Source organism: Saccopteryx leptura, chromosome 2 (assembly GCF_036850995.1).
Source record: "Saccopteryx leptura isolate mSacLep1 chromosome 2, mSacLep1_pri_phased_curated, whole genome shotgun sequence".
Lineage (NCBI taxonomy): Eukaryota > Metazoa > Chordata > Mammalia > Chiroptera > Emballonuridae > Saccopteryx > Saccopteryx leptura.
Window position 1 is genome coordinate 315,830,745 of NC_089504.1, and position 72,089 is coordinate 315,902,833.

Here is a 72,089-nt window from a genome sequence, read left to right on the forward strand (position 1 = left end):
TCTGTTCTTTTCAGTAGAAAAATAGGAACATTTTAATAGTTTTTTTTTTTTTTTTAATCTAAGTTGGAGACTTAGCAATAGGTTAAAGGGCAGGCCCGGGCAAGAGGCAGGCCGCTCCCATGAAACCTCTCCCCTGAGGAGAAGAACCTGCCCTCATAGGCATGCTGAGGCTACAGCATGGGTTTCTTTTTGTGTGTGTGTGTATGTGTGTGTGTGTGTCTTTTTCGAAGTTGGAAATAGGGAGGCAGTCAGACAGACTACCGCATGCAGAAAGACTCCCGCATGCACCCGACCGGGATCCACCCAGCATGCCCACCAGAGGGCGATGCTCTGCCCATGTGGGGCATAGCTCTGCCACAATCAGAGCCATTCTAGCGCCTGAGGCAGAGGCTACAGAGCCATTCTCAGCGCCTTGGCAAACTTTTGTTCCAGTGGAGCCTTGGCTGCGGGAGGGGAAGAGCGAGACAGAGAGGAAGGAGAGGGGGAGCAGTGGAGAATCAGATGGGTGCTTCTCCTGTGTGCCCTGACCAGGAATCGAACCTGGGACTCCGGCACGCCAGGCCAACGCTCTACCACTGAGCCAAGCGGCCAGGGCTATCAAGTCAGGATAAGGACAGAACTGCTGAAAACTCGCCCTAGGTTTGAAGACACATGTATTGCCCAAAACGTGTTTTATTCCCAATGCGATGAGCTGCTTTGTTTGATGTAGATCTATGAACCATTAAGTGGCTCAGATGTGGGGCTTCGGAAGATACATTAAAATCAGGGGATCATTAAAATCCCTAGACGTCAGTCTGCATGCGTTAGTTTGTGCCCTCCAAGAAGTAGAGGCCAAGTGTGGGTTAGAAAATGCCTGTGAGAGAAAATCGGAAGGAAACCGTGGAGGCTGGGGGAGCCTGAATCAGCCCTCAATGCAGATCTGACCCCTGGGTGGAGGGAGGAAAGGAAACAAAGGAGGAAAGAAGCAAAGAAGGAAGCAAAAGAGGATGCAGTTGCACTACAGTTGTAAGAAAAGGTCAGCAAGGTCTGGCGGGTCCTGAAGTCCAGGTTGCGCTCAGCCCGGGGCCTGCCTTTCCCCATGGGCAGGACTCTGGACCATGGCTCTGGAGCCCTGGGCAGGGACGGTGGCCCACCTCTCTTGGAGCGATTCCCTGCTCTCAGAGCGGGTCCCTGCGTGGACTGGTAGGTCTGCCCTGGTTTTCTTGACTTGTGCCTCTCGGCATGAAAATCTCTACCCTACAAGTCAGCCAGAATGGGGCCAATTGTTCTTAGTCTATTGTCTGTGGAATAGAGGGTCTGCCTATGAGTGGGTGCTGGGTGAAGAAGGAACCAGACATCGGGCTGCGTTGGCCAGGAACGGAGTTTCTATACCATGGAGCCAGTGGGGATGAAAAGTGCTGCCCCTCCCTGGGGCAACGGACCGGTTCAATGTTCTGGACACGTCCACAGGGAGCGGAGCCCCTGGTGGTGCTCAGAGGCCAGACTCTGCTGCCGGTACTGAGATTTAGTGGATTTTGATGACTAAGTGTTTCTCCATTTACTGTGTGCTTTTGAGACCGTTGTCAGAGGCTTTAAGTGGCTGTTTCGAAATGTTCAGCAGTTTGTTTTTTCCCTGTAGAAAGAGGGTGTGCAAAGCTCTTTATGCTGACATTCTGGAAATGTTTCTCACCCCCTCACCCCCCCCCAAAGAAAAAGAACTACTTACATCAACAGGTGGCCCCCTCTGGGCTGTAATTTCTCTACTCCTGCTCTAGCCTAATTCTGTCCCATGACTAAAGCATGGCCATTCCGTGGACACTGGGTAAACTTTCCTGTGGTCCTTCTCGAATGTTCTTTAAACAGCCGACACGGATGTTATTGAGACAAAAATTCATTCTGGTCCTTTTGAAGGTGTGTGTTTGTGTGTGTGGGGGGGTAGCTTCCTCCTCTCTGGTCGTCTTCCTCACAAATTCTAGCTCCTCTCTTCCCTCTATCTTTTAACCTCTGTCTCCTCAACTCAGTAAATTCTCCATCCTCTGTCCCCCCCTCACTGTGTGTGGACATGGCCCCACAGAAGAATTACAGACGTGGGTTGACTTTTCCAATGAGTTGATTATAGTTGTTTCACATGTTCTATTTTTATTTTTTAACATGTTCAGAGCAGGATTCTAAATTTAATAGATGGACTTAGGTTCTGGAAAGTGCATTTAAAAAATAAAGAAGAGAAAAGAAGACTAGATAGGAAACATGCCACCTACCTGCGAATGGTGGGAAGGTGCTGAGGGAAAGAGAAATGCCAGGACTTCAGGATCGTGAACATGATCAAGTGCTTCTAAGAGATCATGCAAGCAGAGAAACGAATGCAAGGTTTGGTTCTTGTAAGTCGATAATGTTAATGTTTAGGAGAATAGTTTCACAGGAATATCCAGAATGAAAGAATGCCGTGAACAAAGCTGAAGATGGCACCAATGGGAGTGATTCCTCTGTGACAAGATAAAAGTGCCTTCATTTAAAGACTGGCAGATTCTATGAAAGGACCACGTCACAGAGTAGCTGCTTACAGGGGATGAGGAAGCCTGAGTCACCTGACCCTGTTCTTTTCCTCAGTCTACCATGTGCACCGTACTCATCTGCCCCATGGTCCTTTGCCTCCTGGGTGCAGGTAAGTCCCTGTTCTGAAACTGTCAGCTCCCTGCCCTGAGCCTATCATCCATGTCCTCAGAGTCCCTCATGGACTAAGTCTCCAACTTCCGTCTGCTTTCCCCACAGGTTCTCTCGATGCAGAAGTCGCCCAGACTCCAGGGCACCTGATCAAAGGGAAAGGACAGCGTGTGGAAATGTATTGTGTCCCAGAAGAGGGACGCAACTATGTTTACTGGTACTAACAGATCCTGACAAAAGAGTTCAAGTTCTTGGTTTTCTTTCAGTTCAAAAAAGTCTCGCAAACAAAGATGCCCAAGGAGAGATTTTCAGCCGAGTGTCCTGAAGACGCACCCTGCAGCCTGGAGATCAAGGGCACGGAGCTACAAGACTCAGCCATGTACTTCTGTGCCAGCAGTGATCCACAGTGTTGAAGATTAGCCAACCTTCGTGCACAAACTCATCCTGGGCCCGCACGAGGAGGCAGGTGGTGGAGGAGGCTGAAAGGAAGTCACGAGATCTAATGAGAGCCAGCTTATGCCGAAGGGGGATCTGTGGTAAGGCTAAATGTCTATCTCAGGGAACCAACAACAAGAACTCAGGAGTTTCTGCAGAACAAGGTGGAATAAAGTCCTGGAACCATCACACGGTTGATTTGACAACTCATCTCTTTTTTCCACCTTCTTGGCCCCATCTTCTTTCTTGTTGTTAACTGCATTCTCCATTTCCTAGATCTCACAGTAGGTAGAAGGTTGTAGATTCAGATTTCAGCCCTCGAGTGGCAGGGAGAAGGACCAACTTGACTTTTTTTTCATGCTAGATTGATTATAACTCCAGAAAACAGAGAGAAAAAAATGCCCTGTTATACTCAAAAACACGCTCTTGGAAAACTCAACATTAGCCAAGAGAGTGAAATTATTTTGAACAACATGGGAGTTTTGGGCCAGTGACTTTGAACTTATGAATCAAGGTTTTCACAGAGAGGCATTCTCTAATTAGGGGTCAGAACACAGTCTCTACCACAAGTGAGGAATGAAGGATGAGTAACACATTTGCTGGATCCAGGGAACCTCAGAAAAGAAAAGGAATTAAAGAGGCAGTTAAATCCTTAGTTTTTAAAATAATGTCAGATCATGTAAAGACTCTGGTAAGTTTCTTTTGGAGATATTAAATCTAGGTAATGCAAAAAGCACGTCAACTTTAAGTGTGACAACTTTAGACCTTACAAAGTCACTAATTAGTGTCTGCAGGGCTCAGGTAAGAGACAGATGAATGTGTTCACAGTGAGAAAAATACCTATTGCCCAATTGAAACTTGAGGCAGACAATGTGGAAAAACCCTCAGGTATGTGATCCAAATTGTAATGAGGAACAATTCATTCAACATCAAATGTAAGTGAAAGGAGGCATTACCGTACTAATTCTACCTAGGGAGGTGACTCTATTGCATAGAGCAAACAGAGTTCAAAGTACCTCTGTTAAAATGGGGTGATCCTTTTTCTGTTTTTGTACTACCAGCCACTCAGCTTTAGATTGCAACCCTAGTGTAGTCCTCAACTGTTTTCTTCTTATTTTTAAAAGTTTTCCATTAATTTGGGAGAGAGAAGCATCAACTCATTGTTCCACATAGTTATTCCATTTAGTTGTGCACTCACTGATTGCTTCTCATATGTGCTTTGACTCAGATCAAACCCACGAATTAGGTGTGCCGGGATTATGCTCTATTCACTGAGCCATCCGGCCAGGGCAACCATTTTCTTCTTGCTCTTTCTGTTCCTTACTCTTTTTCCCTTTTCCACCTCCTCTTCTGTTTTCCTTAAGCTTCAACTTCCCTAAGAACTCTCGCATGGATTGGAGCCTGTTGACATTCTTCATGTGACAAACATGCAGCCCAGCACATGGAGCAAGGATTCTCCCTCTCCTGTAGAAGGAGCCCTGAGGCTGTGGCTGTTGCCAGGCACGGTGATGTCACGACCAGGTCCTACCTTGCAGGGCCAAGGACACTCTTTGCTGCTGTGCATGAGGAACCATCGTTGGGGAAGCCTCGTCCCGCTGCTGACCATGCCACGGACACCGGGCTCCTCGGCCGGGTGATCCTCTGGCTCCCGGGGGCAGCTGAGCTCGGGAGTGCATGGGAATTTGGGTGGAAGACTTCCCCTTGCTACCCTTCACTCTGTGTGGTTTCTGTCTTCTCCCACAGGACACGCAGACCCTGGAGTCAGCCAGTTTTCCAGCCACAGGGTCACAGAGATGGGATAACAGAAGGGGTGACTCTGAGATGGGATCATTTCTGGTCTCATGTTTTTGTTTAATGGTATCTACAAAATCTCAGGCCGGACATGGAATTCCTGATTTCTTCCCAATACCAAGACACAGAAGCCAAGTGTGGAGGGGGAGGGGGGCCAAGAACGATTCTCAGCTGGAAGACCAAACGGAACCTATTTCACCCTGAAGGTCCTACCCGCAGAAGTGGGGGACTTAGGTCCATATGTCTGTGTGCGATGCTACTGGTACAGTGAGGCTGGGACAGTCCCCTCCAGGGAGCCAGCTCTCTTGCTGGTTTCTTTTTCTCCCTCAGGCTCCAGGACGACATTGAAAAGGCCCCTCCTCATCTTCCTGCCACAGAAGGAAGGAGCCGGTTGCTTGTGGTGTCTGTCTCCAGCTGTCACCAGGAAGAGAGTGAGACCATTAATGATCCCTTCCATGACCGTGATGGGCACACCTCTGAAATTCCTACAGAGTAATGCAGCATCAGGCTGTCTGTGACTTCAGGGCTAGTTTATAAACATAGCCCCTGCCCTAAATACTTTTCCAGTACAGAGGCCAGATATCTGAGGTTGCTGTTACTCACACACTAAGGAATTCCTACTGATTGTATCTCAAACAGATATCCCCTGCAAACTCTTTCCCCATCGATGTTCCCATCGGAGGCCATGAGTTCTTTGCAGAAGAACTGGATGCTGACTACTACAGGTGTGTTAGCATCCTCTGAGCCCAGGTATGCATCGTCATGAGACAGGCAGCCCTTGAGGGCAGGGATTAAATGGGGATGCCTGTGAGGGTGCGGATACCACAACCCTACCAGGGGAAGGGAGAAAATATGTTGATAAGGAACCCTGATGCAGGGACTATTCCAGGAAACCCAACCTCCAGTCCCCGTAGAGCTGCCCTGGGACCTGGGCTTTCCTGTGCAATGTCTCACACTCAGCTCTCCCTCTCCTCTCTCTCTCTTGCAGGCTCCACAGCTACAGACCCTAGAATCAAAGTCAGGAAACCTGCTTCTAATCAACTCTGCTTCTGTTGTTGTTGTTTTATTTTTTTGTGGGTTTCTTTTTGTTGCTTTTGTTTTCTTGCTGTCAGACATTAGCATCTGTTCTCACCTCTCGGGGACTCAGGAGCGTTCTCATTTTTAACATAAGAGACTTGCACGATTTGGTCTCCAAGGTCCAACGTGACTGATTCTCTGACTCGGGATAGATCTTTGTTTTCCCACTTGTACGACCACCAGGGGTTGCTGTGGAGAACAGGCCATGGCCCTCTGGCCCTAACTGAGCATCACTGTACGTGCAGATAATACCAATCCGGAGAACATCTGGTGGGAAGGGACGTTCTAGAGCTGGGGTCCCCAAATTTTTTACACAGGGGGCCAGTTCACTGTCCCTCAGACAGTTGGAGGGCCGCCACATACAGTGCTCCTCTCACTGACCACCAATGAAAGAGGTGCCCTTCCAGAAGTGCGGCGGGGGGCCTAATAAATGGCCTCAGGGGGCCACATGTGGCCCTTGGGCCATAGTTTGGGGATGCCCGTTCTAGAGCATTCCTGAACGTTTCAACATTGACTCTGACTTGGAATGGGATCTTATCAAAGAAAATGGTTATTTATTTCCTACAATCCCCCCCACTGCCACCAGGTGGCAGTAAAAAAACATGTCAGAAAGTTATCCATGTAAAGTTATCAAAGGCTTGGGTTCATCATGGCCACCCTGGCTCAGGCCTGTTGTCCTGGCATAATTACTAATAAGGTGACCAACTTTTTTACAATGAAAAGGAGGACAAAAATAAATTGAAGAAAACAATATCGTAAATAAAAGAAACATTTTATTCATTGTAACAATAATATATTATAATATGATAAATGCATAATGAAAACATTTGTAATATTTTATATTGTAATTATGCTTACATGCCTATTAATTTTTTACAGTAATTTTAAGAAAAAAAATACTCATTTAGATACAAATACGTCACATCACATGCAATGGATCGACTGCATCAATCGAATACGGCCATTTACAGATTAGTCTTTCAATATCAAAAAGGAGGACATGTAGGAGGACACTTTGAGGCAGGACAGAACTTACAAAAGAAGGACTGTCCTCCTTATTATTAATAGCACACTCTTTTTTTTTTGGCTCCATTGTTTCTTTTTTTTTTTTTTTTTAATAATAATTTTATTTTTTTAATGGGGTGACATCAATAAATCAGGATACATATATTCAAAGATAACAAGTCCAGGTTATCTTGTCATTCAATTATGTTGCATACCCACCACCCAAAGTCAGATTGTCCTCTGTCACCTTCTATCTTGTTTTCTTTGTGCCCCTCCCCACCCCCTTTCCCTCTCCCATTCCCCCCTCCCCCCCGTAACCACCACACTCTTATCAATGTCTCTTAGTTTCACTATTATGTCCCACCTACGTATGGAATAATACAGTTCCTGGTTTTTTCTGATTTACTTATTTCGCTTCGTATCATGTTATCAAGATCCCACCATTTTGCTATAAATGTTCCGATGTCATCATTTCTTATGGCTGAGTAGTATTCCATAGTGTATATGTGCCACATCTTCTTTATCCAGTCATCTATTGATGGGCTTTTTGGTTGTTTCCATGTCCTGGCCACTGTGAACAATGCTGCAATAAACATGGGGCTGCATGTGTCTTTACGTATCAATGTTTCTGAGTTTTTGGGATATATACCCAGTAGAGGGATTGCTGGGTCATAAGGTAGTTCTATTTTCAGTTTTTTGAGGAACCACCATACTTTCTTTCATAATGGTTGTACTACTTTACATTCCCACCAACAGTGTATGAGGGTTCCTTTTTCTCCACAGCCTCTCCAACATTTGCTATTACCTGTCTTGCTAATAACAGCTAATCGAACAGGTGAATAGCACACTCTTATACATATTAAAGTATCCCAGATTGGACAATAATCTATTTGACCATTGTAGATTCCAGCACACACTTTGCCGCTTGAATCTGTTAGCTCCTCATTACCATGTTTGATCTAGCAAGTCTAGAGGGAGGTTTGCTTTGGAGCATGCAGTAATGAACAGGAGAGAGTAAAAATGGTTGGCACCGCATCTGACCTTATCTGACCCCTTTGACTGGGTTTGAGCCTGCAGACGGAAGGCTGGTACCCAGCCAGAAGCTGATGGAACCCTTCACAAAGTGCTTGGTTAGACTGCACATAAGCAGAGTGCCTTTGAAACCTAAGCAGTGAGCTCACCTCCAACATGGACCTGGTAGCCTGAGGATTAGTGGCTCTAACCGCATACAGGAAAAGTCCCTTTGGGCTACGCGTGGGTGTCCGATGATGACATTTTCATCAGAAGCATTTGTGAGTAATTTGGAGCATCTCCAGGAAAAATAGCTCAAAGCATGGATGGCAGCTGCGTTTTGATTGAAGTATACATTTGGTGAAGCCTACTGAATTCTCCCCAAAATCATAAGAGCCTTTGAGGGAGGCCTCAGGATCCTGCTGTTAATAAGCCAAGGCCTTGGGCCATTACTCATATCATGTCACTAAAGGTTAACATGATCTTATTTATTACCCAGAGCCAGGAGGGTTCTAGATGTACAAGTTACACCTCCTCCAGGGGGCCTGTTCATGCTCATGGGGGGGGGGGGTTGTGCCTTGTTCCCCTTTAAATCTTCTTTCACTCTGCCTAGAACAAGTGGGTGTCCATATAATTTTATTTTCCATTTATTGATTTTAGAGGGAGAAAGAGACAGAGAGAGAAATATCAATATGTCGTTCCACTTATTTATGCATTCATTGGTTGATTCTTGTGTGTGCCCTGACCAGGCATTGAACCCGCAACCTTGGTACATTGGACAATGCTCTAAACAACTGAGCTATTCAGCCAGAGCTCACATGATTTTATTTGATGCCACAGGATAGGAAAGAAGAACACAAGAATGAAAGGAAGGAAGATCCCAAAAATATCAGTAACCCGGCCACGATTACAGAGAATACTACAGGTAGATATTGATAGATAGAATCAAGGACATGAGGGGAGAGGGAGAGTTTGTACTTTTTCTCATGTTTGTTCTCTGAAACAGGTACTTACATTAAAAATGAAAACAGAATAGCAAGAGATGAGAAAATATATTATAAACCATAAAATAAGGTTCTTCAAGATGCTCGAAATGATTGCTTAGCTGAGATGAAGGTGGAAAGAAGGAAAGTGAGTCCGATCATTTCCTGCCTCTCATTTCCCCCACCATCCTGGCCGCCAGGTCCCTGTAAACCCAGATGTCACATCTGGTAACTACCTCCACTCAGCAACATAAACAATGAAAAATAAAATGAGCCAGATGAAAGGAAAATAAAGAAGCAAAAGTTAGACAACGTGGAGAGAGACGTGGCGAAAATGAATCCTTCATAAACTAAGAACCAGTAATAAAGGTGCTCCTCTCGCGCAGCTTCCCCTGCGCAACAGAAGCCCCCATGCTAACACCTACTAAGCCAGGCTGTTTGTATAGTTAGGAGAACAAGATGCACCATTCAAGGACTGCACCAGATCGCTTCTGAAGACAACAGGATCCACTGGGAATGGTGACGTCACCGGAAGACCCGCCTCCTGGGAGGCAGCTGTGAGGTCCGGCTCCTGGGCTGCCTGCCTATCTCTCCCCTGGTGCCCAGCTGGGTTATGGGCGGCACACTCCGCTGCTGGGTGTTCATCTGGCTCCTGGGGGCAGGTGAGTGCAGGGATCAGTCTCATTGGGCTCCTTAGCTGTGTCCCCAAACCCTCTGGACCTCCGTGTTGCCCAGAGATTTTCTGAAAGGTATTGGCATTTATATAAAACAAATGATTTGCATGATGGAGCAACAAGCAGAATTGATGTGAATTTTTAAATGAACACAGGAAATGTCAAGGCTATTTGGGCTTGCCTTGGACTATTTGCTTCATTGTAAGCTACAACCTTCCTCTGCGATGAGGACTCTGTCTCATCCATTTCTTCTCCTCTGAGGTCCCACCAGCGCCAGCGTCACCCAGAACCCAAGACACCTGGTCATGGCAAGAGGACAGGAGGCAACACTGAGATGCAACCCGGTGAAAGGCCACATTTATGTTTACTGGTATCGGCAGCTCCCAGAGGAAGGGCTGAAATTCATGATTTACCTCCGGGAAGCAGAAATTTTGGACAAGTCAGGGATGCCAGCAGAACGCTTTTCTGCTAAATTTCCCAAACAGGGACCCATCCTCTTCAAGATCCAGGCGGTAGAGCCGGGCGACTCCGCAGTCTATTTCTGCGCCAGCTCCTTGTCCACACCAGTTCAGAGCCACAGCCTCCCAGGGCAGAAACTCCCCCTGACTCCGCCCCAGACAGACACAGCCGCAGCCCTGCTGGGGGAGGGGACAGGGTGTCTGATAAGCTGACAAACCAGCTGGGAGGCATTGTGCCAAGAGAGGGTGGGAATGGGGGAGGGCTGCAGAAAGTGCACAGACCCTCCCAGCCCGAGCTCAGGAACTGAGACTCTGTCACCCGCAGGAGGTAAAAATGTTTGCACACTGGACATGATCTGTTGGGTTAAATATTTATTGACCAACAGTTCTCCTTCCTTCACTTCATACTCTATTTCAAGTTCACACTGCATGCTTTAAATAGAGAATTTTATTGAAAAAGCAAGGTAAGCAAGCAAAGGAAATGTTTTCTTCATTTTCATATAAGGTAGTATGGTGCCAGGGGTTTATTTTTCTTTCTCAAACAGAGAGAAAGAGAGAAAGAGAGAGAGAAGACAAAAACCCAGGTTTGTGTGACTCAGATGGTTGTGCTTTTTCTCCCATGGTGTACAGCCACTTACTTACTTTTTCTGGAACAATTCTGGTCATCTTGCCTGGGGCCTGAGCAGGTGTGTATAGATGTCAGACCTAAAGCCTCCTGTGACAGGATATCCCAGTGATGGGGAAAATAGGGTTGGATACATTTGTCTGCAATTGAGCATACAGGCCTATCCCCCAAATATTGCTCGTGAGAAACATATCTCAACATTTTTGTTATCCCATTGAATTTTTTTAAATCTCACCACTCACGGTTGTTGGGTATCTAGAGAGAGTGGTTCTTTCCCTGTGCTCGGATGAAAGCAGTCTCAGGAGCTCCAAAGGCAGACAGACGCAGAGTCACTGCAAGTGCACTCAGACCAAGCAAGTCCACCCTCACCGGGACGGGGCATAGACCTCGTGACTCTGCCACGGTTCCAGAGTTTGGTTTTCTGAACTTATTTCACACACTCGGGTCCCTCCCCTCTCTTCTCTGGAGGAGCAGGTAGATGTAAAACAAAAGAGACCATGAAATAAGAGGACTCACCCCCTCAGTCCCATGCAGACAACACTTACTCAACTGTCTGGACTTCGCTAGACTGATGGGAAAAGATCCCATTAAACTGCATACTATATATTGTAAACTCCCTAACATCATGAAAATGAACAAAACGAACATAAAATCCGGAGGGCAGAGGGGAACACCACCTTCCACTAGCTCCTCAGCTCCTCCAAAGAACAGTCACGTGTCAATAGAAAAATTCAAGCCCACACTCCAAACACATGTATTCCAGCAAGCAGTTGAAGATAAGATGACCAACCTAACCAGAGATTCAAGAATTATGAACAGAAATGGGGAAAACAGGGAGAAACAACACCACCAACAACAAAAATCTTTTTGATTGAACTCAAGAAAGAAATGAAAGCCAAGGAACACACAACTGCAAGTTCTGATAGGGCACTGATGCAGAGAAACATCTAAGACAGTGGTAGTCAACCTGGTCCCTACCGGCCACTAGGGGGCGCTCCAGCTTTCATGGTGGGCGGTAGCAGAGCAACCTATGTGTAAACAGAAAGATAGATTTAACTATAGTAAGTTGTTTTATAAAGATTTATTCTGCCAAACTTAGTGACAATCTGACATATAGTACTTGGTAAATAATAATTATTATATGCTTTAACTTGCTGTAACTCTGCTTTATAGATTTTATAAAATAAAGTTACTTCCCTACTTTATAAATCACCATTACTGTGGAACCTGTGGGTGGTTAGAAAATTTTACTATTAACAGAGATACAAAAGTGGGCGGTAGATATAAAAAAGGTTGACTAACCCTGATCAAGAGAACTAAAATGATAAGAGGAAAACCAGGTTCTCGAATAAAACTGGGGTGTGGGGTGCAAATGCAGGATGGATCTAGAGCAGAGCAGTCTCCATGACAACGATGGGATCAGAGATGAAGTCTATGTTCTTGTGTGACACACTGGAATGTCCTCAGGGCTGCTGCAGTGATCAAATATTACCACAACTGGGAAGGTCAAAGCCAACGGGCCAATCAGAGTGAGACTCTCTGCTGGGTGCCCGCCCACTCAGCCATGAGGACTCTAGGAAGTCCATTCCATCATGCAGGCCAGATGGAATGCCGAGTGTTGAGAGGGAGGCCCAAGAAGGTACAGGGTGCAAATAATTTGGGTCTCAGCTCTGTCTCATCTGCAAAATTAGGGAGCCCATCTTGAAGATCTCCAGATTCCCTTTCCACTATCCATTCTAGCCTTCTGGCAAATTCCACTCACAGAGCCAAGGGCTTCCCAGAGCTAAGTTCCTTGCCTCAGTTGTCATCCTGCAAGTGCTTGGTGCCACAAGGGGACCCCCTTCCCACTATGAGCAACCAGGTCCTCTGCTGCATGGCCCTTTGTCTCCTGGGAGCAGGTGAGTCCTGGGTTCAGGAAGCAAATTCCCATCCGGAAGGGACCATGCTCCAGATCTAAGCCTCCCCGACCCCTGTAACAGCAGGAAATCCAAAGGCAGGTTTGTGCACGGTCATTTCAAGGGGGGACCCTCTTGGGCATGTCTCCATAGCCTTTCTCTTTCTTTCGTAGGCACAGTGGATGGTGGAGTGATGCAGACCCCAAATTACGTGCTCAGTGAGGAAGGACGAGAGGTGACCTTGGAATGTGAACAGGACTTTGATTATGACTCCATGCACTGGTACCGACAGGACCCAGGACAAGGTCTGAGACGGCTCTTCTTCTCCCAAGTTGTAAAAGATGTGCAGGCGGAAGACGCAGCTGCAGGCTACCGCGCCTCCCGGGAGAAGAAGGCATTCTTCCCTCTCACCGTGACATCCACCCAGAAGAACCAGACGGCGCTGTACCTCTGTGCTAGCAGTAGAGACACAGTGAAGCACGGCCACCTCCTCCCCGTGCATATAGATGTCCCAAGCCCTGCTTTCCCACCAGGTGGCAGAGCTTTCCTGTGCTAAGTCCCCAGACTTGTCCCCTTTCTTCTACCTCCACGGGCCACCCAAAGCGGCTGCTGCTGTACTCTGAAAATTACATGGCACACCTGAGGTCACAAAGTACAGTTGCAGGCAGACAGACAGAGCATGCCCAAGCCAGAGCTTTGGCCTTTATTGGGGTAGAGACCGGGGGCCTAGGGTTTCATGGGCTCACTCCATATCGTTGAATTTAAAACCCAAGAACAGGAATTTGAAGCACAGGGAGAGAAAAAGCAAGTGGCCCAGAGTGGTCAGTTACTGAAACCAACCTAAGATCTCTAGAACAAAGGAGCCTGGAGGTGGGGGCTGGGGGCTAGGACTGGGGGCAGGGGTGGGGGCAGGGGAGAGAGGGAAACAGCTTGCTGCCCTGCTCTGTATCTAGTCCCTGTGTCGGGCAATAGGTTTTTGGAGATGGCCTCCAGAAGTACAAATTTAAGCCAGGTGTTTGCATTACAAAATAGAAAAACCAACAGTCAGAAGTTACACTAGGTAACGTTGAGGGTAGACACAGAAGTCAAGAACTGGCCATAATGCCATTTACCACACAAACATATGCCCCTTTTCTTATATGAGTCTAAAACACTCCTTTAAGGCCTTTCAAATATCTAGGGTCCGTGTGTCTTCTGTAAAATTAGGAGTCTGATTAGGACATTTCCAAGGCCCCCTTCAGCAGAGAGTGGGTGGTTCTCTGATAGGGACAAAGAGCAATGGATCCCGCAGCCTTAGCACAGGTGACCACCAGGTGGCAGCAGAAAGCACTGGCCAATTATGTACCCTGTCACCCACCCTAGGGGTGGAGCAGTGATGGGTGTAGAGCAGGGTCCCCCTGTCCTGAGAGCAGGGTGGTGAGGCCAGCGCCTGAGGATGCTACTGCTTCTGCTGCTCCTGGGTTCCGGTACGAGCCTCCTCCTCTGAGTGGCTGGGCCAAGGGTGTGTGCGTGTTGTCATGTGTGAAGTAGTGGCCAGAGAGTGGGGACGTTTTATGCTGACCACAGTGATTGGGGACATCTGCCTGGAGTGGAAATGGTAGAGGGAGAAGTCACCAGTCAGGAGCAACAGGGTGAGGGCTCTGATCCCAGGCGTCTGATAGAAAGATTTCACTAAAAACACAGGACTGGGCTCCGGAGGAAAGTGAGGGGAGAGGCTATGAGTCCCCTCCTGTGGCCACAAGGGACAGGTCCTGTGGCGTCCTCACGTGTCTCACCTCTGTTTCTGCAGGCTCCGGGCTCGCCGGTGTCGTCTCCCAGCACCCACGCAGGGCCATCCGTGCGCGTGGGACCTCCGTGACCATCCAGTGCCAGGCAGTGGACTTCCAGGCCGGAGTTGTGTTTTGGTATCGTCAGTTCCCCGGACAGGGCCTCACACTGATGGCAACATCTAACCAGGGCATCCCTTCAACATACGAAGAAGGCTTTAATGAGACCACGTTCCCCATCAGCCATCCGAACACGACATTCTCAGCTCTGAAGGTGGTGCAGGCGCACCCTGCAGACAGCAGCCTCTACCTCTGTGGGGCCAGTGACACAGCGCCAGGCCCTGATCAGAGGCTCAAGCAAGAACCTCTGCCCCCCATCCCCACCCACTGTTCCCTGGAGCCGTGAGGAATCAGGTGTTGGAGAGAAACCACAGCCCCTCTGATGGGGACACGTGTGTGTGTGTGTGTGTGTGTGTGTGTGTGTGTGTGTGTGTGTGTGTGTGTGTGTGTGTGTGTATGTGTGTGTGTGTAGATGAAAATGGAGCTAGGCATAGGATAGTGGCCAAGTGACAGAATTAGACTCTTAAGCTAAAAAGGATACACCTGGATTGCTTTTTTGACTCTTATGTGAGCAACACACACCACTTGGTTTGACATGAGTTTTTATTGGAAATCTCTAAAGAACTGCTACAAAGAAATAATTACTAATCGACCAAAAAATAAAAATCAGTGCAAAAGGCAGTTTAGAGAAATCCCTGTAGTCATACAAATATTAAAAACACAATTGACTGCCTTAGTCATCAGAAAAATGCAGACTGAAACTTCACTGACCCAGTTTTAACCCAATAGGCAGGAAAAATATTAAAAACTAATTCAACACCAATTGAGTTTGAGACGCAGAACATCTCACGACACCTATGAACTGTTGATTAGTTATTCGGCTGTGTTAATTTGGAAAGCCTTTTGTAAATCAGGTAAAGTTGACAGTGTGACCCTTTGGCTATCATTACCTTCCCCGCTATCGGGACATCTTGTGTGTAGGTATGCAAGAAAGGTACAGAAATGCAGTCATGTTCAAAGTAACACTTGGATAAACACATAGGAAGAAAAGCAGTCTACAACAAGTGAAGAGTGGATGAGAAATTCTACTGGATAATAGAATGAAATGCTACCTATTAGTCAATATCAATTGCCTAAAATAATATGCAGCCATGTTTTAATTTCACATAGTGTAGAATGAAAAATGAACATGTCAGGAAATAATGAACAGAATATTTTCCTTAGATAGATTTCAAAAACATGCCACATGACATGATACATAATTTACAGAGTGTTTCCTAAGTGCCAAAGCCAGTAATCAAAAAACAAGTGAATAAGAATAGAAATGTCAGGCTTATGGTTCCCGGCAGTAGAGAAAAAGGAACAATGAAACAGGAAGGAATCACACAGAGGCTGACAGTCTCAGCGATCACCTATTTCCTAAGCCAATCAGTTCAGGAAAGAGTACTCACATTACTGTTTCCCTTCATGCATTGCATATTTGTCATAAATATTATCTGGTATATTCAACATTTAAGCTGTTAGTGTAAGGAGCCACTACACGGTTCTATACATACAGTAAGGGCTATGGGCGATGCCCCAAGCTGTAGCACTCATTCTGTGCTGGGGGACGGAAGAGGGTGGCACTAATTTGATAGGTTAAACAAACAAATAAATAAATGATGTGTAAGTGATTTTATAAAAAAACAGTGAAAGAGCAGAGAAAGGGACAAGGAAGATAAAAGCCACTTGACATTCACACTCCTGGTTGTCACCAGCTCCCCCTGCCTCCCACTTTTCCTGCAATGTGTCAGTCTTGTGCATTTGGGGACCCTGACGCCTATGGGAAGTGACTGTGTCCTGTCACAAGGAGGCTGCAGATGAGTGTGGCCACCTGTGACTGTCTTTTTCCTGAGCCAACCATGTGCCTAGCGCTTCTCTGCTGTGTGGCCCTTTGTGTCTGGGGAGCAGGTAGGGTCCCGCTGGGAACTCGGGTTCCAGGGTCAGGATGCTCTCCTGCACCTGCAGTACCAGGCTGCCTCCTGGGTGTGGTCCCCACTCTCTGTCTCATCCTCCACAGGCTCCGTGGACACTGAGGTCACCCAGAGTCCTGGACATCTGGTCAAAGGAAAAGCACAGAAAGCAAAGATGGACTGTGTCCCCATAACAGGACATACTCGTGTTTTCTGGTATCGTCAGAGGCCAGAAGAGCTCAAGTTTTTGGTCTACTTTCAGAAAAGAAATTCTTGAATAAACAGAGGAGATCAATGAGCGAATTAGAGCTCAGTGTCCCAAACACTCACCCTGCAGCCTGGAAATTTTGTCTACTGAGCCCAGGGACTCGGCTTTCTATTTCTGCGCCAGCAGCCAGTCCACAGTGCTGAACACCCACTCGGCGCAGACCCAGCTCAGCAAAGAAGTGGTGTGTCAGGTGGGTAGGAGCGCTCAGAGACACGACTTGAAAGAGCATAAACAGAAGGAAGAAAGTGTAACCAGCAGCTCCAGGCGAGCAGGAAGGGGTGCTGACTACAGCAGATGGGGCAGAGCCAGGGAAGGAGATGAACTGTTTGAAAGGGCTCGGATTCCCCAGTTTCCAGGGCATCTGCCGAGGAGAGACCTATGATGCATGTCCGTTTTCATGAGCATGACAGAGTCTAACAATCTTTATAAAAATATGTAACGCTGTGGTCAAAGCTGTTCCTTCAGGAATAAATATAATGGGCAGGTCAACTGTCTATTATTTGGATGCTGGACATCTGGCTCAACATAATTTATTAATTTTAATTATATTTCATGTATTTATTTATTTATTTATTTATTTATTTATTTATTTAATTTTTCTGAAGTGAAAACTGAGGAGGCACATAGACGCCCTCATGCGCCTGACCAGGATCCACCCAGCATGCCCACCAGGGGGCGACGCTTTGCTACAACTGGAGCCATTCTAGCGCCTGAGGCAGAGGCCATGGAGTCATCCTCAGCACCCCGGCCAACTTTGCTCAAAGGGAGTTTTGGCTGCGGGAAGGGAAGAGAGAGAAAGAGAAAGGAGAGGGGGAAGCGTGGAGAAGCAGATGGGCGCTTCTCCTGTGTGCCCTGGCAGGAAATCGAACCTGGGACTTCCACATGCCTGGCTGACACTCTACCCCTGAGCCAACTGGCCAGGGCCTAATGTTTATTTTATTAATTTTAGAGAGAGAAAGGGAGAGAGCAGAAGAGAGACAGGAACATCTGTTTCTCTATGTGCCCTGACAGGGGATCGAACTGGCAACCTTCATGCTTCAGGACGATGTTATAACCAACCAAGCTACCCTGCCAGGGTGTGGTCCTACACATTTCTGGAACCAGACCCAGAGCCACCTAAATGTCATTCAATACACAAACATGGCCTTTTCTGATATGAGTGTAAAACACTTGTTTAAGACCTTTCAATGATCTCGGTCTCCATGTATCCTCTATAAAATTAGGAGTCTGATTAGGACATTTCCAAGGCCCCATTCAGCAGGGAGTGGGTGGTTCTCTGATAGGGACAAAGAGCAAAAGATCCCGCAGCATTGGCACAGGTGACCACCAGGTGGCAGCAGAGAGCACAGTGGGATTACATACCCTGTCACCCACCCTAGGGGTGGAGCAGTGATGGGTGTGGAGCAGGGTCCCCCTGTCCTGAGAGCAGGGTTGTGAGGCCAGCGCCTGAGGATGCTACTGCTTCTGCTGCTCCTGGGGCCCGGTACGAGCCTCCTCCTCTGAGTGCCTGGGCCAAGGGTGTGTGTGTGTTGTCATGTGTGAAGTGGTGGCCAGAGAGTGGGGATGTTTTATGCTGACCATAGTGATTGGGGACATCTGTCTGGAGTGGAAATGGTGGAGGAAGAGGTCACCAATCACGAGCAACAGTAGGGGGGCTGTGAATCTGGGGGTCTGACAGGAAGATTTCACTAAAAACACAGGACTCTGGGCTCCGGGGGAAAGTGAGGGGAGAGGCTGTGAGTCCCCACCTGTAACCCCGAGGGACGGTTCCTGTGGCGTCCTCACGTGTCTCACCTCTGTTTCTGCAGGCTCCGGGCTCGCCGGTGTCGTCTCCCAGCACCCACGCAGGGCCATCTGTGCAATTGGGACCCCTGTGACCATCCAGTGCCAGACAGTGGACTTTCAGGCCATAGGTGTAATTTGGTATCGTCAGTTCCCTAAACAGGGCCTCACACTGATAGCAACATCTAACTCGGGCTCCTCTGCCACTTATGAACAGGGCTTTAATGAGACCACGTTCCCCATCAGCCAATGAAACCTGACATTTTCAGCTCTGACGGTGGCGTGGGCGCAACCTGCAGACAGCAGCCTCTACCACGGTGGGGCCAGTGACACAGTGCTGGGCCCTGATCAGAGGCCCAAGCAAGAACCTCTGCCCCCGTCCCCACCCACCGTTCCCTGGAGCCGTGAGGAAGGAGGTGTTGGGGAGAAACCACAGCCCCTCTGATGGAGACACGTGTGTGTGTGTGTGTGTGTGTGTGTGTGTGTGTGTGATTGTGTGTGTGTGTAGAAAGTGGCCAAGTAATAGGAAGGGATTCTTGGTCTGAACAGTATAAACCTGGACTGTTTTCCTGACTCTGATATGTGAGCAACAGAATCTACATGAGGCACCAAAGGGGAGGAAGGACTATCCCCTGGGTCCTGACAGTGACATCATAGGTAGAACCACCAACCAAGACCAAGGACACCAGAGCCTAGCACCCCCCTTCAGGAAAGCATGTCCTAGTTAGATGGTGTCACTCAGTCCTGACCCCACCATGGGCTGCAGGCTTCTCTGCTGTGTAGCTTTCTGTCTCCTGGGAGCAGGTGAGTGTCGGGTGCAAATGGGCTGCCCTTGGACTCCAAGCCATTCCCCTGTGGCTGCAGCAACACCCTTCCTTCTGGGCTTTGTCTGAATTTTGCCCCTTTTCCCCAACAGTCCGCATGGACTCCGGAGTTACTCAGAAACCAAAACACCTGGTAATGGGGATGAGGAGTAAGAAGTCTCTGGAGTGCGAACAACACCTGGGCCACAGTGCTATGTATTGGTACAAACAGAGCGCTCAGAAGCCACTGGAGCTCATGTTTACCTACAACTATAAGGAACTCGTTGACAACATGACTGTCCCGAGCCGCTTCACACCCAACAGCACAGACAGCTCTCAGTTACACCTGCACATGGACGCGCTGCAGCCGGAAGACTCCGCCGTGTACCTCTGTGCCAGCAGCAGAGACACAGCCTCGCAGAGTCGCCTCCTGCCTGTGCAGAAATCCCCGGGGGCCAGCCAGGAAGCTGTGGGAACCCAGGCTCGGTTCAGCATTTCCCGTGAGGCCCGAGACAGACATCTCAGACCAGAACACTGCCTGTCGCCTCACTGGCTGCGGCAATACTAAATTATCTGCCTTGGGCAAGCTGTCGGCTTCGGCAAAGATAAAACAGCTTCTGTTCGTTCCTAATCATCAAAAATCCTGGGGGCGTCCATCTGCAGTCCATCTCATGACCTCTTGTTTTCTCTCACAATATAAATCCAAAATCAACTAGAAGTGTGTGTCTACCTCTAGTTTAAAAAAGAAAAACAGTGCAAATGGTAAAAATTGTTTCTAATTTAAACACATCCCAGGATTTTTGTCTTCTTGCATCTTGGCCAAGGAAAAATCTCAGTTACTGCCTGAATACGCCACACGGGGGCACTATAGAGCTGACGTTCTCCAAAGGTTTCTGGGGCAGCGCATGGGGGGCAGAGCTAGCTGCCTGGGACCCAGAGGGTTAAGGAATAGGCTTGTTTGTGCTTTTATCTACTAAAAGGCTCAATAGTGTACACACTAATTTGCAGGTGCTGCCCCAGCCGGGAGCCATGAATTCCTACTTTGCAGTGGTTAGGGAGGCTTTCTGAGCTCACAATGTTAAGTAAAGGGTGCAAAGTTGGGAGCAGGCAGCCTGCATGCCCTGGGCACAGAGACAGGGTCTGCATAAAGACAGGGCCGCCTACACCAGCCCCATCCAGCCCCACAGGTCATGCAAGAGGCTTTGCAGGACAAAGCAGGGTACCTGCATCCGCTGAGACCCAGCAGAGGCAATGACATCAGAGCAGTGACATCACTACCTGCCCTCTAATCAGAGAAGAGTGCCCAGAATGTCAGCTCTCAGAGGACCAGAGCTCTGAGCAGGGAGACTCCGGCCCAGCTCTGCCCCACCCCGCCATGGGCTCCAGGCTCCTCTGCTGTGTGGCCCTTTATCTCCTGGGAGCAGGTATGTGCTCGGCCCAGGTGGGGCATCTCTGGTGTAAGCCCGACAGCGCCTGACTCCAAGGCCCCATCGGGCCCCTCCCCTGCTCCTTCTCTAGCTCCTGTCTCCCTCCCTCACAGGCCCTGTGCATTCAGGAGTCACCCAAACTCCAAGACACCTGATAAAAACCAGAGGACAGAAGGTGACACTGAGATGTTCCTTTCTCTCTGGGCACCTCTCTGTGTACTGGTACCAGCAGGCCCGGAGCCAGGGACCCCAGTTCCTCATCGAGTATTACAACGGGAGGAGAGAGAAAAAGGAAACTTCCCTGAGCGGTTCTTGGTGCAGCAGTTTCTTGGCAACTACAGCTCGGAGCTGACCATGAGCTCGCTGGGGCTGAGGGACTCGGCCGTGTATCTCTGCGCCAGCAGCCTTGACACAGCCCTGCGGTGTCACCAGTGTGCTGTGCTCAAACTCCCGGTGCAGCGCGGAGCAACCTCAGAGCTGCTGGGTTGTCTGTGAGAACCTGGGGGCGGTGGGGGGAACTCAGAGCGACGTGGGGCCCCGGGGAGTGCAGCCTCGGCTCTTCCGGGACAACAGAGGACAGGAAGGTGTGCTCAGAGGCCGATGCTCCCCCCTCACGTTCACTGGTCTCCTTCCCCGCCTGCCGCTCTGGTGGACAGGGCAGAGGAAGGGCTGGATACCTGGCACCTCTTATTTTGGAGTGGGGGCAGTTCATTTGAGGATCAAAATTATTAGTTAAATGTATACTCGAGAGCCTGACCAGGCGGTGGTGCAGTGGATAGAGCATCGGACTGGGATGCAGAGGACCCAGGTTCGAGACCCCGAGGTCGCCAGCTTGAGCGCGAGCTCATCTGATTTGAGCAAAAGCCCACCAGCTTGAACCCAAGGTCGCTGGCTCCAGCAAGGGGCTAATCAGTCTGCTGAAGGCCTGCGGTCAAGGCACATATGAGAAAGCAATCAATGAACAACTAAGGTGCTGCAACATGCAATGAAAAAACTAATGATTGATGCTTCTCATCTCTCTCCGTTCCTGTCTGTCTGTCCCTCTCTCTGACTCACTCTCTGTCTCTGTAAAAAAAAAAAAAAAAAAAGTTAAATGTATACTCGAGAAAACAGAATCACAGAAGATAATCATTTGCTTTATATAATTTCGGGGGAAGAAATTGAGATTCAGGGAAAGTCTAGGGAAGAAAATATGATCCAAGATGATTGAAAACAGAGATAGAACTGCAAGAAGTGGTTATTTGTAACACTGTCACTCTTCTCCCCTCTTCCAAGTCTCCACACCCTGGAGGTATAGAGCAAGGCCTTAGAGCGCGGCCACCCCGGGGGCGGGTCCCGGGAGAGGCCATCACCACACGGCGTTGTGAGAACCCGCGGTTGGTTCTGACTTCTTCCTTCTTGACTACTTATCCCAATTGTGCCTTCTTGGGGGACAGTCAAGTACCCCCTCAAACTCAGAGGAAGGCATGCCCCCCTGACTATAAACAGGCAGTGGTGCTCCACCTCCCCCCCAAATAAGCATCACTGCCCAAGTTCAGTGACCTTCAGAGCAGCGCATCTAGGCAGCCTCAGGGTGAGCCTCGGTCTCTGACCCTCAGCTCTGCGCAGCACTTCCTGAGACAGGGATGGCGGATGGCTTTCACATCCTCTGCATCTGCGCCTGCTCCTCACGTGGCCCGGAAGGCCCTCCCTTCTCCCCGCACAGCGCGGAGACTGCTCACCTTGCGAGGACGGGCTCAGCCGGGCCTTCTCAGGTGCCTCTGACCCTGACCCTTCACAGAACTAAACCACGGACTCGTCTGCTCTGGCAGCTGTAACAAAATGCCACCCACAGGGCTTCTTCCACAGCAGACGTTCATTTCCCCACGGCTGGAGGCTGGACCCCCGAAAGGAAGGGGCTAGGGCTGGTTTCTGGGGAAGGCTCTAGTCCTGGTTTGCAGTTGGCCAGTGGCCCCCTGCGTGCTCATATGGTCTTTCCTTTGTGCTTGGACGGACAGACAGAAAGCTCTCTGGGGTCTCCCCCTCTGATGAGGCCACCCGTCCTAACAGATTAGGGTCCCCACCTTATCTCCTCACTTATCTTAACCTCCCTAAAGGCTCTGTCTCCAGGTGCATGCACATCGGGGGTTAGGACTTCACCATATAAATTGGGGGGGGGGCATAATTCCCTTCGAAACAACAACATTCCCCCCTTCCTTTACTTTCATAGGAAAAACTAAGTTACGATTAATGCACTTTTTGAAATGAATAAATGAATGCCCGCTTCTAGAGAGCCATGGAATGTTACTAGTCACTCCACTATTTTCCTTCCCTAGGTCCCCTCCTATCTGAAATGCAGCAGGGAGTCCCTGGGGGGCACACGGGGCTTTCTGCAAACTGTGTGGTATTCTGAGCAGCAGTGTCCTCAGAGCAAGGCCAGATGACCAGGCTGTAAAGCGCCCTGGCTGAATCCAAGTGACATGGGCCCTGTTCTGCCTGGGACAGAGGAAACTATGTCACAGTGGCATTTACCAAGTCCCTGAGCCCGTACAAAATTCTCCCTCACACTCCACCAACCACGTCATTAGAGACATCACCAGTCAACATTGAAGGTGTTTCTTCTACATGAACTTGAACAGCGGATTTAAAAATTGCTGTGCTCAATAATAGAACTTTGGTCTTCTTGCCACTTAAAGGATGTGTGTGCGCGCACGTGTGTGTGTGTGTGTGTGTGTGTGTGTGTGAGCACGAGCTCACACATGTGTCTTCCCATAGAGACACGCCCAGTTGTAGTAGTTTCTCTCCTGTGGGCATGTATTAAAGTCATGCTGCCAGTGAGCAGAGCATCTGGGTAATGACGGCAGATGTCAGCCCAACTGGGTCCATCTTAACTAGAGCTTGCAGGGTGTGTATCTCAAGACTGTATAATCTCAGAAACAATTAGGTAAAATGTACAAGCCCTCTTTATGAAAATGCACTATTTAAAGGGTGGTGATACTTAAATACAGATTGGGGGCTATGCGGATCTGACACAGGAGGTGTGGACTGCAGTGGTTCCAGGCTGGGTCCATGTGGGACCGGCAGACTGTGCATCTTAATGGCCAATGTTATTCTGGCCCGTCTCTCCCTTCTTAGCATAGTGATGGCGATTACTTCATCCAGTATTCATTAGTCGAAATGTTGGTTCATATAATCTTTGCCTCCAAAACAAAGGGGGATAATTGAAAATCAATCCTGAATCAGCCAGGCTGGGATAACAGCAGAGTCAGTGAGTGTGAGGGTGGGATGTGGGCCCGCAGGGGTGATGGGTGGGGACAATTTGTTCTCCTAATATAGATAGCTGTGAATCCAGGAGACAGTGGGTAGCCCACCACTGGGAGGCGCTGTGGACCCTCAGTTCTGCAAGCAACCCTGAGAGGGCTGAGGGGGTGGCCTAGGCAAGCACAGCCTAAGGGAACTCTGGGCTTCCTGTTTGCATGGGGGAAGCAGTTTGAGGCCACTGAGTGGGTCCTGGGAACATATGTGGAGCTCACACAGACTCCTCACTGCCAGGAAGTGGACATGTGCCGTGATCCTCAGTATGTGCCCAGGGGAAAGGCTCCCTGAGCCCACAGGGGCGCTGGGGGGAGGGTGGTGTAGGGCTTGGGATGGCAAGGGCTGCATAATTAGTGTCAGGATGGGGCAGGCAGAGGAGAATAAGGTATACTGTGAAGATTTGGGGACAGTGCTCAACCTGCAGCCACCCCTGCAGGGGGCTGTGCAGGACAGGGGGACAGTGAGCCCAGAGGCAGCCTACATGGCGATCTCCATCAGAGCAGTGACGTCACAGGCATCTGCTCCTATCAGGGAGCTGGGAGGTCCAGCATTTCAGACTGCTCACCCCAGGACACCCCGCCCCGAGCTAGGAGTCCTCTCGGGATACCGCCATGGGCCCCAGGCTCCTCTGCTGGGTGGCCCTTTGTCTCCTGGGAGCAGGTGAGCCCCGGACACCCTATCTAAGTCTCTGACAGGCGTCCGCCATCCCTGAGACAGCAGCCTGCCGGTGGTGGCTGCAGGGGGGACTTCCCTGTCCTTGGCCCCCAGCCTCTGTCTGTCTCCTCCCAACAGGCCCAGTGGACTCTGCAGTCACCCAGAGCCCCAAACACCTGATCAAAGCAAGGAACCAGTCAGCGACCCTGCACTGTTCCTTAATCTCTGGCCACCGCTCTGTGTTCTGGTACCAGCAGGCCCGGGGCCAGGGCCCCCAGTTCCTCGTCCAGTATTTGAACCTGAAAGAGGGAGCAAAGGGGAACATGCCCGATCGGTTCTCCGTGCGGCAGTTCAGCGACCACCGCTCTGAGTTGGCCGTGAGCTCGCTGGAGCTGGCAGACTCGGCCGTGTACCTCTGCGCCAGCAGCCCTGACACAGCCCTGCGGTGTCACCGGGGAGCTGAGCACAAACTCCCCCGCCCAGCGCAGAGCAGCCTTGCAGCTGCCAGTCTGTGAGAACCTGGGGACGGTGGGGGAGACTCCCCGTGACTTGGGGCCCCAGGGAGGGCAGCCTTTTCCGGGACAACAGAGGACAGGAAGGTCTGCAAACAGGACGATACTACATCAACATGTTACAAATAACAGTCTCTTAAAAAAAAATCATGCAGTTCTAGCTCTATTTTCAACCATCTTTAATCTTATTTTCTTCCTCAGACTTTCCCCAAATCTCAAATTCTTCTCTCTAAATTATATAACGTGAACTGTTCTCTTCTGTGACTCTATCTTCCAGACTATGCATTAAACCAACAGGTTTGATCCCCAAATGAACTCTCCCTCCCTCCAAAAAAGGCACATATCCAATTATGAACCTTCCTCTACCCTGTCCCCAGAGTGCCAGGCAAGGCAGGTAACTGGAAGAGAGTGGCCAGCCCGGGGTCCTGCTAAGGGGGACAGTGGGCCCGGAGGCGGCCTACATGGCGATCTCCATCAGAGCAGTGACGTCACAGGCATCTGCTCCTATCAGGGAACTGGGAGGTCCAGCATTTCAGACCGCTCACCCCAGGACACCCCGCCCCAAGCTAGGAGATGTCTCGGGATGCCGCCATGGGCCCCAGGCTCCTCTGCTGGGTGGCCCTTTGTCTCCTGGGAGCAGGTGAGCCCCGGACACCCTGTCTAAGCCTCTGACAGGCATCTTCCATCCCTGAGACACGAGCCTGCTGGTGGTGGCTCTAGGGGGGGACTTTCCTGTCCTCGGCCCCCAGCCTCTGTCTGTCTCCTCCCAACAGGCCCAGTGGATGCTGCAGTCACCCAGAGCCCCAAACACCTGATCAAAGCAAGGAACCAGTCAGTGACCCTGCACTGTTCCTTAATCTCTGGCCACCGCTCTGTGTTCTGGTACCAGCAGGCCCGGGGCCAGGGCCCCCAGGTCCTCGTCCAGTACTACAATGAGGAGCAGAGTACAAAGGGAAATTTCCCTGAGCGGTTCTCCGTGCAGCAGTTTCTTCGTAACGACAGCTCGAAGCTGAGCATGAGCTCGCTGGAGCTGACGGACTCGGCCGTGTATCTCTGCGCCAGCAGCCCTGACACAGCCCTGAATGACCGACAGCCCCCTGTACAAATACGCGCCCGCCCCAGGGCAGGAAGTGACTGTGAGGGTGGCAGCCAGCCAGACAGGCGCAGGCGGGCGCAGCCGACTGCCTTTCTCCCAGGCGCTCTTCCTGCTCCTGACAGATGTGCTAGGTTTTTAGCACTCACAGAAATCATGCCACGCATAAGTCGTTATTTTGCCCGTTTAGATATCTGATGGGAAGTAAGGTTCTCGGGACTCATATGGTGTAACTGGTGGAGCAAGAAAGCAAACAGGTCTGTTCCTCGACTCCTGGGGATGCTGCCTCCACCCCCAGCCCTGTCCCCACGTCTGGCTTCCCTTTTCCAGGTCCAGGTGAGCAGGCCAGATAGCACCACGCAGCACCTGTGATGGTCACAACCTCTTCCCACACAGCTTTGAGGAGCATTTGGCTTCAAGGCAATGGATACCCACTGACCCTTCATTGTGACGACTGAGAAAGGCACTATTTTCTGCACAGTAGCCATCATCTGGACCCGGGCCACGTGCTATCTTTGATGGAGGCTGTGGGGGCAGAAGGCTTCCCAGATGTGTCTTCCCAGCTGCAGGGCAGAGGGAATGGGACACATGCCAAGAGAAGGCAGTCTCCTGCACGCAGACACAATCCCCTCGAGGGAAGTGAACACGAGTATTATTATTCCTTCATTCCTTTTGCTCAATCCTTTCTGCTCCCATATTTTGCACAGAGTATTATGTCACATAAACACAGAAAATAAAAATAAGTCTGCTTGGGTCCTTCGAGAGTTTTAAGGTCTAAGTTGTCAAGTCTCCTGAGTTAATGTTAATCTCATCTGAAAACACCCTCGCAGGGACACCCAGAATGATGTTGAACCAGATTACCTGCACACTCCGTGGCTCAGTCCAGTGGACACACTAAACGGACCATCGCACCATCTTCCAGGGCTGTACAGAGGTGGAATGAGGTTGAAATAGGACATAATGGAAAGCTAGGTATCTGGATTCCCTTTGTTAATCTCTGATAGGAACTGTTGAGGGGGAGGCTATGTGCAGAGGTAGATATGGACACACTTTGCCTTGAACCCAGCTATGAAATGATCATCAAAAGGTCTGTCTAGCTGGCAAAGCTATTTCTATACAATGTATTTACTTATTTTTCACTCATTTCTTTTCTCCCACACCCATTCATTCAATTTCTTTGTAACGATATTCTGACAAAAGTCCACCATTTCCAGGGAAATGGAGTTGAGTTCCGATCAAAGACACACACAGAGCCCGAGTGCCCCTCCCACAGTGTGTGCGGGGCTGAGCAGACCCCGGGCACTAGAGACGTCACCAGCGGGAACATCTTACGTTGGGAAAAAGGGTTCCCCTCTTCACCTCGGTCTCAAGTGTCCAAATTATAACACAGGACCCTTGAGCTAGAAAGTCCCCCTTCAGTTTGGGCTTTGCCTGGGCACCAGTGTCCTAGGCTTTGTGCCCTCTGTGTCCAGGACCAGAGAAGTCCCAGGTACAGACATGAAACCCGCGTGTGGGCTGGCCAGGCCCCAGGTCAAGGCTTGTCACTGCGGTTCCAACATCAGGCACCTCCTCCAAGTCTGACTTTAGACTCTGTGTCCTTCTCTCCCAGGTCCCGAGAGGTCGAGTCTCCCAGCCCCTGACATGTGAGAACCAGCCCCTCGGGGGGGCCATCGCAGATCTGAAATTCAGAATCACGTACTTGAAGCCGGCTGCACCATTTGCAGGGATCATTGTTCAACTCGGCACCCGATGGTCCTGACCACAGATCACTGAAGCAGGGAAGGGGTCCTCCTAAGCGCGGGGCTGTGTGCAGGTTCGCTACAGGTGGTCTAAGAGCCACGATACTCATGTAATGAATGTAGCAATTCTTCACAAGGAGATAGTCCCCATGAAATGATGCCTCAAATAAAAACAGAGCATTTTTTACTCCCTCACCCTGGAGCCAGCCACCTCTGCCCGTGTCCCTCACACAGCTATGATCCTCGGTGACCGGAGGCCACCTGCAGAGCTGGGAAGCCACAAACAAAGGTCACACGGGCGTGAGCCAGATCAGTGGCCACTGTCTCACCCCAAACACGGGAGCCAGTGTTCTAGCTGCATTTGATAAGAAATGGAGCAAAACTATTCCTCAGATATAAATAATACTGTGCCTTAGGTCTGGCCACCAGAGGCCAGGAGAACCACTGAGGGCAGATGGACGTGGACAGGATGATGGGCACGTAGACACAGTAGCAAAGGTGCTTGAAGGACTATTTGGGACCCAAGAGTCAGAAAAAAAAAAGGCATCAGAAATCCATCAGGATTTTCTCTCAGATTCAAAAGTACAGAAAGATGCAGATACACAAACATCAGAGTATTATTAGTGAAGATCTATAATGACAGGAATAAAATAGACCTAAGGTTACACACCGTTTACACAAAGGTTCAGGATGACTTGTAAGACTGTGTCACCTCAGCTCCAAGCATTCCTCTCACTCTGAACTGTCCACTTGTACGCTGACTTTTGATTTGACCCTCTGGGGGGAGGGGTGTGGCTCCCTCCTGGTGACCAGTCGGCTCTGGGGTCGAGGCAGCGAGAGTGACATGTCAGAATGACTTCCTGAAGAGCCCTGTTCCCTTCTGTCAGCACGCAGGCCCAGAGGCACGCTCCACCCGCCCAGCCCCGGCCATGAGTGGTGGCCTCCTGTGCTGTGTGGCCTTGGGTCTCCTGCAGGCAGGTGAGTCTGGGGCTGGGTCCCCTCCACTGACAACCATGTCAGGGTCCCAGCACTCAGCTTTGCCGTGGAGGCTGCAGCATTTGTTTGCTTTTCTCCTCCTCAGGTCTGGTGACTGCTGGCATCACTCAGACCCCAAAAACCCAGATTATGAAATCAGGACATAAAGTGACATTGACATGTGCCCAGGACATGAACCACAAATACATGTACTGCTATCGCCAAGACCGGAGTCATGGGCTGGTGTTGATCTATAACTCAGTCGGTGTTGGGATCATCAACAAAGGAGATGTCCCTGATGGCTACAGTGTCAACAGATCAAAGGCAGAGGACTTCCCCCTCACGCTGGAGTCAGCTACCCCCTCCCAGACATCTGTGTACTTCTGTGCCAGCAGTGACTCCACAGTGCCACACGGCTGCCTCCTCTTTGCACAAAAAGGCAAGGAAGGCCCGGCACCCCGACTCGACGGAGCCCTGTGCAAACCCCTACTCCCTGGGGATCCCAGTGTACCGTGTCTGCAGGGTGAACCTTGGTGTGAGCGGAGATCTACCTCCAGGGCATGTCTGCATGGCCTGGACTGGGCCCAGAGCCTCAAGCACATTCATCTCCACTGTTGCCATCTGTCTGTCTGTCTGTCTGTTCTCCACAGCCGCCTCAATGGCTGGGAAGGAGCTTCCCCAGCTCTAGCCTTCCTTGTCATCAGCATGAACCTGATGCCTCCAGCATGGGCAGTTGTCAGTAAACCAGATCCATCCAGACCCCTGGTCTATAATATTACACCCTAGTGTCTTAGGTCAATGGAGCTGAGCCTTCGTTCATAAGGAACGTGTAAGAAATCTTGTTTTTAAATGCATGGTGACTCTGAAGGACATGGGGCTTTGCTACGGGCCATGGAGACATAACACTACCTGGCGGTTAATGAACAGAGAGAGGACAGTGGGTCGTGACCTGCCAAAGAAAGAGGAGCTTCCAAGTCAGACCTTTTCCCAGAGCATCATTTTATCTTGTACCTCTGAATAGGTCAGTTGACAGAAACAGAGATGCATGCAGGACATCCCGAATTCACCCTCTGGCATCTTTTATCGATGGTGCTAGTGACATGTCCTAGTGTAATGCCCAGCAGACGGGAGTGACCGGTGAGTGAGATGCAGAGTGTGAGACCTCACATCAAGACGGGCCGGGAGTCCAGAGTGACAGCCGAGCACTGATTTTGTTGGAAGAGGAGCTTGTACCTACTTAGATTAGTCATCCAAGTGGGCTGTAGTGTACACCACCTGTCGCAGAGGGTGTGGTGATCTAGAGTGATGTCACCATGGAAACTGCACTGTGGAGACAAAGATGTCCCTCCTCCTCTGCACATGCTAACAAGGATTCTGACCTGGTGATTCCTGTCCTGACCCTGCCATGGGCATCAGGCTCCTCTGCTGGGTGACCCTTTGTCTCCTGGGAACAGGTGAGTCCTCAGAAGTCCAAGCAGTTTCACTGTGTGTGTGTGTGACAATGACAACTATTTTTCCTTATTCTATCCCCAACTTCTGTCCCCACAGGTCACACAGACACTGAAGTCTCTCAGTCTCCCAGGCACAGTGTCAGAGAGAAGGGACGGGATGTGGCTCTCAGGTGTGATCCAATTTCTGGACACACTGTTCTTTACTGGTACCAACAGATGCTGGGACAGGGCCCAAAGTTTCTGATGAACTTCCAAGGCAAGGATCCCGTGGACACATCGGGGATGCCTAACACTCGGTTCTCTGCTCAGAGACCGGAGGGCACCTCCTCCAACCTGACTATCCAGCGTGCAGAGCCGGGGGACTCGGCCGTGTACCTCTGTGCCAGCAGTAACCACAGCGTGGCACCACCACCCCCGCCCTGCTCACAAACCTGCCTCTCTCCTTGCAGCTACAAGAGACCCTAAAGGGGCCCTTCTTCGCTCTCCACTCCCCAACAGAAAGAAGTAGATTTGGATGTCAGCTGTCTTTTTGGTAGAAAGAGACCATAAATAATCACCTGGAATGTTGTGGCTGGAAATGTTGGGGTCCAGGAGTCCCCAAGCCAGCTCAGTGCTGCATGACACAGACTGCGTGTCCCGGACAGGAACAGTTATCCATAGGACCGTGAGGCTGCTGTCCCCAACATAGCTTTCCTTCTGTGAAAGTCACCTTCCCCTCTGCAACTGTGGGCAGCTCTGAGAAGGCTGTGAAGATCTCCTCTGGCGTATTCTTCCTCTATAGCCTCTTCTGTCACATCAGAAACTTTCCACAACATCCATATTCTCCAACCTGTCTCCCTGTTTGAAGTCAAGGTCTTCACTGTGTTTGTGCACTGATACACCCAATGGTCATACAGTGAGACCTTCACCCTTCGTCTGCCTGGTCGGAGCAACCCGCTTTATTTTGCTTTTGTTCCCCCACTGCGCCAGTCCTGAGCGCTACACTAACGCACATGCTCGCCATTCTCCGGTTTCATCTTGAGTCCATGAGCCAATCTGATTTCTGGAGAAAGTGCGTTACTTGGCGTCCTAACCTTAACTTCCCTGAATTCTTTAGCTCAAGACGACGAGATATTTTCTTGACAATAATGCCTTATTTATTTTTATTTATTTGCTGAGTTGTGTTGTTACGTATTATTTGTTATAAGTAACTACAGACCTGTTTGTGGGTACAGTTGCTGATGCCTGTGACATCTAAAGCCCTGGTCAGAGGGGATGGGATTATGGATCATGGGTTTCTGGGTGTCCTCAGGGATAACTCAATGCTCCAAGACTGGGACTGAATGTCATAGACTCGGCCATGATACAGGTGCCCTGGTCCTTGCACAGCTGGTAAGGGGAGCAACCGTCCCTCCAAATCCACTCAAAAATTGTGGTGGCCCAGGACACCAAGTTTATTTCCCCAGAGGATGAGCGTCCTTGGAAGGGAGTTTTCCTGGTCTTATCTTAATTGTGGCACCGGCAAAGCACTCCATGCTCTGGTGCCCGTGTCTCCTGGGAGCGAGGACAGCTGGGACCCAGAAGGGAATTTCCTGTCCCTAGAATGTCACCCAGGGGCTTCCTTCCCAGACCTTGTCTCCCATTGCTGCCCCCTTCCCACCCATGATCCTAGCAGATTCCACTTCTTTATGACACTATTTTGCACCAAGGTTTTCTTCTCTCCCAGAACACCTCTGTTTCTCCCAAAGTCACCCCTCCCTTCCCTGATGCTCAAATCAGCAGGTGCACATGGTACAAGTCACTCATTTAGGGTACACTGTCCTTTCTGATCTCAGCTCCAGGCATCCATATATATTTGTCCCCCATCTTGAAAGTCACCTCATTATCTTCCCAGCCCTTTGCTGATCTATATTTTGGAGATAACATCGATTGTCTTTTTTCTTTTTTTCACTTTGCTTTTTTTTTTTTTAGTAATGGAGATGAAAGAGACTCATCATGCTTCAACTTGTGTTTTCCTTCCTGTTTTAGACGAAACACTATTTTCTCCCATCCCCCTTCTCTCCCTTTCAGAGACAGTGTAAGAGAAGCTGACCCCAGACTAGAGGAGCCGGATAATGCAGCTGTAGTTACGTAGAACGAGGGGGCGATATTAAGCATGATAACTCAAAGGAACAGAGTCAGGGTTAGAATCAGTGTTGGCATGAGGGCTTAAGGACACTGAGCGTACAATGAACAGAATACTATTTCCAGAATATTCTCCCCGCTGACCATGCAGACACTACCCAGCATTCCCTGGGCCCTTGCCCTTTAAACAAGGATGAAACTCCAGTTGCTGGCCACCAGATGGCACTGTCATGCCACCCACATCTAAGAGATTCTGGGAGAATGGAAAAGGGTTAAGAAACACTTGGCAAGGATCCAACCTTAGACAGATGCTGAAGAAACTTTCAGTTGGTGCTGGGCTACCTACTGCCCCGGAAGAGGTGGGCGGTCTCTCTGAAGGGTAAGGAAATCCGTGGTTGAACAATCAGGGCGGGCCCTTGGTGGAAGTGGCAGGTGCAGACGGAGAGGCAGCAGTCTCAGAGGAACCTGGGAACCAGGGCTGGGGTGCTCTCTGAACTCAGCCTGTGGCAGCCTCGCCTCTTCTCCCCGTGGGCCACGCTGAGCTCCGTCTCTGAGAGGGGTTGTTGATTCAGAGCCAAGTCAGAAGGCTCTTTGGGCCAGAAAGCATCTGCTGGGGTGGGGGCAGGGATATCCCAGACAGACAGACCGGTCTGTCCACTGGAGAAGGGCCTCTGAAGCCCCTCTCAGTCCCGTGGGTCAGAGCGTTTAGCTGACACAGCCCCATCTCGCCCTGACCCGGCCATGGGCCACAACCTCTTTTGCCTGACCCTCTGTCTCCTTGCGGCAGGTGAGCTCCACGTGCGGCTGGGGACCGCTCTCCTGGCTCTGCAGAGCCCCAACTCCAAGCCCTCCCCCCACTTTAAAGAGCCAGTCACTCTTCCAGGCTGATCTTTACCTCCATCTGCCTCTTCTGCAGGCCCCGCGGAGGCCGCAGTCACCCAGACGCCAAGACACCACATTATACAAACAGGAAAGAAGATGACCCTGGAATGTTCCCAGGATACGAACCACTCAATGTACTGGTATCGACAAGACCGGGGACAGGGCCTGAGGCTGATCTATTATTCAAGCACTGAAGGCAGCACAGCCAAAGGGGATGTTCCGGAAGGGTACAGCGTCTCCTGATCCAAGAATAAGCATTTCCCCTTGACTGTGGACTCGGCCAGCACCAGCCAGACCTCTGTGTACTTCTGCGCCAGCGGCGACGACACAGCAGCGCACACCCACATCCTCTCTGCACAAAAAGGGCAGCCACAGCGTGAGGGACACTCCTTCCAGAGGCCCCTGTCTCCCTAAGAGGAAACACTGCCCTTACTGTAGCTGTCACCAGACTCCCCAGCAAGGGAGTGTCAGTCTGAGGGGCCTCAGTGAGTGTGTCCCTCCGTGTGAACTGAGGTCCCGCATCCTCGGCTGTGCCCATGTATGCATGTGTGTGGGGTGTGTGTGTGTGTGTGTGTGTGTGTGTGTGTGTGTGTAAATGCAAACAGCACTTACTATTATTCACTCAATTTGAAACATTCTGGTAACTGAGTGAAGCAGAGGCACAGTGGCATACAACATAAATTTATATTTCATTGTCTTCTCCATGGAGGAGAACAAAGCTGGAAATACCTTTAAAAGCCCCCGAGTGACCTGAGATCCTCCAAGTCCAAAACTCTTACATACAGTTGCCCCGGGCATCAAAACCCCTGAATACCAAGCAGGAATTCTCCGGAGGAAAAGCTTTCTCAATAATGGACTTATATAAGACACCAGGAAGCAAACCACTCAGGAAACATGCTGGTAGATGCATCAAAGAACAGCATTAGAGCCAAAGATGGTCAACTGCGGAACTGTCAAAGGGAGGCTCCAAAACTAGTCTCGACCTGTGGTCACAGCGCAGCGCTTTGAGACTTCGGAGGTTATAGAGGGAAAAGGGAGAAAGAACCCAATTCTCAACATTCCTTTGGCTTAGATTAAAATCCACGAGCTCCTTCAAATTTTTTTTTGTAAAAATTTACAAAATGATACTGGGTGATAATTTTATTCTCTTCCAGCCCCTGTCTTTGTACAGGTGGAATCCTGCTCCCCAAATCAAGGCTTCTTAGCTTGGGACCCACTAACTCCAATACTGTAAGGTGCATACTTGGGTTTCCTGGGAGGTACAAACCCCCGAGCCCCGGCTGTGCCCACAAACCTTCTTGTGCGTCGGCAATGCAGGGTGCTGGCTCTCTCAGAACCGGATCCCAGAGACAAGAGCCAGCTGCTTGTTTGGCAAAAGCTCCATTCACCGACTGGCCAGTCTGTTGAAAGTCTACTTGGAAGACAAAATGCTGAAACCGATGGATGGCCCAGTTGTCACATTATGGCTTCATGGGATGATCTCACCAGCCTTTGAGAATTTGTTGTTGTTGTTGAAGTGTTTGCTTGGCTACAGCTCTCCCTCAACCGCCGATCTGATCCTCAGCTGTTTCTTGGCAAACTTGTCAGTGTAGCTCATTTTGATGCCAAATGTGGGTGCTGTGTATTGCAGTCACCGAGCACTTCTCACCTTCTCAATATTTTATGTATGTGAGTGCTCCTGCCTCCTCTGGTTTGCGTAGAACCCGTTTCTAAGTTGGACTATACGGAATACACACACAACATTGTATAGGACTTCCATCTTTTATGCAACTTGTTTATTTGTGTTTTAGTAAGACTGTCTTAAGGTATAATTAATAGCGCACCTGAATTAATACATGTACAGCTTGGGAGAGTTTGACAAGTGCATACTGCATAGTCACCCATAACCCATATCAAGATCAAGAACAGTTGTATTACCCACGAGAATCTCCCAATGCTCCTTCCCAGTGGATTTATTTCCCGGGGCTGACCGTTCTACTGATCTTTATCACCATCATTTTGTCTATTCTTGAACCTCATATACATGGAACCGCATAGCAAATACTTCTGTTTGATTCATGTTTTTCTCAAAAATTAACATGTTTTAAATGTACTCATGCTACATCCATCACTGGCTTATTCTCGCTCTCACTGGGCGGTATTCCACTGTGTACCACATGCGCCTGTCCAGTCTCCCACAGGTGGGTACCTGGGTTGCCCTTGTCTTCAGCTGGGAACTTCCATTGCTTTTGTCTCCTGAGATGCCTGAGAATTACCTAGTGTGGGCTCTGTCACTGGATCCCAAGCCTCCCAGCAGGGCTGCAGCTTCCCATCTGCCCACCAGCTTCCTCGACTGCAGGGTCTCTCCCTTCCATCTCTGTTGGGCACAGACCACATGGATTCTGAGGACCCGCAACTTGGGCACCTAATCACTGCCAACGATCAGGAGCAGGATGTCAAGCACTGGGACTCAAAGGTGATGGAGAAGGAAACACAATGACCTCTCTGTTAGGTAAGGGGCTTCCAAGGCACGAACACGCCTTGGCTAACATAGAGGCCATGGGCCTGAGACCCTGGGCTGTACTAGGAACGTCCCCTTCTGTGTATCAGTGGGCAATGCTAAAAGCATGGAGCTGAGGGTGTCCTGACCCCCACTCCCACACCCTGGCTGTGCTGCAGGACAATGTGCCCTCCCTTCTTTGCGGTTAGCAATGGCAGAGGCTCCACCGATGGAGAGCAACCATGCATTGGTCCTTGAAGAGCTGCGGGCATCTTCCTGGGTAGAAAGAACCGAATCATCTAGGACAATACAGGAATAGACCAAAGGCCCGGTTTTGCCTGAACGATTCAGATCAGTCCTTGAACGCCTAATGCAGCTTCCTCTCCTTAGGCAGCAAAGACCAAAATAGATTCCTTATTTCAAAGAGTCAAACCCTGAAAAGACGGGCATGAGAACATCTACCCGACAGATGACAGCAGCTCTCCCTGCTCACTTGTGAAAACCTTATTTGGGAAATCTGTGACCTGTTCATAAACCCTGGGACAATGTCACCATCAACACTGTAAGACCACCGCTACCTGACTCAGAACAAAAGCACAGCATTTCAGAGCCTGTGAAAATGGGACTGGTTTCTACTGAGTGTGAAAATGCAGGCACTAGAGGGAGCTCACTTATCTTTCTTGTCAAAGGAAGGGGACTATTCTAAGCTGGAGCTGGAGCAAGAGGTCCGAGCCTCCACCCCCTTTGCAGGTTGAGGACACTTATTTATTTTAGAAGTACCTTAGATACACAGGAGGCATCAGGATCAGGAATTGAGGACAAAAGTCAGTGTACTGAGATGACGTCAGAGTAATGGCGGGGTAGGAAGCGATACTGATAAATCTCCCCCAAAACTCAACAAGATCTTCAACCAGAAACAGAAAAACCTATACTTGGAGCTTCCAGATGCTTCGCAATACACCCAAAGATGCCATTAAGGAAGAGAAAATCGAATATCATGGATACAAAAGAAAGAGAGGTAACACAGCTAGATGAGGAAAAATCTATGGAGAAAAAATTTAATATGTTGGAAACCTTGGAGCTAAATGACAGAGAATTCAAGATAGAAATCCTAAAAATCCTCCAAGATGTACAAGAAAACACAGAAAGGCAATTTAGGGAGCTCAGAAAACAACTCAATGAACACAAAGAATATATGTCCAAGGAAATTGAAACTATAAAAACAAATCAAACAGAGATGAAAAACTCAATTCATGAGCTGAAAAACGAAGTAACAAGCTTAGCTAATAGAACAGGTCAGATAGAAAAGAGGATTAGTGAAATAGAAGACAAGCAACTTGAGGCACAACAGAGAGAAGAAGAAAGAGACTCAAAAATTAAAAAAAATGAGATAGCCCTACAAGAATTATCTGACTCCATCAAAAAGAATAACATAAGAATAATAGGTATATCAGAGGGAGAAGAGAGAGAAAATGGAATGGAGAACATACTCAAACAAATAATAGATGAGAACTTCCCAAGCCTGTGGAAAGAACTAAAGCCTCAAGTTCAAGAAGCAAACAGAACTCTGAGTTTTCTTAACCCCAACAAACCTACTCCAAGGCATATCTAATGAAATTGACACAAACCAACAGCAAAGAAAAAATTCTCAAGGAAGCCAGGGAAAAGAAGAATACAACATATAAAGGAAGGCCGATTAGATTATCATCAGATTTCTCAGCAGAAACTCTACAAGCTAGAAGAGAGTGGACCCCAATATTTAAAGTCCGGAAAGAGAGGAACTTTCAGTCACGAATACTATACCCATCAAAGCTATCCTTCAAATATGAAGGAGAAATAAAAACATTCACAGATACAGAAAAGATGAGGGAATTTATCATCAGAAAACCCCCACTCCAGGAATTACTAAAGGGGGTTCTCCAATCAGATACAAAGAACAAAAAGAAAACAGAGCCACAAGTAAAAGCTCCAAGAAGAACACAATAAAACCAAATTTAAACTGTGACAACAACAAAAAGAAAGAGGGGGAGAAGATGGAGATTAACAGTAGCAAAGGACAATGGAGTGCAAAAGTACTCACAAAATAGTTCGCTACAATGAACAGGGTAGGGACCCTTTTCATTACTCAAAGGTAACCGCCATTGAAAAAACCACCACAGAAGCACATGAGATAAAAAAGATAGCAACAGAGGAAAGATGTATGGAATACAACCAAATAAAAACAAAAGATAGAAAAACGAAAGAGAAGGATCAAACAAGACACAAAACTAACAGAAAGCAAGATATAAAATGGCAATAGGGAACTCACAAGTATCAATAATTACACTAAATGTAAACAGATTAAACTCACCAATAAAAAGGCACAGAGTAGCAGAATGGATTAAAAAAGAAAATCCAACTGTATGCTGCCTACAGGAAACTCATCTAAGTAACAAGGATAAAAACAAATTCAAAGTGAAAGGCTGGAAAACAATACTCCAAGCAAATAACATCCAAAAAAAAGCAGGTGTAGCAATACTCATATCAGATAATGCTGACTACAAGACAGCAAAAGTACTCAGAGACAAAAATGGCCATTTCATAATGGCTAAGGGGACACTGAATCAAGAAGACATAACAATTCTTAATATATATGCACCAAACCAAGGAGCACCAAAATATATAAGACAGCTACTTATTGATCTTAAAACAAAAACTGACAAAAACACAATCATACTTGGAGACCTCAATACACCGCTGACGGCTCTAGATCGGTCATCCAAACAGAGAATCAACAAAGACATAGTGGCCTTAAACAAAACACTAGAGCACCTGGATATGATAGACATCTACAGGACATTTCATCCCAAAGTGACTGAGTATACATTTTTCTCCAGTGTACATGGATCATTCTCAAGAATTGACCATATGTTGGGCCACAAAAACATCAGCAAATTCAGAAAAATTGAAGTTGTACCAAGCATATTTTCTGATCATAAAGCCTTGAAACTAGAATTCAACTGCAAAAAAGAGGGAAAAAATCCCACAAAAATGTGGAAACTAAACAACATACTTTTAAAAAATGAATGGGTCAAAGAAGAAATAAGTGCAGAGATCAAAAGATATATACAGACTAATGAAAATGACAATATGACATATCAGAATCTATGGGATGCAGCAAAAGCAGTGATAAGAGGGAAGTTCATATCACTTCAGGCATATATGAACAAACAAGAGAGAGCCCAAGTGAACCACTTAACTTCCCACCTTAAGGAACTAGAAAAAGAAGAACAAAGACAACCCAAAACCAGCCGAAGAAAGGAGATAATAAAAATCAGAGCAGAAATAAATGAATTAGAGAACAGAAAAACTATAGAAAAAATTAATAAAACAAGGAGCTGGTTCTTTGAAAAGATCAACAAAATTGACAAACCCTTGGCAAGACTTACCAAGGAAAAAAGAGAAAGAACTCATATAAACAAAATCCAAATTGAAAGAGGAGAAATCACCACGGACACCGTAGATATACAAAGAATTATTGTAGAATACTATGAAAAACTTTATGCCACTAAATTCAACAACCTAGAAGAAATGGATAAATTCCTAGAACAATACAACCTTCCTAGACTGAGTCAAGAAGAAGCAGAAAGCCTAAACAGACCTATCAGTAAAGAAGAAATAGAAAAAACCATTAAAAACCTCCCCAAAAATAAAAGTCCAGGCCCTGACGGCTATACAAGCGAATTTTATCAAACATTCAAAGAAGACTTGGTTCCTATTCTACTCAAAGTCTTCCAAAAAATTAAAGAAAAAGCAATACTTCCAAACACATTTTATGAGGCCAACATAACCCTCATACCAAAACCAGGCAAGGATGGCACAAAAAAAGAAAACTACAGACCAATATCTCTAATGAATACAGATGCTAAAATACTAAACAAAATACTAGCAAATCGAATACAACAACATATTAAAAAAATAATCCATCATGATCAAGTGGGATTCATCCCAGAATCTCAAGGATGGTTCAACATACGTAAAACGGTTAACGTAATACACCATATCAACAAAACAAAGAACAAAAACCACATGATCTTATCAATAGATGCAGAAAAGGCTTTCGATAAAATACAACACAATTTTATGTTTAAGACTCTCAACAAAATGGGTATAGAAGGAAAATATCTCAACATGATAAAGGCCATATATGATAAACCATCAGCTAACATCATATTAAATGGCACTAAACTGAAGGCTTTCCCCCTTAAATCAGGAACAAGACAGGGTTGTCCACTCTCTCCACTCTTATTTAATGTGGTACTAGAGGTTCTAGCCAGAGCAATCAGACAAGACAAAGAAATAAAAGGCATCCATATCGGAAAAGAAGAAGTAAAGGTATCACTTTTTGCAGATGATATGATCCTATACATCGAAAACCCCAAAGAATCCACAAAAAGACTACTAGAAACAATAAGCCAATACAGTAAGGTCGCAGGATACAAAATTAACATACAGAAGTCAATAGCCTTTCTATATGCCAACAATGAAACAACTGAGAAGGAACTCAAAAGAATAATCCCCTTCACGATTGCAACAAAAAAAATAAAATACTTAGGAATAAACATAACAAAGAATGTAAAGGACTTATATAATGAAAACTATAAACCATTGTTAAGAGAAATCGAAAAAGATATAATGAGATGGAAGAATATACCTTGTTCTTGGCTAGGAAGAATAAATATAATCAAGATGGCTATATTACCCAAAGCAATATACAAATTTAATGCAATTCCCATCAAACTTCCAATGACATTTTTTAAAGAAATAGAGCAAAAAATCATCAGATTTATATGGAACTATAAAAAACCCCGAATAGCCAAAGCAATCCTAAAGAAAAAGAATGAAGCTGGGGGCATTACAATACCTGACTTCAAACTATATTATAGGGCCACGACAATCAAAACAGCATGGTATTGGCAGAAAAATAGACAATCAGACCAATGGAACAGAATAGAAAGTCCAGAAATAAAACCACATATATATAGTCAAATAATTTTTGATAAAGGGGCCAAGAACACACAATGGAGAAAAGAAAGCCTCTTCAATAAATGGTGCTGGGAAAACTGGAAAGCCACATGCAAAAGAATGAAACTGGACTACAGTCTCTCCCCCTGTACAAAAATTAACTCAAAATGGATCAAAGATCTAAACATAAGACCTGAAACAATTAAGTACATAGAAGAAGACATAGGTACTCAACTCATGGACCTTGGTTTTAAAGAGCATTTTATGAATTTGACTCCACAGGCAAGAGAAGTGAAGGCAAAACTTAATGAATGGGACTACATCAGACTAAGAAGATTTTGCTCAGCAAGAGAACCTGATAAAAAATAAACAGAAAGCCAACTAAATGGGAAATGATATTTTCAAACAACAGCTCAGATAAGGGCCTAATATCCAAAATATACAAAGAACTCATAAAACTCAACAACAAACAAACAAACAATCCAATAAAAAAATGGGAAGATGATATGAATAGACACTTCTCCCAGGAAGAAATACAAATGGCCAACAGATATATGAAAAGATGCTCATCTTCTTTAGCTATTAGAGAAATGCAAATCAAAACGGCAATGAGATACCACCTCACACCTGTTCGATTAGCTGTTATTAGCAAGACAGGTAATATCAAATGTTGGAGAAGCTGTGGAGAAAAAGGAACCCTCATCCACTGTTGGTGGGAATGTAAAGTAGTACAACCATTATGGAAGAAAGTATGGTGGTTCCTCAAAAAACTGAAAATAGAACTACCTTATGACCCAGCAATCCCTCTACTGGGTATATATCCCAAAAACTCAGAAACATTGATACGTAAAGACACATGCAGCCCCATGTTTATTGCAGCATTGTTCACAGTGGCCAGGACATGGAAACAACCAAAAAGCCCATCAATAGATGACTGGATAAAGAAGATGTGGCACATATACACTATGGAATACTACTCAGCCATAAGAAATGATGACATCGGAACATTTACAGCAAAATGGTGGGATCTTGATAACATGATACGAGCGAAATAAGTAAATCAGAAAAAACCAGGAACTGTATTATTCCATACGTAGGTGGGACATAATAGTGAAACTAAGAGACATTGATAAGAGTGTGGTGGTTATGGGGGGGAGGGGGGAATGGGAGAGGGAAAGGGGGTGGGGAGGGGCACAAAGAAAACAAGATAGAAGGTGACAGAGGACAATCTGACTTTGGGTGGTGGGTATGCAACATAATTGAACGACAAGATAACCTGGACTTGTTATCTTTGAATATATGTATCCTGATTTATTGATGTCACCCCATTAAAAAAAATAAAATTATTAAAAAAAAAAAAAGTCAGTGTACAGATTAATGAATTCCTCAAGGGGAATTGCTTTTTGTTTTTTCCCTCCCAAGTTAATAGAAGAACCCAAACCACTTCGATCACTGCCCACCAGAGGCACCGTTCCATCCCTCAGGGCTTTGAATGGTAAATTCAAGCTGCTTTCAGGGCAAAGAGGTGACAATTCTCCCATCCGGCCCCCTCACTGCTGCCCAAAGCATGGGCAGGGCCAGGCAAACGCAGGAATGAGGCCAGAAATAGGGGAGTTTACAGAGAAGATGACAATGTCAGCACTTTAGACCTCAACGTTGACGTGCTGTGGAATCCAGGTGGCAATGCCCAGCTGACAACATGAAAAGAACAAGAGACGGGAGCAGACTTGCCAGAGAGGGATAGTGGTACCCGGGTGACAGAACATGGGCACTGGAGCTCGGAGGGGTGAGAACCCAACAATCCTCCAGGGTCCATGTATGTTTAAATCCACATACAAAACACTCTTCTTCATTCATTCTGTGTCTCACAACTTTTCATCTTTTAACATTTCTCATTGTGAGTGACAATAATTTATTTTCTTTGTTAACAGTACTGCGCAGAATGGTGCATCTCAGAAATGCTGTCATCTTAAATATAATTCATTCGTTAGTTAGTGTCAGGCTCTGTGATGTCACTGTGGAACCGGACAAAGGATGTCCCCTCCTCCTCTACGCATGCTCACAAGAACACCGACCTGGTGAACCTCCCATTCTTGTCCTGACTCTGCCATGGGCATCAGGCTCCTCTGCTGGGTGACCCTCTGTCTCCTGGACACAGGTGAGTCCTCAGAAGTCCAAGAAGTTTCTGTGTGTGTGTGTGTGTGTGTGTGTGTGTGTGAATTATAATTGTTATCCCTCATTCTATCTGCAACTTCTGTCTCCACAGGTCACACAGATGATACTGGAGTCTCCCAGGCACATAGTCACAGAGAGAGGATGGGATGTGGCTCTCAGGTATGATCCAATTTCTGGACACACTGTCTTTTACTGTTACCAACAGACGTTGGGGCAGGGCCCAAAGTTTCTGATGGACTTCCTAGGCAAGGAAGCTGTGGACACATCGGGGATGCCGAAGACTCGATTCTCTGCTCAGAGACTGCAGGGCTCCTCCTACACCCTGACTATCCACCATGCAGAGCGGGGACTCGACCGAGTACCTCTGTGCCTGCAGTAGCCACAGCGCAGCGCCACCCTCCCTGCTCACAAACCTCACGTGCTCACCTCTCCTCTTAGTTCCCAGGACGCTGAACAAAGAGTGTCCCCTTCCTCCCTCCTCAAGTAGAGCATTTGGTACTTTTTTCTCTTTTTCTGATAGAGGGAGGTTAGGAAATAACCTTGAAACCCCAGAACAGGTCATGTTGGGGAATAAGAATTCTGGCTTGTGGATTTCTGGGATTCCTCTGTACAGGTCAGGATTCTATCATGGAGACTGAGCTCCAGAGCTTAGTCCCACGTGTAGTGAACTCCCCTCTTGTAAAATACCAAGTTTCAGCACGTTTATAATAAACTCCCAGCACAGAGCGTCACCGATTCACACTGCATCCTGCCCCAGTGTGGGCCCGCCAGTACAGGACACTGGTAAGACCACAGGCCGCCACCAGCCTTACAAATAAACAAGTTAGAATCCTAAGTTAGAACTGTCATCAAAATCAATCATCAGGGAGCAACAGTCACCCACAATAATACATGTTAGTGTGTGTCCAATATTGTTTTATTTATTTTTTTTTGATGACCCTGTAGTCTTTTTCTCTAGTCCATTTTTAATAGAAATTTTAATTTAGCTTGGCTTAATAAACTACAACCCCACCTGAGAAGGTGTTAAAGGGAAGTGACTCAAAGAATGTCTGAGTATCAGTCACACGAGATGCCCCTTAATCTTAGGCACTAAATTCCAAGACCAGCAAGGGCTGCCTGAACTGGCTGATAGTATCAATCCATCTACATATAAAGTGTTTTTTTTCCCCTATACATACATTCCTTTACACTGACAGGAAACACTTCATGGCTTTTTTTTTACACGTATCTGAATTGGCAGTGTCACTACTCTGTTCTTTGGGGACACTGATAAGGAAAATGAAGGGTAACCTGCACACAAGCACATCATGATAGTCAGTCTGATAACTGAGACAGCTACTAAGTGACCAAGGGCTGGTTGTATATACAGTGCGGAGACACCAGACAAAGGGATGGCTCGCACCCGGGGTGGGACAGGGTGGGACAGCACGAGACCTCATCACACTAAGCACAATGGTGCATGATTTCTAAATCAGGAATTGTGTATTTCTGGAATTCACCATCTCCTATTATCTGGACTAAAACTCTCATATTTTTAGGTAACTAAAACCATGGAAAGTACCATACACAAAGGTAAAATGCATCACAACAACAGCAAGACAGGGCACAGGTAAACGGGTAAATAACTCTCCATTGTGAGAGTTTCCTAACCTGTGTCAGGTGGTATACTAGCACCTGAAGGTAGCATGGGTTATAGCTGACATGCAAATGCACCACTAAAATAACAAACACCGGGTTATAGCAAACAAGCCAACAAAGAGAGACAATGGCAACATTATACATATGTCCAATTAACACACAAGAAGATGTTAAGGAAAAAAGAGCAAAGAACAGATGGGATCAATATTAAACAACTAGCAAAATGACAGACACAAAGGTAATCAGATTGATATTCACTTCAAATCTACATAATATAAATGCTCCAGTTAAAAAGCATGGATTGTAATACTGAATTACAAAAAGCAAAAACAAAAACAACTGTATGCTACCTACCAGAAATGCTCCCTTAAACATAAAGACGCAGGAGGTAAAAGTGAAAGAATGGAAAAGGTATACCAGGGCTAACACAAATCCAAATAAAGCTGGAACTTCAATATGAACATCAGACAAAGGAAGTTTCAGAGCCAAGAATATCGTCTGAGAGAACAAAGGTCATAATCTATCGGCAAAAATGCCAATCGATCAAGAAGACATAGCAATCATAAGTATATAGGCATTCAAAACAAAAACAGAACTATAAAATACTGAAGCAAAAAATGGCAAAGAGAAATAGACAAATTCACTAGTCAGAGATTTCAACATCTGTCACTAATTGATTGAACAACTCAACAACAAAATAATAAAATTAGTGAGGCCATAGAAGACATAATAGAATAGTTCACCCAGTAGGAGCAGAATATACATTCTTATAGAGTGAGTACACACGGACCACGTCCCAGGATGGACTACAGAATTTGGGCTTATCAGTAGCAATAAATTTAAAGAATGCCAGTTGTACAAAGCATGTTCTCTGACCACAAAGGAACTAAATTAGAAATCAATAAGAGAAAGAGCTCTGGGAAAATTCCCAAATATTTGGAAAGGAAATAACAATCTTCTAAAACCTCCTCGGGCAAAGAAACAAATCAAAAGAAAAATTACGGCCCTGGCCGGTTGGCTCAGTGGTAGAGCGTCGGCCTGGCGTGCAGAAGTCCCGGGTTCGATTCCCGGCCAGGGCACACAGGAGAAGCGCCCATCTGCTTCTCTACACCTCCCCCTCTCCTTCCTCTCTGTCTCTCTCTTCCCCTCCCGCAGCCAAGGCTCCATTGGAGCAAAGATGGCCCAGGCCCTGGGGATGGCTCCTTGGCCTCTACCTCAGGTGCTAGAGTGGTTCTGGTCACAACAGAGCGAAGCCCCGGAGGGGCAGAGCATCGCCCCCTGGTGGGCGTGCCGGGTGGATCCCGGTAGGGCGCAAGCAGGAGTCTGTATGACTGTCTCTCCCCGTTTCCAGCTTCAGAAAAATACAAAAAAAAAAAAAAAAAAAAAGAAAGAAAGAAAGAAAGAAAGAAAAATTACAAAGGGATTTTAACAGAATGAAGATGAAAATATAACATATCAAGAGTTGTAGGATGTGGTTAAAACAGTTTGCAGTGGGAAACCTGAAAAATAGGGAATAATTCCTTATCCCGAGACCAGCGCTACTGTGATTACTGTGATACTCAAATGAGACAAAGATATTACTAAAAAAAAAAAAAAATAAAGAAGAAGAAAGAAAGAAAACATTCAGACCAATATCCCCCATGAACATGAACATGCTTTAATAATCCTGTTAGAATTCCAGTATATCAAAATGCAACATCCAAACAGGATAGTGCATTGTGACCAAGTGGGGTTTATCTCAGGAACATCTAGTCAGTTTAACATTCAAAAATACGTCAATGTAGTTTAGTATCTCAAACTTTGAAAAACAGAGAAATCACATGATCATCTCTATAGATGCTTAAGAAACATTTGATGATACGATCCATTATCTGTTCCTGATAAGAACTCTTGGTAAATTAAAATCATTTGGAAAAGTCCTTCCCCTAATCAAGGGCATTTATTAGGAAAACCTGTGGTCAATAGACGTTTTTGCAGGGAGACTATGGTAAGGTCAAGACAGGTATTGTAATCCCTAGCTCAAACTCTAAAAGTAGCACAAAGAGGGAGAATATTGTCACGTCAACAAACAGTGCTCAAATAACTGTATCCATGTGGAAAAATAATGAATTTCAATCCTTCTCTCATTCCTTAAACCGGAAGTGGGCAACCCCTGGCCTCTGCTTGTGCTTAATGGCCCACAAGTCAGCCAATGACATTTACAGTTTTAAGTGGTTGAAAAAAATTTCAAAATAATATTTTGTGACATAGGAAAATCATACGAAATTCATATTTCTGTATCCATACACAAAGCTTATCGGAACACTGCCACGCCCACTCACAGTCACAGCATCACCAGCTGCTTTATCAACACAATGGCCGAACTGAGTAGCTGCGACAGAAACGCCCAAATAGTTACCATTTGACCCTTCACCAAAAAGGTTGCTGACTCTTGCCATGAACAAAAATGAGTATAAGAGGTTGTCAGTTCAATTCTCCTTACCTTTCTCATGATACATACATACATATATACATACATAAAATGAATATGAGATGGGTCACCGTTCTCAATGATGTATAAAATCTTCCAAAAGAAAGCACAGCAAATTATCTTCATGACCTTGGAGTCGGCAAAGCTTTCTTAGAGGCCAAAAAAATATTCTCTTCTTGAAAAGCACATTTTTAAAATAAAAAATTTAAATCATGTTCATCAAAAGATATTAAGGAAAAAATACACATCTATCTGAGAAAGGACATGTATGCAAATAGAAATAATTACTGTAGAGGGTGACGTCATAGTAAGGGCGGTGTGGGAGATACCCTTGAGCTCTCCTCTGGAAATTTCAACAAATTGAACAGCCCTCAAGGAACCACAGCTGGGCTCAACAGCGCGCCTGACAGGTTCGAAGGTGGAATCAACCACAGGTGGGAAGGGCTGAGAAGGGGCTGGAGGAGGAGAGGCACTCTGGGGGCTCCAGAGAGGGGAGCAACCTGGACTGGTGGGGTCTCCTTCTGCCGGGGGGGGGGGTGAGATGGAAGGGCAGCGGGGGGGATAGTAAACTGTGCCAGGGTCCCAGCTGGTGTTCCCGCAGTCTGCCCGCAGCCCACACTGGGTATACAGAGGAACGCAAAGTGCAGCCCCCAGCTTCTCAGATCCTGCCTCCCTCCCCGGGGAGTACAGAGAGTGACAGACATACCACACAACTAGTTCTCCAGGACCACTCTCTCCCCAGAAGAAAGAGGTGCCCCGTGTCTGGTCCCCTGCTCTGTTGAGACAAGGGAAGAACGCCAGAGACAGGAGTTTGCCATTGCTGAAGGAGAAAAGCCAAGCTATAAAGCCCTCACAACACACCCCGCCCATCATCCTGACCGCAGCCCCGCCTCCATCCTTAGGGCAGGAACATGGCCAAGGAGGTCAGCAGAGGAACTTTGCTGACCTGCAACTTGTAATCCAGTGCCATCTGCTAGAAGAAAATAGGAAAACCTCTCAAAACTGAACTTCCTTCTTTTTTTTCCTTTTGAATTTCATCTTTCATGTATATACATATATACATATGTATATATATATAGTTTTATATATATAAAATTTTATATATATAAAATTTTGTCTGTGGTTGTTTTGTTTGTTTTTGACTTGGGGGGGTTGCGCTTTGTAGGTTTTCTCTTTTCATTATTTTTTTTAATTTCTCTTAAAAATTTTTAAATTATTTTAGTTGTTTTTTGTTAGATTTCTTAACAAGTCCACTCTCAAATGCCATCAAGAAAGAAGGAAATAAATAGCATGGCTACATAAGAAAGAGATGTAGTTCAGAAAGAAAATGAAAAATCTCCAGAAAGCAAAGAAACCAACATCAAAACAAAAAGGCAGCCAACAAAATGGGAGGTGATATTTACAAATACTAGCTCTTATAAGAGATTAATATCCAAAATATATAAAGAACTCACAAAGCTCAACAACAAGCAAACAATCCAATGAAAAAATGGGGAGAGGACCTGAACAGACACTTCTCCCAAAATGAACAGATGCTCATCTCCACTAGTTGTTAGAGAAATGCAAATTGAAACTACACTGAGATACCACCTCACACTTGTTAGATTGGCTATTATTAACAAGTCAGATAGTAACAAGTGTTGGAGAGGCTGTGGAGAAAAGGAACCCTCATTCACTGTTGGTGGGAATGTAAACTGGTGCAGCCACTAAAGAAGAGAGTATGGTGGTTCCTCAAAAAATTAAGAATAGAACTACCATATGACCCAGCAATCCCTCTCTTGGGTATCTATGCAAAAAACTTGAGAACATTGATATGTAAAGACTGGATGGTATCTTCTTTCCTAGCACACTTATTGGTAAGATTTAGAATTGTTATTCCCTTTTTAGAAAAAGGTGTCATGTGACCCTCACTAACACATGCAATGAGTGAGCTAGAGACCAGTAAACATAAAAGCAGGAGTAGCTGTGCAGTATCCTGGCGCCCAATTTAGAGGGAATCCAGCCAGTTTGAGCAATGTCAATAGCACTACTGCACAAGAGGCCGCTTGAGGGCACTGTAGATCCGTGCAGTGACCCCAGTGGTGCCCTGGGGGAAAGGGAGGGTTAAGTGAGAGAGTCTTGGCTAGGTCCCTGCATCAGAGAGATTATCTGATGACTCAGAAGTCCTCTGATCAGAGCTTCTCACATTAACCCACATGCAGGTCGGCTTGTCAGAGCTGGGAGCCATGCACTTGGCCCTGCCTGGAGTTACCGGCTCTCTTGGAGCCTCAGTTTGGTGAGGAGCGTGATGGGGCTTCAGTGGGGCAGCCTGGGTGATCCAGGCAGGTGAAGAGCAAGGAGTTGTGGGGAGGGCCACCTACCTCAAACCCTTCTCGGCCCAGCTGCACCTGCTGGTAGGAAGATAGAGCAGAGGGACAGGGAATGCCTGGTCCAGCAGAGCCTGTCCTGGGAGCAGGGTGACTGCAGGAGCTACAAGGACAGTGACTCAGAACCGTGACATCACAGGCACGCCTCCACACAGAGCAGAGGGAGCAGCAACACCTCTACTGTCTTATCCCAAAGACCAGAGCCCCGAGCAGGGCCATGGCCAGTCCTGTCCTGCCCAGATCTCCCAGGGGCACTCGGCTGCTCTGCTGTGTGGCCCTCTGTCTCTTGTGGTCAGGTGAGTCCTGAGCTCAGGTGGGACGAGTTTTGAACCTAAGTTCTCGATGGCGAAGTTCTCGACAGCGGCTGGAATGTCCGTCTCCTTCCCGTGCTGGTCTCCAGCTTTGGTCTCCTTCCTCCACAGGGTCGGTGGCTGCCAGAGTCTCTCAGTCCCCAAAACACCTCATCAAAGGCCGCGGTGGGGAGGCTATTCTGAAATGCCATCCCGTAACTGGGCACAGCAGTGTATACTGGTACCAGCAGGCCCAGGGGCAGGGCCCCCAGTTTCTCATTGAGTATTACGAAAAGATGGAGAGAGATAAAGGAAACATCCCTGATCGCTTCTCAGCACAGCAGTTCGATGACTACAGCTCAGAGCTGGCCATGAGCAAAGTGCAGCTGGGGGACTCGGCCGTGTATCTCTGCGCCAGCAGCTTAGACACAGCCCTGCAGGGCCCGTGCCTGTCTGTACTCAAACCTTCCTGTCCCAGCAAGGATGTTGGGAGGAGGGGGGCTTAGCCACATCCCATGGATATTTCTGCTTCTTTTCTCACACTCCCTGCTCCACTGAGCTCAGCCTGAGCATTCCTGAATGTTCTCCCAGCTTGGCCAGCACCTTGCAATTCCCAGCACAGGGGAGAAACCCCAGCCCTGTGACCATGGATGTGCACGTTACATGTTTTAGTGCATGGTCAACATCGTGTGTCCACGTTTCAGAGCAGGAAGCACTCAGTACATCATGGTATGGACAGGACGCTGTAGCTCCTAGATGCTCTAATATCTCCTGCTATCAAACCCACATCGCCGTGCCTCCAGAATCGCCATTGTCCTAGAATCCCATGGCGCTTGAGGACCATGACCTGTAAAATATAAGAGGCACCAACTCTCCCACCTCCAGAGCTTCTGAGCTGGGACAGGGAGGCCACACATCATGTGTGTGGTCACCTGCCACTTCCAGGACATAGAACTTCAAACCAGAAAGTCTGTCCACTTGAGAGGTGATATACTCACGAGGACACAGAACGGCTTCTGGGACCAGTCTGTCCATATTCTGACCTGCCTTGGGCTGGTGGTTCAGAAAATATTTGTCTGAGTTTTTGCATTTGTAAACCAATAATGCATGTCTTGCAGAGATCTTACACAATGAAACAAGGCACTTAATAAGAAAATATATAGGCTCAAGTGATCTTAGTTCCCTATCAACTCTGGGACAAATCTCTACTAGTCTGGCACAATTATGTGCTAAGTGCAGTTCTGGGATCAAAGCCAGATCGAGATTCCTTTAGCCTGACTCACAGGTATTCCAGACACAAAGCCCTCTGAAATGCAAATACAGTAGGCTGAACTTTTATTCGGGGAAATTAACTTTAAAGGGAATTAACTTCTTAAGGGAAGATGAAAATGAGGCCCTTGACAGGACTTCTTGGTTGATACAAGTCTGATATGCAGGAAGGTGCGGTGCTTCCGAAAGCTGGGGCTTCAGAGAGACTGTGATCACTCCTTCTGTTGTCCTGAGGATGCCATGGGCTCCAGGCTCCTCTGCTGGGTGACCTTCTGTCTCCTGGGGACAGGTGAGTTCTAAGAACACCAAGATCTTTGCATGTTATCTTTTCAGTGATTATCCCAATCATTTACTGTTTCCTCTGTCTTTCCTCACACAGCAGAACTCACAGAAGGTCAGGTCACCCAGACATAGGATCATAGCAAAAAGTCAGGCCGCGACTTTGTGGTGCGATCCCATTTCTGGCCACCAAACCCTTTACTGGTACCGCAGACTCTGGGACAGGGCCTGGGGCTTCTGATTCGCTTTGAGAATAAAGATGCTGTGGACGATTCCCAGTTGCCCAAGAATCGATTTTCTGCAGAGAGGCCCAAGGGAGCACACTCCACTCTCAAGATCCAGCCTGCAGAGCCGGGGGACTCGGCCATGTATCTCTGCGCTAGCAGCTTAGCCACAGCGTTGTGGGGACACTTCCTTCCCGTTTTCAAAACAGCAGAGCTCTCCTCGCTCTTTTCTGCCCACAGCCGCTCTGAACACAGGCCGTCTCTTATTCCTCGTGCATGGGAAAGGAGTGGGCCCACAGAGACACGCGGTGGTTCACATTGAAGGGAGGACATGAATTATTTCTTGCAACATCAGGGCTGAACACGTTTGCAAATAATTATAACTCGGGGATCTGAAGCAAGTTTGAAGGTAACAATTCAAGGATGCAAAACTGAAATGGACTTATCTATCACACAGACTCAGCCTTCCGGGGCTCACGATGCTTTTCCTCTTATAAAAAAAATACACAATCACCAAACATCTATACCAAATTGAATAATAACATGAATGGTGATTCTAGGAGAGCAGCAAACTGCAGGCCCTCCCTCTGGGGTTGCTTTTACCATCGAAAGGATTTTCATTGACATCCTCCTCCCTCAAGCTCCCTAAGCCTTTCTTAGCCAATTTCCCGCATCGAAGTCTCAATAAATCACATGTGTTTGGAAAACGCATTTTCCCCTGTCTTGCGGAAATATGTTGGTAATAATGACATTGCGATGATAATGGCGATGATTTCAGCTATTTTAGTCAGTCCCTTTTCAACTTCAAAGGAATACACACCAATGGGTATCCAGGCAACTGGTCCCAAATCTTAGCTCAAAACCGATTCTACTTTCCCCGGAGTGGTGTAACTCTGCAGTGTAACCAGCACAGCTCAACATTGTATCTAGGTCAGAGCTGGTCCCTAATGTCTTCCCAAGAGAGCATGTTTGTGCTGTTTCTGCCCACTGGCCATTAGGGGGCACTGTGACCTCATTGTTATCTGTAGGGAAGGTCTGCCCAGGAGGAAGAGGATTGAGGGAATCCCTGGGGTGGGGGCTCAGATAGAGGGAGTTGCAGCTCCTTTGGATGATGGTGAGAAGGAAGGAATTAGAGACCAAGGCTTCTCACTATTGTGGTAAGCTGGGTTGGCCCAGGGCAGCCCACCTGCTCTGTTGTTCTACAGAGGGTACGTAGGGGGTGGGGGTGGGAATGCCAGTGCTGCCAGGGACCACATCAGAGGGACCCTGGCCCCATGGAGTTGACAATCACAGTGACACCAGCAGCAAATCCACTTCTCAGTAAGGCCTGGGATGCACCAGCACAACAGAATTTCTCCCCAAGAAGGTTTGCAGTTAGCAGGATGATACCATCTTGTAGTTCTGAATTTGCCAGCTACCTGATACTCCCATGAGTCTGTTGGAAGCTTATGAAGTCTGGGGGAGACAGGGTTTTTTCTTGAGCTCCCTTAAGAGGGAGAGAGAGAGAAAGAGAGAAAGAAAGAGAGAGAGAGAGAGAGAAAGAGACAAAAAAAGAAAGAAAGAAAGAAAGAAAGAGAGCGAGAGAGAGAGAAAGGGAAAGAGGAAGCAGAGGGAGGGAGGAAGAGAGGGAGGGAGTGAAAAAGGCGGAAAATTCTCCGATATGAAGACAAGAGAGGGGAAAGGTCAGAGCAGGAGGGGTGGAAATGGTCAGAGGGACAACTGAAACTTCTCACCAGCAAGAGCCCCTGCTGCTGGGGCCACATCCAGGAGAGTTATGACCTGTTTTAGTCGATCTTCTATAGAGAATTAACGCTCCCCTTTGGGAGGAGGTCCTATGAGCAGCATCAGAGATCAATGTCACTGCCAAGATACTCCCCACCCTGTGGAGACCAGAGGAACTTGAACCCCTGTCCCTGTGTTCATGCCCACAAGGGCCTCCGCCTCGCCATGGCCACCAGGCTCCTGTGCTGTGTGACCCTTTGTCTCCTGGGTGTAGGTGAGTCCCCAGAAACCAAGAATCTGCATTTTTAGATATTCCCAGTTCTGATTTCATTTTTGTTCCTTAGTCTGTTCCCAAACTCTGCCAGCTTCCACAGAGCCCACAGATGCTGGAATCACTCTGACACCCAGGTACAAGGTGATAAAGGGAGGACAAGAAGTAACTGTGAGCTGTGAGCCAATTTCTGGACATGACAACCTTTACTGGTACAGACAGACCTCAGGGCAGAGACCGGAGTTAATCATTTATTTTATCAGTCAAGCTCCGGTAGCGATGCCTAAGGAGCGGTTCTCAGCCCAGAAACCCAATGAGTTATTCTCCACTCTACGATCCAGTCCACGGAACCTGGGGACTCGGCCGTGTACCTCTGTGCCAGCATCTTAGCCACAGCGCTGCACAGTCCCCCATCCCTGAGCAGGAACCGTCTGCTTCCTCTTCTCGCCCCCCACCCTGATGTCCTGAGTCTTTCTGCTCCTCTCACACCAAGAGAAATGCCTGGTTGGGGCATGACTAGGACAGACATGGTAAAGAATCAACCGATAAAACCTTGAATAGAAAGAATGCAGGAAACGAGCTTCAGGAATCCCTCACAAATTATCCGTGGGCTCTGCACTCACCAACCCTGGTAGATAAGCCTTAATTTCCCATGCTGTGGACCTTCCCGCCTTCCTGCCTTGGCCTCTGCGTCGGAAGGGTAGGAGCTTCTGATGGAGGCTCCTCAGCCTTCCACGCTCCTCTCACTCTGAGCTGATGACAGAATCCTCCCTCTCCCCCTCATTGCACGTTTTCCTGGGTGCTGTCATACAGCCAGCTTCCACGTCTCATTGTCCAACTTTTGACCATTCAGGAACCCTGACCTTAAAGATAAAAACAGAATAAAATTTCTACTGTGTTAACACCACAAAATATCATCAATTAAAAGGTCCGGTTTAAGAGCGTTCTCCGCCCTCTTGAGTCCTCCCTGCTGTGTCCAGATCACTGTCCTCCCCCCGGGCTTTGATGCCCAGCCCTTCACACACGTGGCGTTAGGATGTCCCCTCTGCGGCTGCCCTGACTTCTTCACCGCCTGGTCTCCCCTCATTCACTCTTCTCCCCACTACTGATCCTGCCGTCACTGGGGACATCATCACCACGTGGACAGGGATCTCTGGGTTTGGCTTCTCAGCTTCTTGATCACCCCACTTTCTTGTTGAGTTATTTATTTATTTTTATGCCTCCAATCTTTTCAGATGCATGTCCATGATTTCCAGGCCACAGAATGAACAACAGAATCTCCTTCCAAAATTTCCATTTCAGTCATTCCGTTCCCCTACCTGCTTTCCCCTTCTTTCTGTCTCACTAACTCAGCACATTCTTCCAACGATGGTTCTAGCCGCTGAACCCCACTTGATGTAGCAAAACAGCTTTTACACGTTTATGGTCTTACTGCTCACATGGCTAAACCCAGTTCAAGGGTTAGAACCATACTGTTATCCTGGTTTGGTAATTCAGTTGCTTAGAGTGTTGTCCCAATATATCAAGGTTGCTGGTTCGATTCCCCGGCAGGGCAGGTACAAGAACTAACCAATGAATGCATAAATAAGTATAACAACATCTCGATGTTTCTTTCTCTCTTTCTCCATACTCATTTTCTCTCTATTTCTCTAAAAATTAATCAACAATTTTTTTAAAGACCATATTAATAACCTTGGTTAAATCCAGCTCCCTCTGGGCACATATGAGTAGCAAAGAGGAGTTCTCAAAGCAACTGAGATGTTTCCACAATGATTAGGATGCAGCCTCATCACAAATAGACGTTCCCTGACAGGCATTGAAGAGCATTGCATTGGCCCACCAGGTGTGCACAGGTAAATGTATAGGTCAATAGGATAGTTTGCTTACATTTAAAGAATGTATTTCTTCTGACCTGGTGTATGGTGTCTTTGTATTAAATATCAAAAACATGGTAACTATTTAATAACTAAATAACAAAGCTCAAAATATGTATATGATCCCGTTTATATGAAAACATGTGTATGAATAAAGAAAGCAGACAAATAGAGATAGATTTACACCTACTGACATATAGAACTCTTTATATACTTTGTCAGATTTTAGAAATCACAAGAAAATGCATTGTGGATACTTCAACTTGGATAAAAACATTTGTCTTTTACCAATGCCATTTTTTACTATAAATTCATATGAAGCAGAAGAAATCTATGAAAGGTGATAGATCAAGTTCTTCCTACTGGTAATTCAACAAAGAGAAATTGGAGGAAAGATGGCAAGTGATGTTTAATATAAATTTGTCTCGCTTATTACAAGGTAATTTATAATATATTACTCACCCTAATTCCTGCAGGTAATGGGATATCTTTAAAAAGAAAGAAGGAAGGAAGGAAGGAAGAAAGGAAGGAAGGAAGGAAGGAAGGAAGGAAGGAAGGAAGGAAGGAAGGAAGGAAGGAAGGGAGGGAGGAAGGGAGGAAGGAGAGAGAGAGAAAAAGAAAGAAAGAAAGAAAGAAAGAAAGAAAGAAAGAAAGAAAGAAAGAGAGAAAGAGAGAAAGAGAGAGAGGAATGAGAGGGAGGAAGGGAGGAAGGGAGGGAGGAAGGGAGGGAGGAAATAAGAGAGGGAGGGAGAGAGAAAGGCAGAAAATTCTCTGATATGAAGACAAGAGAGGGGAAAGGTCCGAGCAGGAAGGGGTGGTAATGGTCAGAGGGACAACTGGAATTTCTCACCAGCAAGAGCCCCTGCTGCTGGGGCCATATCCAGGAGAGTTATGACCTGTTTTAGTCGATCTTCTATAGAGAATTAACACTTACCTTTGGGAGGAGGTCCTATGAGCAGCATCAGAGATCAATGTCACTGCCAAGATACACCCCACCCTGTGGAGACCAGAGGAACTTGAACCCCTGCCCCTGTGTTCATGCCTCCGCCTCGCCATGGCCACCAGGCTCCTGTGCTGTGTGACCCTTTGTCTCCTGGGTGTAGGTGAGTCCCCAAAATCCAAGAATCTGCATTTTTAGATATTTTCAGTTCTGATTTCATTTTTGTTCCTTAGTCTGTTTCCAAACTCTGCCAGCTTCCACAGAGCCCACGGATGCTGGAGTCACCCAGACACCCAGGTACAAGGTTGCAATGGTAGGACAAGAAGTAACTGTGAGTTGTGAGCCAATTTCTGGACATGACAACCTTTACTGGTACAGACAGACCTCAGGGCAGGGCCTGGAGTTAATTACTTATTTCATCAGTCAAGCTCCGGCAGGGATGCCCAAGGAGCGGTTCTCAGCCCAGATGCCCAACGAGTCATTCTCCTTTCTGAGGATCCAGTCCACGGAACCTGGGGACTCGGCCGTGTACCTTTGTGCCAGCATCTTAGCCACAGCGCTGCAGAGTCCCCCCTCCCCGTGCAGGAACCCTCTGCTTCCCCTTCTCGTCTTCCCCCTCCCCCCCTCCCCCGACGTCTTGAGTCTTTCTGCTCCTCTCACACCAAGAGAAATGCCTGGTTAGGGCATGACTAGGACAGACATAATAAAGAATCAACCAAGAAAACCTTGAATAGAAAGAATGCAGGAAACAAGTGTCAGCAATCCCTTACAAATTGTCCATGGGCTCTGCACTCACCAACCCTGGTAGAGAAGCCTTAATTTCCCATGCTGTGGACCTTCCCACCTCCCTGCCTTGGCCTCCGCGTCGGAAGGGTAGGAGCTTCTGATGGTGGCTCCTCAGCCTTCCACGCTCCTCTCACTCTGAGCTGATGACAGAATCCTCCCTCTCCACCTCATGCACGCTTTTTTGGGTGCTGTCATACAGCCAGCTTCCACATCTCAGTGTCCAACTTTTGGACATTCAGGAGCCCTGACCTTAAAGATAAATACAGAATAAAATTTCTACTGTGTTTACGCCACAAGATATCATCGAATATAAGAGTCCTGTTTCAGAGCATTCTCTGCCCTCTTGGGTCCTCCCTGCTGTGTCCAGATCACTGTCCTCCCCCCCGGCTTTGATGCCCAGCCCTTCACACACGTGGTGTTAGGATGCTCCCCTCTGCGGCTACCCTGACTTCTTCACCGCCTGGTCTCCCCTAATTCACTCTTCTCCCCACTACTGATCCTGCCGTCACTGGGGACATCATCACCATGTGGACAGGGGTCTGTGAGTTTGGTTTCTCAGCTTCTTGATCGCCCCACTTTCTTGATGAGTTACTTATTTATTTTTATTCCTCCAATCTTTTTTAGATGCACCTCCATGATTTCCATGTCATGGAATTAACAATAGAATCTCCTTCCAAAATTTTTATTTTAGTCATTTTGTTTCCCTACCTACTTTCCCTTTCTCTCCTTCTCACTAAATCAGCACCTTCCTCCAACAATGGTTCTAGCCTCTGAACCCCACTTGACATAGCAAAACAGCTTTTACACGTTTATGGTCTTACTGCTCACATTGGCTAAACCAGGTTCAAGTTTTAGAACCATAGTGCCACCTTTCTTGGGTAGCTCAGTAGCTTAGAGCATTGTCCCAATAGACCAAGGTGGTGAGTTCGATCCCTAGTCAGGACTCTTACAAGAAGTAACCAATGAATGCATAAATAAGTAGAACAACAAATTGATGTTTCTTTCTCTCTGTCCAACACCCTTCCTTCCCCTTTCTCTAAAAATCAATCAATAAAATTATTTTTAAAATACCATAATGTCAACCCTGGTTAAATCTAGCTCCCTCTTAGTGTGTGTGGATGGCAAAGAGGAGCATCTGAAGCAACCGAGAGCATTTCTACAATGATTAGGATGCAGCCTCGTCACTAATAGAAGTTCTCTGATATGCATTGAAGAGCATGGCATTGGCATGCCACGTGTGCACAGGTAAATGTACAGGTTAATAGGATACTTTGCTTATATTTAAAGAATCTATTTCCCCTGACCTTGGTGTGTTGTTGTCTTTGTATTAAATATCAGAAACTTTGAAAATATTCAATAACTAAATAATGAAGTTCAAAAATATATATATATATGATCCCATTTATGTGAATACAAATAAATGAATAAAGGACACAGGCAAATAAATGTAGAGAAATTTATACCTACTGAGTTGTAGAACTCTTTATATATTTTGTCAGATTTTAGAAATCACAAGATAATGCATCGAGGATGTTTCAACTTGAATAGAACAAAATCATTTGTCTTTTACCGATGCCATATTTTTCCTATAAATTCATACAAGGCAGAAGAAATCTATGAAAGGTAATAGATCAAATTCTTCTTACTGGTAATTCAACAAAGAGGGAGTATAGAAAGAATGGCAAGTGATGTTTTATATAAATTTGTCTCACTTATTACCCAGGTAATTTGTATTATATCACTCCCTAAAATTTCTGCAGGTCATAGGAAATCTTTAAAAAGGAAGAAAGGAAGGAAGGGAGGGAGGCAGGATGGGAAATAGGGAGGAAGAAAGGAAGGAAGGAAGGAAGGAAGGAAGGAAGGAAGGAAGGAAGGAAGGAAGGAAGGAAGGAAGGAGAAAGAAGGAAAGAAAGAAAGAGAAAGAAAGAAAGAAAGAAAGAAAGAAAGAAAGAAAGAAAGAAAGAAAGAAAGAAAGAAAGAAAAAAAGAGGGAAGAGAAAGAGAGAGAAAGAGAGAAAGGAAGGAAGAAAAAAAGAGAAAAGAAAGAAAATTCTCTGATATGAAGACAAGAGAGGGTAAAGGTCAGAGCAGGAAGGCGCGGTAATGGTCAGAGGGACAACTGGAACTTCTCACCAGCAAGAGCCCCTGCTGCTGGGGCCACATCCAGGAGAGTTATGACCTGTTTTAGTCGATCTTCTGTAGAGAATTAACACTCACCTTTGGGAGGAGGTCTTATGAGCACCATCAGAGATCAATGTCACTGCCAAGATACTCCCCATCCTGTGGAGACGAGAGGAACTTGAACCCCTGCCCCTGTGTTCATGCCCACAAGGGCCTCCGCCTCGCCATGGCCACCAGGCTCCTCTGCTATGTGACCCTTTGTCTCCTGGGTGTAGGTGAGTCCCCAGAAACCAAGAATATCTCGTTTTAGATATTCCTAGTTCTGAGTTTATTTTTGTTCCTTACTCTGTTCCAAACTCTGCCTGCTTCCACAGAACCCATGGATGCTGGAGTCACCCAGACACCCAGGTACAAGGTGACAAAGGCAGGACAAGAAGTAACTGTGAGTTGTGAGCTAATTTCTGGACATAACAACCTTTACTGGTACAGACAGACCTCTGGGCAGAGACCGGAGTTAATCATTTATTTCCTCAGTCGAGCTCCGGCAGGGATGCCCAAGGAGCGGTTCTCACCCCAAATGCCCAACGAGTCATTCTCCACTCTGACGATCCAGTCCACGGAACCTGGGGACTCGGCCGTGTACCTCTGTGCCAGCATCTTAGCCACAGCGCTGCAGAGTCCCCCCTCCCTGCGCAGGAATCCTCCGCTTCCCCTTCTCACCCCCCGCCCTGATGTCCTGAGTCTTTCTGCTCCTCTCACACCAAGAGAAATGCGTGGTTGGGGCATGACAAGGACAGAAATGATAAAGAATCAACCGAGAAAATCTTGAATGGAAAGAATACAGGAAATTATCAACAAAAATCCCTTAAAATTTGTCCGTGGGCTCTGCACTCACCAACCCTGGTAGATAAGCCTTAATTTCCCATGCTGTGGACCTTCCCGCCTTCCTGCCTTGGCCTCCCCGTCGGAAGGGTAGGAACTTCTGATGGTGGCTCCTCAGCCTTCCATGCTCCTCTCACTCTGAGCTGATGACAGCTCCCCCCCATGCACGTTTTCCTGGGTGCTGTCATACAGCCAGCTTCCACGTCTCATTGTCCAACTTTTGGCAATTCAGGAGCTCTGACCTTAAAGATAAAAACAGAATAAAATTTCTACTGTGTTTACGCCACAAGATATCATCGATTATAAGAGTTGTTTCAGAGCATTCTCTGCCCTCTTGGGTCCTCCCTGCTGTGTCCAGATCACTGTCCTCCCCCCGGCTTTGATGCCCAGCCCTTCACACACGTGGCGTTAGGATGCTCCCCTCTGCGGCTGCCCTGACTTCTTCACCGCCTGGTCTCCCCTCTATCACTCTTCTCCCCAATACTGATCCTGCCATCACTGGGGACATCATCACCACGTGGACAGGGATCTCTGGGTTTGGCTTCTCAGCTTCTTGATGGCCCCACTTTCTTGATGAGTTATTTATTTATTTTTATGCCTCCATCTTTTTCAGATGCATGTCCATGAATTCCAGGCCACGGAATGAACAACAGAATCTCCTTCAAAAATTTCCATTTCAGTCATTCCGTTCCCCTACCTGCTTCCCCTTCTTTCTGTCTCACTAACTCAGCACATTCCTCCAATGATGGTTCTAGCCTCTGAACCCCACTTGACATAGCAAACAGCTTTTACACGTTTATGGTCTTACTGCTCACATTGGCTAAACCCAGTTCAAGGGTTAGAACCATACTGTTATCCTGGTTTGGTAATTCAGTTGCTTAGAGTGTTGTCCCAATATATCAAGGTTGCTGGTTCGATTCCCCGGCAGGGCAGGTACAAGAACTAACCAATGAATGCATAAATAAGTATAACAACAACTCCATGTTTCTTTCTCTCTTTCTCCATACTCATTTTTTCCCTATTTCTCTAAAAGTTAATAGTTGTTTTTTAAAGACCATATTGTCAACGTTGGTTAAATCCAGCTCCTTCTGGGCACATATGAATGGCAAAGAGTGGTTCTGAAAGCAACTGAGATGTTTCCACAATGATTAGGATGCAGCCTCATCACAAATACACGTTCTCTGACACGCATTGAAGAGCATTGCATTGGCCCACCAGGTGTGCACAGGTAAATGTATAGGTCAATAGGATAGTTTGCTTACATTAAAAGAATGTATTTCTTCTGACCTGGTGTATTGGTATCTTTGTACTAAATATCAAAAACGTTGTAACTATTCAATACCTAAATAACAAAGCTCAAATATGTATATAATCCCATTTATATGAAAACGTGTATGAAGACAGAAACCAGACAAAGAGAGATAGATTTACACCTACTGACTTGTAGAACTCTTTATATATTTTGTCAGATTTTAGAAATCACAAGACAATGCATCGAGGATACTTCAACTTGAATAAAAAGAAAAATATTTGTCTTTTACCAATGCCATTTTTTACTATAAATTCATATGAAGCAGAAGAAATCTGTGAGAGGTGATAGATCAAGTTCTTCTTACTGATAATTCAACAAAGAAGGATTGGAGGAAATATGGCAGGTGATGTTTTATATAAATTTGTCTCGCTTATTACCAAGGTAATTTATAATATATTACTCACCCAAATTCCTGCAGGTCATAGGAGATCTAGAAAGAAAGAAAGAAAGAAAGAAAGAAAGAAAGAAAGAAAGAAAGAAAGAAAGAAAGAAAGAAAGAAAGAAAGAAAGAAAGAAAGAAAGAAGAACGAAAGAAGAAAGAAAGAAAGAAAGAAAGAAAGAAAGAAAGAAAGAAAAGAAGGAAGAAAGAAAGAAAGAAAGGGAGAGAAAGAGAGAGAGAGAGAGAGAGAAAGGAAGGAAGGAAGGAAGGAAGGAAGGAAGGAAGGAAGGAAAAGAGAGAGAGAAGGAAAGAAGGAAGAAAGGAAGGAAGGAAGGAAGGAAGGAAGGAAGGAAGGAAGGAAGGAAGGAGGGAAGGGGAGAGAGAGAAAGAAAGAAAGAAAGAAATAGAGAGAGGGACGGAGGGAGGGAGAGAGGGAGGGACGGACGGAGGGAGGAAGGAAGGAAGGCAGAAAATTCTCCGATATGAAGGAAGGAGAGGGGAAAGGTCAGAGCAGGAAGGCGTGTTAATGGTCAGAGTGACAACTGGTACTGCTCAGCAGCAAGAGCCCCACTGCTGGGGCCACATCCAGGAGAGTTATGACCTGGTTTAGTCGATCTTCTGTAGAGAATTAACGCTCGCCTTCGGGGGGAGGTCCTTGAGCAGCATCAGAGATCAATGTCACTGCCAAGATACTCCCCACCCTGAGGAGACCAGAGGAACTTGAACCCCTGCCCCTGTGTTCATGGCCACAAGGGCCTCCACCTCGCCATGGCCACCAGGCTCCTCTGCTGTGTGACCCTTTGTCCTCTGGGTGTAGGTGAGTCCCCAGAAACCAAGAATCCGCATTTTTAGATATTCTTAGTTCTGATTTTATTTTTGTTCCTTACTCTGTTCCCAAACTCTGCCAGCTTCCACAGAGCCCACGGATGCTGGAGTTACCCAGACACCCAGGTACAAGGTGTCAAAGGCAGGACAAGAAGTAACTGTGGGTTGTGAGTCAATTCATGGACATGACAACCTTTACTGGTAGGAACAGAACTCATGGCAGAGACGGGAGTTAATCATTTACTTCCTCAGTCGAGCTCCGGCAGGGATGCCCAAGGAGCGGTTCTCAGCCCAGATGCACAGCAAGTCATTCTCCACTCTCACTATCCAGTCCACGGAACCCGGGGACTCGGCCGTGTACCTCTGTGCCAGCATCTTAGCCACAGCGCTGCAGAGTCACCCCCTTCCTGCACAGGAACCTTCTGCTTCCCCTTCTCGCCCCCCCCACCCCCGGCTGTCTTCCCAGGGCTCCCCTCAATCAGAGCATGGCGCGAGGTTGGTGTTCCAGCTGTCCCTAGGGAAGACAAGAACGGAATGCACTGGAAATATCACATTAGGAAACTTCCGGTATGAAGGCTGGCTCCTGGCCTTCCTCCCAAACGCTCACAGATGGTGGCTGGGTTTAAGGCTGAGGGTTCATGTCACCCGCTGGACTTTCAAGTGATTAAGTAAGCTTCAAACTGTGCAGCCACCGTGCCTGGATCGTGCCTGGATCGGTACCCGTGCTGGCTTATTTCCGTGAATGACTGCTGGTGCCCTCTGCCTTGGCTCCCACAGGAGGTTAAACGGTGCCATGGCTGCAGCCTCAGATCTGCTCAGTCCTCTCCCACCTCTCCTAACCCTTCTCATCATAAGTTTGCCATAACTGTCTTCCTCATTGTCACAAAACACTTTTTTATTCACATTTTCAGAGGTTTCCTTTTTTTTTATTAATTTTTCATTTTAAAATAGTTGTCGATTCACTGGCAGTTGCAAAGCAGAACAAGAGGGTCCCGTGTACCCTTCATCCAGTTTCCACCAATGGTTACATCTTCCATAATTGTACTAAAATATCAAGACCGGGAAGCTGACATTGGCACCAAGCGTGTGAGCAGTTCTAAGTCATTTTTCCTACCACACATTGAGACACAATGAAGATGCAGAACTATTGCAGCACCACAAAATCACCCCAACCATACACAGACACATACACAGACACACACACACACACACACACACACACACACACAAACACACCATCACTAAACTCTGGGGACCACTAATCTATTCTCCAAATGTATAATGTCATTTTGAGAACGTTTTCTAATCAGACACATACAGTAGGTGATCTTTTGAGATTTTTTTTCCACTCAGCATATTACCCTAGAGATTAGTCTGAGTTGCTACCTTTATCAGTAATTCTTTTATTATTGTTATTATTATTATTAGTAGTAGTAGTGCTGAGTAGCTTCTGTGAATGGATGTCCCCACGTCAGTTTAGCCACTCACCAATTGCAAGACATTTAGGTTGCTTTTAGTTTTTGATTATCACAAGTTAAGTGACTATGTATAAACGTTTGTATGCAGGATTCCGTGTGGACATGACTTCTCATTTCTCTAGGATAAATTTATCTCTCGGGGGTGAGATTACTGGGCTGGATGGGAAGCGTCTTCTTATTTTTTAAGGAAACTACCCAGTTGTTTTTTTCCAGCAGGGCTGTACCATTTTACATTTCTAGACATTCACTTCTCATACTCATAATTTCAGTTTACACTTAACATCTTTCTTTTTCATTTTCAAAAACACATGTGCCAAAAACAGGAAAAAGAGAAACATGGTCGATCCAGCTGTGCTATTGTTTGGATGTTTTTGAACTCCTCATAAATATGTGGATGCTTTCTGTTCCTTACCTAACTGGGGGTGGGGGACATCTGCCTGCTCAGTGTGGCCACCACTGGCTGCTGCTGTCTGGACACCATGTCACTCATCGTAGAAAGCAGCCTAGTTCATCAAAACATAGAGCCCAAGGTACCATCTTAATTAATTAACATAATTAAATAAAAACATTTATTGGGTGTTCTGTTAAAAGGACGATAACCTATTGACCTGGTCATCCTAAGCAGGAAAGTAAATGGCACTGTTTGCTTTGGTCAAGTTTTTCATGAACAGGCAGGAGGATAAGACCTATTTAAACACAGACACAGGTCTGTGTTATTGGCCTCGGTCCCTTCACGATCCCTCAAGCGACAAACTTCAGAGACACTGCAGGGTTTCTTCTGCGCTTCTCCTTCCCTAGAGGGCACTCCTGAGAGGACAGGCGTTGGCTGCCATGGTGATGTCATCCTATGAAGGCAAGGGGACAGGGATTTGCTTTCATTTTCACTCATCCTTACCCGTCCCACCACCTGGAAGAGTTCTTCTTTTTATCTGGACCCTGTCATGGCTTGTAGGCTTCTCAGCTTAGTGTCCCTTTGTCTCCTGGGAGCAAGTGAGTCCTTAGAAATTTGAACCTCTCCACGTTGCCTTTGCCCAAGCTACTGTGGCCATGAACTCCACGTTCCTGTCTCTTCTCAGAGGACACGTACCAGCTGGAGTCAGTCAGTCCCCCAGCCACCGGGTCATGGAGAAGGACGGGGCCGTGACTCTGAGATGTGACCCAATTTCTGGACATGAGACTCTTTTCTGGTACCGACGCAATGTCAGGAATGACATGGCATTTCTGGTTCGCTTCCTAAGAAAGGAGGTGATGGACAAGTCAGGGATGCTCGATGATCGCTTCTCAGCTGAGCGGACTGAGGGGACCTTCTCTACCCTGAAGGTGCAGCCTGCACGGCCCGAGGACTCTGGGGTTTATTTCTGTGCCAGCAGCCCCGACATAGTGCTTCAGAGCCAGGCCCCTCCTGTGCAAAACCACACCCTCTCCCCCTCCTCGCAACCCACGGCCCTGAGCAGAGGTCTTCCAGAGCTTCACCTCGCAGGAGGAGAAGAGGGGACGAGCCTGGATTTATTCTTGAACTACAAGAATACTTGTGAGACAGGTGTGATCTAGAGACTTCTAGGGCTCCTTGGCCAGAGCTCAATCTATAATTTCTGTTGTTTTGTTTTGTTTTTTAATTTTTGTATTGAAAGAAAGAGGAAGGAAAAGAGAAAGAGAGAGAGAGAGAGAGAGAGAGAGAGAGAGAGAGAGAGAAGCTCATTGTTTCACTTCGCTGTCCATTTAGTTGTGTACCCATCAATTGCTTCTCTAAGTGCCCTGACTGAGAGTCGAACCTGTGACCTCTAGCATAATGAGTAGATGCTTTATTCACTGAGCCACCCGGCCAGGGCCTCTTTTCTGGTTTTTAAGTGTGCGTGCCTCCTTGGTGTAAAGCACAATGGGACTCTTGCCTGCCTTGCTGTTCTGATCAGAAAGGAATTGTGACTCTCTAGACACTTTTCTACTGGCCACAAGGAGGCATGGTGGTGTCCTGGACAGCGCCACGTTGAAGAAATTTCCTTCACACACTCAGAATAGTGGATTTAGGTAGAGGAGGCCCAGGGCTTGCCTTCTGAATTGGGGTGGGGCACCTTTCCTCCATGGAGGACGCGAATAACAAAACAAAGAAACGATCTCACTAGGTTTACGACATGCCAAGGGACCTCTGAACTGCTTTGTAGGAAGTAAGTCACCAGGAGTGAGATGGAGAGGTCTGGGTGAACCTGGGGCAGGTCCAGGAAGAAGGACAAAGAAGGAAACATCACATCTGCTTCATACCTGATCCAGCCGAGCCCAGGTGCCCCTGCCTAGAAGGAACCTGGGCTCAATATCACACGACGTGACCCCTGCCCTGATGATGTCAACAGTGACACAGTCATCACAGGCAGACCTCCTATCAGGGACCAGGGACTCTCGGAGCTCCCACTCCTCAATGCAGGGAGCAGAGTCTGGAACAGACGGGTGCTCCATTCCCGCTCTGGTCCCACCATGGGGCCCGGGCTTCTCCACTGTGTGGCCCTCTGTCTCCTTGGAGCAGGTGCGTCCTGGCCAGGAGGACATTTTTGGGTAGAGCTACCACGTGCTCAGTTCTGTGCCTTTCTTTAACGGCCACAACATCGGTCTCCCTCTCAACTCCTCTTTAAATGTTTCTTCTTTTTCTGCAGGTCACGTGGGTGCCATGGTCACTCAGAACCCAAGATACCAGGTGACCAGGATGGGAAACCCAGTAGCTATGAATTGTTCTCAGGACCTGAATCATGACACCATGTACTGGTACCAACAGAAGCTGAGCCAAGCCCCCAAGCTGCTGTTCCATTACTACGACCAGGAATTTAACAACGAAACAGACACCTCGGAGAACTTCCAGCCCAGCTGGGCCAACGTGTCCTTCAGTACCCTGGGCATCCGTTCCCCGGGCTTGGGGGACTACGCACTATACCTCTGTGCCAGCAGCAGGGGCACAGAGCTCGACCCTCCCCTCCCCTCTGCTCATAAACCTGCTTCCAGATCCAAGAGCCCCCCTCCCGTTCCCCCACAACAGCAAGCGGAAGTGGGTTTACAGCTGTCCTGTCTCCTTCACAGATGGAAGTTGGGCATAAATCCACAAACACCACCGACATTATGTCAACAGTGGACAAGTGGTTCCATTCTCCTGACACTGAGTTTGTGCCGTTTTCCCAGAATCACATCAATCACCCATTCTGTTCTTTTCAGTAGGAAAATAGGAACATTTTAATAGTTTTTTTTTCTTTTTTTAAAGTCTAAGTTAGAGACTTAGCAATAGGTTAAAGGGCAGGCCCGGGCAAGAGGCAGGCCGCTCCCATGAAACCTCTCCCCTGAGGAGAAGAACCTGGCCTCATAGGCATGCTGAGGCTACAGCACGGGTTTCTTATCAAATCAGGATAAAGACAGAACTGCTGAAAACTTGTCCTAGGATTGAAGACACACGTATTGCCCAAAACATGTTCTATTTCCAAAGCAATGAGCTGCTCTGCTTGATGTAAATCTATGAACCACGTAAGTGGCTCAGATGTGGGGCTTTGGAAGATACATTAAAATCAGGGGATCATTAAAATCCCTAGACGTCAGTCTGCATGTGTTAGTTCGTGCCTCCCAGAAGCAGAGGCCAAGCGTGGGTTAGAAAATGCCTGTGAGAGAAAATGGGAAGGAAACCGTGGAGGCTGGGGGAGCCTGAACCAGCCCCCAATGCAGATCTGACCCCTGGGTGGAGGGAGGAAACAAAGGAGGAAAGAAGCAAAGAAGAAAGGAAAAGAGGATGCGGTTGCACTACAGTTGTAAGAAAAGGTCAGCAAGGTCTGGCGGGTCCTGAAGTCCAGGCCGCGCTATGCCCGGGGCCTGCCTCTCCCCACGGGCAGGACTCTGGACCATGGCTCCGGAGCCCTGGGCATGGACGGTGGCCCACCTCTCTTGGAGCGATTCCCCTGTTCTCGGAGCGGGTCCCTGCATGGACTGGTAGGTCTGCCCAGGTTTTCTTGACTTGCGCCTCTCAGCATGGAATCTCTACCCTATATGTCAGCCAGAATGGGGCCAATTGGGGCCAATTGTTCTTAGTCTATTGTCTGTGGAATAGAGGGTCTGCCTATGAGTGGGCGGTGGGTGAAGAAGGAACCAGACATCAGGCTGCGTTGGCCAGGAACGGAGTTTCTATACCATGGAGCCAGTGGGGATGAAAAGTGCTGCCCCTCCCTGGGGCAACGGACCGGTCCGGTGTTCCAGACACGTCTACAGGGAGCGGGGCCCTTGGTGGTGCTCAGAGGCCAGACTCTGGCTGCCGGTACTGAGATTTATTGGATTTTCTTGACTAAGTGTTTCTCCATTTACTGTGTGCTTTTGAACCGTTGTCAGAGGTTTTAAGTGGCTGTTTCTAAATGTTCAGCAGTTTGTTTTATCTCTGTAGAAAGAGGGTGTGCAAAACGCTTTATGCTGACATTCTGGAAATGCTTCTCACCCCCTCTCCCCCACAAAAAATCTACTTACATCAACAGGTGACCCCCTCTGGGCTGTAATTTCTTACTCCTGCTCTAGCCTAATTCTATCCCATGACTAAAGCGTGGCCATTCCGGGGACACTGGGGAAACTTTCCTGTGGTCCTTCTCGAATATTCTTTAAACAGCCGACACAGATGTTATTGAGACAAAAATTCATTCTGGTCCTTTTAAAGGTGTGTGTGTGTGCGTGTGCGGGGGGTGGGGGGGGTGGTGTAGCTTCCTCCTCTCTGGTCGTCATCCTCACATATTCTAGCTCCTCTTTTCCCTCTATCTTTTAACCTCTGTCTCCTCTACTCAGTAAATTCTCCATCCTCTGTCCCCCCCTCACTGTGTGTGGACATGGCCCCACAGAAGAATTACAGACGTGGGTTGACTTTTCTAATGACTTAATTATAGTTGTTTCACATGTTCTATTTTTATTTTTTTACTTATTCAGAGCAGAATTCAAAATTTAATAGATGGACTTAGGTTCTGGAAAGTGCATTTAAAAAATAAAGAAGAGAAAAGAAGACTAGATAGTACACATGCAACCTACCTGCGAATGGTGTGAAGGAGCTGAGGGAAAGAGAAATGCCAGGACTTCAGGATTGTTGACATTTTCAAGTGCTTCGAAGAGATCATCTAAGCAGAGAAACGAATGCAAGGTTTGGTTCTTATAAGTCAATAATGTTAATGTTTAGCAGAATAATTTCACAGGAATATACAGAATGAAAGAATGCCGTGAACAAAGCTGAAGATGGCACCAATCGGAGTGATTCCTCTGTGACAAGATAAAAGTGCCTTCATTTAAAGACTGGCAGATTCTATGAAAGGACCACGTCACAGAGTAGCTGCTTACAGGGGGTGAGGAAGCTCAGAGTCACCTGACCCTTTTCTTTCTTTTCCTCAGTCTACCATGTGCACCGTACTCATCTGCTCCATGGTCCTTGGCCTCCTGGGTGCAGGTAAGTCCCTGTTCTGAAACTGTCAGCTCCCTGCCCTGAGCCTATCATCCATGTCCTCAGAGTCCCTCATGGACTAAGTCTCCAACTTCCGTCTGCTTTCCTCACAGGCTCCCTTGATGCAGAAGTCGCCCAGACTCCAGGGCACCTGATCAAAGGGAAAGGACAGCATGTGGACATGTATTGTGTCCCAGGAGAGGGACACAACTATGTTTCCTGGTACCAACAGAACCTACAAAAGAGTTCAAGTTCTTGGTTTCCTTTCAGTTCAAAAAAGTCTCACAAACAGAGATGCCCAAGGAGAGATTTTCAGCCGAGTGTCCTGAAGACGCACCCCGCAGCCTGGAGATCAAGGGCATGGAGCTGCAAGACTCAGCCACGTACTTCTGTGCCAGCAGTGATCCACAGTGTTAAAGATTAGCCAACCTTCGTGCACAAACTCATCCTGGGCCCGCACGAGGAAGCAGGTGGTGGAGGAGGCTGAAAGGAAGTCAGGAGAGCTAATGAGAGCCAGCTTATGCCGAAGGGGGATCTGTGGTAAGGCTAAATGTCTATCTCAGGGAACCAACAACAAGAACTCAGGAGTTTCTGCAGAACAAGGTGGAATGAAGTCCTGGAACCATCACACGGCTGATTTGACAACTCATCTCTTTTTTCCACCTTCTTGGCGCCATCTTCTTTCTTGTTGTTAACTGCATTCTCCATTTCCTAGATCTCACAGTAGGTAGAAGATTGTAGATTCAGATTTCAGCCCCCGAGTGCCAGGGAGAAGGACCAACTTGACTTTCTCTAGTGCATGATTGATTACAACTCCAGAAAACAGAGAAAAAAAATACCCTGTTATACTCAAAAACACGCTCTTGGAAAACTCAACATTAGCCAAGAGGGTGAAATTATTTTGAACAACATGGAAGCTTTGGGCCTGTTACTTTGAACTTATGAATCAAGGTTTTCACAGAGAGGCATTCTCTAATTAGGGGTCAGAACAGAGTCTACCACAAGTGAGGAATAAAGGATGAGTAACATATTTGCTGGAACCAGGGAACTTCGGTAAAAGAGAAAGAATTAGAGAGGCAGTTAAATCCCTAGTTTTTAAAATAATGTCAGATCACGTGAAGACTCTGGTAAGTTTCTTTTGAAGATATTAAATCTAGGTAATGCAAAAATCACGTCAACTTTAAGTGTGACAACTTTAGACCTTACAAAGCCACTAATTAGTGTCTGTGGGACTCAGGTAAGAGACAGATGAATGTGTTCACAGTGACAAAAATACCTATTGCCCAATTGAAACTTGAGGCAGACTATGTGGAAAAACCCTCAGGTGTGTGATCCAAATTGTAATAAGAAACAATTCATTCAACATTAAACGTAAGTGAAAGGAGGCATTATGGTACTAATTCCACCTAGGGAGGTGATTCTATTGCATAGAGCAGACAGAGTTCAAAGTACCTCTGTTAAAATGGGGTGATCCTTTTTGTTTCTGTTTCTGCATCACCAGCCACTCAGCTTTAGATTGCAACCCTAGTGTAGTCCTCAACTGTTTTCTTCTTATTTTTAAATTTTTTTTCCATTGATTTGAGAGAGAGAAGCATCAACTCATTGTCCCACTTAGATGTTCCATTTAGTTGTGCACTCACTGATTGCTTCTCATATGTGCTTTGACTCAGACCGAACCCACGAATTAGGTGTGCCGGGATTACACTCTATTCACTGAGCCATCCGGCCAGGGAAACCATTTTCTTCTTGCTCTTTCTATTCCATACCCTTTTTCCCTATTCCACTTCCTCTTCTGTTTTCCTTAAACTTCAACTTCCCTAAGGACCGTCGCATGGATTGGAGCCTGTTGACATTCTTCATGTGACAAACATGCAGCCCAGCACATGGAGCAAGGATTCTCCCTCTCCTGTAGAAGGAGCCCTGGGGCTGTGGGTGTTTCCAGGCACGGTGATGTCACGACCAGGTCCTACCTTGCAGGGCCAAGGACACCCTTTGCTGCTGTGCATCAGGAACCATCGCTGGGGAAGCCTCGTCCCGCCGCTGACCATGCCACGGACACCGGGCTCCTCGGCCGGGTGATCCTCTGGCTCCCGGGGGCAGCTGAGCTCGAGAGTGCATGGGAATTTGGGTGGAAGACTTCCCCTTGCTACCCTTCACTCTGTGTGGTTTCTGTCTTCTCCCACAGGACACGCAGACCCTGGAGTCAGCCAGCCTTCCAGCCACAAGGTCACAGAGATGGGATAACAGAGGGGGTGACTCTGAGATGGGATCTCATATCTGGTCTCATATTTTTGTTTACTGGTATCGACAAAATCTCAGCTGGATATGGAATTTCTGATTTCTTCCCAATACCAAGACACAGTAGCCAAGTGTGGAGGGGGAGGGGGGCCAAGATCGATTCTCAGCTGGAAGACCAAACGGAACCTATTTCACCCTGAAGGTCCAGCCCGCAGAGGTGGGGGACTCTGGTCCATATGTCTGTGTGCGATGCTACTGGTACAGTGAGGCTGGGTCAGTCCCCTCCAG

The 72,089-nt window shown here is 47.2% G+C and overlaps 4 gene segments (V, D, J or C); all 4 read left to right on the plus strand.

Moving 5' to 3' along the window:
• Positions 1-12,303: 12,303 nt before the first annotated feature.
• LOC136391319 (T cell receptor beta variable 19-like) lies at positions 12,304-13,193 on the plus strand. The segment is given in 2 exon segments: positions 12,304-12,597; positions 12,768-13,193. Coding segments are annotated over 2 exon segments (432 nt in total).
• An 11,328-nt stretch (positions 13,194-24,521) lies between these two features.
• On the plus strand, positions 24,522-25,128 carry LOC136393555 (T cell receptor beta variable 5-5-like). The segment is given in 2 exon segments: positions 24,522-24,606; positions 24,739-25,128. Coding segments are annotated over 2 exon segments (426 nt in total).
• Positions 25,129-25,703: 575 nt separating this feature from the next.
• LOC136392211 (T-cell receptor beta chain V region CTL-F3-like) lies at positions 25,704-27,964 on the plus strand. The segment is given in 5 exon segments: positions 25,704-25,752; positions 25,886-26,374; positions 26,536-26,541; positions 27,678-27,694; positions 27,815-27,964. Coding segments are annotated over 5 exon segments (711 nt in total).
• A 909-nt stretch (positions 27,965-28,873) lies between these two features.
• LOC136392212 (probable non-functional T cell receptor beta variable 6-7) lies at positions 28,874-29,607 on the plus strand. The segment is given in 3 exon segments: positions 28,874-28,922; positions 29,026-29,358; positions 29,570-29,607. Coding segments are annotated over 3 exon segments (420 nt in total).
• Positions 29,608-72,089: the final 42,482 nt, after the last annotated feature.